A 72,089-nucleotide genomic window follows, 5' to 3' on the forward strand; every position below is an offset into this window, starting at 1 on the left:
AAAAGAGGAAAGAGAAGGAGAAGAGAAAAGAGGAAGAGAAGAGAAAAGAGGAAGAGAAGAGAAAAGAAGAGGAAAAGAGAAAAGAGGAGGAGAAGAGAAAAGAGGAAGAGAAGAGAAAAGAAGAGGAGAATAAGAAATAGGAGGAAGTGAAGAAGAAAGAGGAAGAGAAAAAGAAATAGGAAGAGGTGAAAAGAAAAGAAGAGGAGAAGAGGAAGCAAGAAGAGGAGAAGAAGAAGAAGGATAAAGAAGAACAGAAGCAGAAAGAAGAAGAGAGGAAGAAGGAAGAAGAGAAAAGAAAGAAAGAAGTAGAAGAGAAAAAGAAGGTAGAAGTGGAAAATCAAAAAGCCAAGGACAAGGAGGAAGCGGAAAAGAGCGCATAGGTGGAGACCCCAATGGCAACCGGTAATCAAGCTAAACTAGCTGACATTACTAGTCCCATTGACCTCCAATCTACAAATGAATCAGAGTTGTTGCAAAGTATTAAGCTTGCCAAAGAGAGACTAGAAGCGCTAAGGAGGAAAATGGAGGAAGATGTTATTCAAACTGTGGTGGAAACTCTTACCAATTTGATTCCTGGTACCAATCTCCCAAGTACCGATTCCTCTCTAGCTCAACAAAAACTCTTATGCATAGTTGTAGAAGACTGGGTGCAATGCTTAGAAGATGTGGCTGAAGCCAGTGCACAAAAGAAGCATCAAAAGGCTCTGAACACTGCCTTGGTGAAGAAATTAAATGAGCTTCGGTCCGATCTACAGAAAGCACAAAAAGACATGAGGGATGCTCTGGATGAGGGGACTCTACTGCTTAGTAAGATATGCCAACCCCATCTATTTTGTGATGATGTGCTTGCTCAGGAAGACAAACTGCAATCTGACTTGTAGGCATACATAAGCACCTTCAAGCCACCATATGATTCCTTCACCGCTTATGGGCAAACCTCTCACTAGTTTCAACTCCAGTCTGCAATAATAGAGATAGAGATCAGCAATCAGACATGAGATTTGCAGGAACTTAAATTGGTTCTACTACCAAGATTGCAAATACTTAAGAAATGCTATCTCAATCTAGATGCCTTAACGGTCACTCAAGAGATGAGTACCTTGGATGCCATGGAGGAACAGGTATCCCAGATGCAAATGGAGAGTGAGGTTGCTACCTCATTGCTTGAGTCATGGTCCTTATCCATGAAGACATTTCTGCAAGACTTTAAATCAGTTTTTGACAAGTTTCACTCTTTATTGCCATAAACACTTATTATTTTTTTTGCTAATGGAAATAGGGGTTATCCAGTTGTACTTTGTCATTGTTGGAAAAGGGGGAGTAGTATTCTATATCTAAAATTTTGATGCATGTTGTGTATACTTTCATGTTTATCTCTATAAGGGAGTAGTATACATTGTATTTTCTACAAAGGGATAATGTATATGCTTAGGGGGAGTAATTTCGAGTTTGCATTTTTTTTTGTAAAACACTTAGATGTCAAAATTTTCCTAAGTGTTGCCATCAATGCCAAAGGGGGAGATTGTTGGCATTTTTTATGATTATGTTGTGATTGTCACTGATGGACACACACTTGGTTTGAGATAACTTTTTGTATGTATGAGTTATGCTCAACCGGTATTATGTATTATAGTCTTTAGGCTATCGGTGTTTTGCAGAAAATGTTTACCGATCTCAAGTGGTATGAAGACCTCAAGCGGTCTGAGGATCTCAAGCGGTTCGAAGAAGCAAAGCGGTTGTTATCATTTTTTCCAGTCTTCATTTTGACAAACCAGTAATCGATTTAATATTTGAACTGGTATTACTCTGTGATGAGTTACCAACCGGTAATCGGTAAAAGTTGTATGAACCGGTAATACTCTGTGATGAGTTACAAACCGGTATTTTTGTGATGAGTCACCATCCACTGACACTTTGATGGTGATTTTGTGTTGTGTTATTAAATGGTTGTAGTTCTTTCTGTTATCATGCATCCTTATCTTTGGTGTCCATTCATATATTGGACACTCTGTTCTATTCTAAGTCTTCTCATCAATCTTATAGTTCACAATTTGAAGGTTGTTGGTCTCGAATATTGCATGATACTTGGATAGAAGGAGATAGCACAAGTAGGATGAGAACCTAAATGTCTTACAAGAACCTTTTTTTATCATTAGTAATTGTTTTTGCATGGATTGGACAATGTGCTCAATAAAATTATATCTTACTAGCTGACCTACACAATGGATCCTAAAAATCATTTCAAGAAGGCTTACATCCACTTCCCTATCATTTTCCAATCCTAGGAAAAAAGACAGCAAGGAAATAGTATCCCCAACCCATGAAACAAAAATATTAGAATCATAAGGAGGCTTATAATTCTGATCCAACTGAGTACCATGCTTTATTAGAACTTTGATAAATGAATCTCTGTGACTTGAATCAAGACTCTCATAATTCCTTGCCAACTTTCCTAGGTCAATTTGGACATTTGAGTTTTGTGCTTCAAACCCTAGGTTCAACAAATGAGCAAATTCTCCCACGTTTATGGATAGAATTTCCTCTTTTGTATTTTTTATTGACAATTATTTTTTTATCTTCATCATAATTTTCAGCACAAAGCATGAAAAAATCAGGGCAAGGGAATACTTCAGGTAACACCATGCTTCCCAATCCAGCATCCCACGATGTTTTTTTATTTGTTCTTAGTTTTAACATTGAGTTGAAAATAGTAAATTTTCCCCTAGATAGATCTATCGCCTTATTAGACAATGCATATCTAATATATATGATACACTTTTCACCATGGATAGAAAGGTCATAAATATCATGGTATTCATCAGTGAAACCTGGTGTTTTAACCAGTTCGGTTAGGTACATTTTTTTTTTCACTTGGCTTCCTGTTGAACTACTGCTTCCTATTTTCCCCATCATTGTTATTGTTAATAATTCAAAATAATGCTAGATACAAACCTTAAAATGCCAACCCTCAAATTGGACCATGAGATTAAAAAAATTTAAAAAAGCAGGATGTGTTCTAGATTTTACCCGAAATTTCTATTTCACTAGATTGGCGCAGATAGTCTCCGTTGCAACTTGCATTCCTCAACCTAGTAGTTGTTTCAGAATCTCCCTCGATTTACTGGTTTGTCCATGAAATGAAAGATGATTATGATTTATGAGTCACTTATTTTGAAAACTCTAAAAGGTACAAAAGTAATACTTAGGGAAAAATATCTAGAATCATGTTGTAATTTTATTAATTATTATTAATATCTATTCACTGCCGAAGGACAAAACATTCATTACTTCACTTTTAGTCTAAATTCTAAGGACATTAAATGTAAAATGTTCAATTTTGGGCAAAGTTCTCACAAATGTGTTCACTTCCCACATTCAGACCGAAATCCACCCTAAGTCGTTGATCTTTTCTCATCCAATGGACGATGGTACCTGTTGTTAGATGTCGTGGGTCCCATGACTTCTACCATTTTTTGGGCATGTCAGCACACCCAAGTCACTTTTCGGGACTATTTTTTAAGTCTGTTTAATCATTTTAAACTTTCACCCAAAAAAGAGCTTTATAGACTAAATTATATTTAATTAAATTTAAAACGTTCAATTTTGGGTGAATTTCTCACAAATGTGTTCACTTCCCACATTTGGGCCAAAATCCACCCTATGTCATTGATCTTTTCTCATCCAATGGACGATGGTACCTATTGTTAGTCATGGGCCCCATGACTTCTATCATTTTTGGGCACGTCACCACACTCGAGTCACTTTTCGAGAGTCGGGACTATTTTTTAAGTCTGTTTAATCATTTTAAACTTCCGCCCAAAAAAGAGCTTTATAGACTTAATTATATTTAATTAAATTTAAAATGTTCAATTCCAAGCGAAGATCTCACAAATGTGTTCACTTCCCACATTCGAGCCGAAATCCACCCTAAGTAGTTGATCTTTTCTCATCCAACGAACAATGGTACCTGTTGTCAGATATCGTGGGTCCCATGACTTCTACCATTTTTTGGGCACGTCACCATACTCATGTCACTTTTCAGGACTATTTTTAAGTCTATTTAATCATTTAAATTTTAAACTTTCACCCGAAAAAGAGCCTTATAGACTTAATTATATTTAATTAAATTTAAAACGTTCAATTCTGGGTGAAGTTCTCACAAATGTGTTCACTTCCCACACTTGGGCTGAAATTCACCCTAAGAAGTTGATCTTTGCTCATCCAACGGACAATGGTACCTATTGTCAGATGTCGTGGGTCCCATAATAAGAGACATTTAAAGATTTGCAAGAGTTTGAGATAACTATTAAATATAATGTTAATATTATTTGTAAAAATATGAAATTCAAAAATAGTATAGAACATGGAACTTAGTTTCTAGAATAAAAAAATAACTAAATAAAAATATAAATTTTGATACACAATCTGAAAGGTAAAAGTTTAATATAAAAAAGAAAACATTCAATATTAAATCTAAAATATTAATTTAAAGTTTAACAAAATTCTTTAAAAATATGTTTACGATATATAATTTTTAAAAATAGTTAAAAAATATATATAAAAAGTTCAACATAAATTAAGTGTAATATAAATTTTAATTTAATTTAATTTAATAAATAAATAAAGACTAAAAATATATAAAAGTTCAACATAATTTTTATTTTTTTTTGTATTAAGTATCATAGAATCACAAAGCTCATTTTTGCTCATTCGAGCATCCACATTACAAACTTATTACAAATACCAAACTTATTACAAATACCAGCTCCTTTTGAGCAAACTTACTACAAATACTAGCTCCTTTTGAGCACCAAACTAGAAACAACAATTGGATGACCAAGGGTCACAACTTAGAAATCCACTTTAAACAATGAGACAAATACAACCAATGGAAGACCAAGAGTCACAACTTAGAATTCTACACAAAGGTGTCCCTCATGGGAGTTTAACTTGGGTCTCCACATTGAGAACTCAATGCTTTAACCAACTAAGCTCAACCCCTTGGAAAAATTTAGTTTAATATAATTTTATTGATAAATAATGTGGTGAATCTTATTGATAAACCTACACCTCCTAAGGACCTATGCAATATACATTACCTTTGATCTTAGATTCCTAGTGAGACTATTGAAATTTGAAACACCTGATGGCCCACTATAAGTCTATATATCACCTGCAAAGATCAAAGACATACTCTCACAAGGGGTTCTCATTGATGATTGATCCAACATGTATGGTGAATGTAACAAGTTAAGAATATCTTTATACTTTACAATTGCATGAAGTAACATATTGATTTGATAAATTTGATTTAGTGGTTAAGATATTAGATGGTTTGTCTTGTCCTACTATAGGTTCTATTACTCTTCCCGTTAAGGTTGGTACTAAGTTCTTAGATGTCATTTTTGCTATCATTCCTAAAACCTACTTTAGATCAATTTTGTGTGAAGTTGGGACATCCTTTCCCTTGGTTCTCTTCCATGAAAGCGATCCCATCTACCCTTCATAAATGTCTCAAATTTCTTCATTATGACAAAATCTTAACTATAAATCATAGCATGTACCTAGTACCAACCCACACATGGACTAGTTCAAAACTTCAAAAAGTAAGTTGGTCTTTTAGTTTTAATTCACTTGTTTTTCACAAGATAAACTTCTATTTTATATATATTTATAAAATTATAATCAACCATAATCAATCTACATATAATTAATGGAACAAACTAAATTTGTTTTTTTATATATTAAATATATAGGAAGAAGCATTACATAAAAAAGATCATAGTATTAAATTTATTTCCATTGTTTAACAAAATATTGTTAAATACCGCAGCTCATAGACAAAAAGCTTTTGAAAAACTTTCATTAGTAAAAATGAAATAGAATTATAGAAAGCATTTTTATATCCATAAGACTCTAAGAGGCAAACTGAAACAAAATGGAATTTGAAAAATTATCATTAATATTTATGCTTTGGAAATTTATAATTTTTACATCTGAGACTTGAGTCCCTCAAAAACTTAAAAGCCAAAATGAGTGAACCTCTAAGCCTGTGAGGTTTCGAGGACATAGGCAAAAAAAAAACTACTAAGGGATCAAGGCTAGGGCACAGGTAGTTGATGATTTACAACTTTGCCCTAAGAATCTAGCCCTCCTTCCATGTAGAATTCTTCAGACAACATAAGCTGAGAGAATTATTCAAGCCACATGTAGTTTGAAAATTCATCTAGGAGAAACCATTTCTGAAGGAAGTCCCTACCAATCCGCACCCATTTCCTATGACACGTCAAGTGCTCCGCATTCAGGTTCAAGAGAAACAGTTGCCTGGCCACTAGCAATGTTTGGTCAGTGAGGAGAAGCTTGGATAATTCACTTGCCCAAGGGATCCCCACCCTTACTTCTACAAGGACGACAACAATAATGTCATCTCCAAGGAAGTCTTCCTTATAAACCTTCCTCAACAACATCAACATATCCACCTTGTCTCCTCTGAAGTTCATAAGAGATGCCAAGAACCAAGATGTAATGTCTGTGTTAACACGGTATCTATTTTTCGTTTTGCAGAAACTCTCTACCCAACACCATCTACACAACCTCATTGGTGAACGACCCAAGCTCCTTGTAGACTGATTGGAGGGTTGGGTCTCTCATGGAGCCCAGAAAGGCCCTCTGGTCCTCTATAGAAATGCTTCTCAAGAAGATGGGAGTGTCCATCTTGAGAAATTAGATTAACAAATTAAACAACCCAAGCCTATAAACCTAAACGAGAGGAAGAATTTAAATACAGTGAGCTCTGACAATTTACCTACCAAATGGAAAAGGCTAATTGAAGATGAAAGAAGCATACATCATATCCAAATAATTGAAGCTCTTGATTGTAATAATTACTTCTCTAACTATATTAATTTCTTTAAATTTTTTTAATCTTTCGTTTCTCTGCAAATCTTTCCCATAAATGCACAAGTGTGCAAAATTGGAAACAACTATAAACCAGTACCAAGTTGGCAAGTACCACATTGGAACTCATGGGGACAGAGTGGATTGCAGTAAGTGAATAGATATATATTAAATGACCAAAATTATCAATCGTGATTCATGACATTTGATACGTGTCTATTGAATCCAATTCCATTCCGGCCACTTTCAAGTGAGCTATGTTCTCTTTAGAAAATTGGGCAGAAATAAAACTTCAGCCATTGATCTACAATTATCAGATGGTTTAAAATCATTGATGGATTTTAGGTATGTGTCACCCTTCATGTGTCAAAGAGGCCACGCTTATTGATACATTGTGTAGAGTCTAAACTCAATGTGATGTACTAATGTGATGTGATGTGCCTTGTCTATTAATGGCAATGAATTCATGAAATCACCAATAAATTATATTATTTTCCATAAATAACAAAATATTCGCCAAAATAAATTAAATAATTTTCAAGAGGTGGATAAAAATCGCCAATACATTTAAATAATTTTTCCTTCAGAGTAAAATTTTTCGCCCATACAATTATATATTTGTTCCTTTTAACAAAAATTATTTTCCTCCTACAATATATATTTTCCCCATAGAACAAGGTATAATTCGCTAGAAATTTATGGAATTTTTGTACCCCAGAAAAATCACCAATACAAAATAATTTTTTACCCTATTTTGAAAAACAATTTCGTGATCAGTATGAAAATTTCCCCTCGAAAATAATGTCTGATTCACTAGGATTTTACACAGTTGCCCAGGGGGTGGTTTCTTAAAGTTATTTGTGATTTTCACTCATCCTAAACCTTCTAGAATGACTTAAAAACACTAACATGGCATGCCTCAATGCCAAATGAGGCTTTTCAAGACGTTTTACACCAAAGTGCAAGTTTATGCCATTTTAGGCTTACAAGGGCCCATAAGCCAAAATTGAGTAAATACATGATCTAATTGACATTCAACCTCAAAATGCATATAAAAAACACATGTGGACCTATGAGTAGTCCATTATTCACAAACCTAAACCAAACTAAAGACTAACACACCAAAATCTAGAAGATGCACTCAAAACTAGGTGCTCCTACACCATACTCCCCCAATGAGAAAGAAGTCAAGTGACTCCTTTAGGCAACAAAGAAAGAGGAAATCCAAGCTTAGAGAAGTCTTCCTTAGGTACCCAAGTAGCCTTAGATGTTGGAAGGTGTTTCCATTTGATCAAGTGCTCCATATAGATGGTATGCCTTGTTTTCTTGATAACTATAGAGTCTAACACCTTCTCAACGTGTGGTATGGGTGCAGGTGGTAAGGGAATGTTTAAAAGTGCTTGAGAGACCTCTGAGACTCTACTACCTTCCTTTGGAAGTGGGCCCTTATACTATACCAAATCTGCAACATTGAAGATGGGAGATAAAGCCATATCTCCGGGTAGGTCTAGTTTGTAAGCATTGTTGCCATACTTGGCCAAGATTTTGCAAGGACCAATCCTTCTCATCTACAGTTTAATAGGGACACCTTTCTGAATCCTTTCTTAATTCAAGTGAACCATGACCATGTCCCCAACTACAAATTGTATATCCTTTCTTTTCTCATCTACTTTTTCCTTAATTCTTTGAGAGGTGTCTAGTAGGGTTGTCCTAACCTGCTCATGAACCTCTTGCATGGATTGAGCCATGTCCATAGCATTTCCACTCATTTTTCCCTTCCTTCCAACATCTCTGAGCTCCAAAACACCTCTAGGATGAAGGCCATACACAATATCAAAAGGGCTTTTACCAGGTGACCTATTCACACTGTCATTGTAGGAAAACTAAACTTGATGGATGATATGATCCCAAGCTTGTCCATATTCCTTTGTCAGACATCTAAGAAGGTTTCCAATTGTTCTATTGACCACCTCTTTTTGGCCATCCATTTTGGGATGATAGGTTGAACTGAAAGACAAGTTAGTACCCAATCTCTGCCACAAAGTCTTCCAAAAATTACCAATAAACTTTGCATCTCTATCTGATACAATGCTGATAGGTAAACCATGAATTCTAATAACCTCCTTGAAAAACAAATGAGAAATGTGACTAGCATCATGAGTGACCTTACATGGAATAAAATGGGCCATCTTGCTAAACCTATCTACCACAACATAGATGCTATCAAAGCCTGATTTGGTTTTAGGCAAACCAACCACAAAATCCATACGTACACACTCCCATGGCTAGTTTGGGATAGGTAAATGTTGATAAAGTCCAACATTGGTAGAGGTGCCCTTAGATCTTTGGAAAACCACACATTGTTCCACATATTTCCTAATATCTCTTTGCATCTTAGGCCAATAGTAGAATCGTTGGACAAGTTCCAAAATCTTGTTCAAACCAAAATGTCCACTTAGGCATCCATTGTGCTTCTCTTGCATCAATTTTTCTCTCATAGACCCTTTAGGTACACATAGTTGTCCTCCTTTAAACAATAGTCCATCTTGTAAGGTATAATTTGCATATTTACTATGAAAATGGTTTCCAAACTCTTGAGAAAACTTGTAGGCAGCAGCAAAGTCTTCATCATCTTGATACAAATCCTTGAAGCTATCCACTCCAATACTTTTGAGCTGCACTTCTTGCACTGTTAGCAACTTTCTACTTAATGCATCAGCTACTTTATTACATTTTCCCTTCTTGTGTTTAATGGTAAAGATATATGACTGCAAATACTCTACCCATTTAATATGCCTATGATTCAACTTTTCTTGAGAATTGAGAAAGCTAAGAGCTTGATTATCAGTATAAACCACAAATTCCTTAGGCAGAAAATAATGCCTCTATTTCCTAAGAGATTGAACAAGTGCATACAACTCCAAATAATAAGAGGAATACCTTTTCTTTACATCATTGAGCTTCTCACTGAAAAATGCAGCCAGTCTACTATCTTGGCTTAAAACTGCTCCAACCGCTACATTGCTTGCATCACATTCAATGGTGAAGAGCTTGTCAAAGCTTGGAAGAATGAGTACCGGTTGAGTATCCACCTTTGTCTTCAAGAGATCAAATCCTCTTTGTGCTTCCTTTGTCCATTGAAACTTGGTTTTCATACCTCCTTTGATTGTATCAAGCATGGGTGCACATATCTCACTAAATCCTCTGATGAACTTTCTATAGAATTGTGCCAAGCCATGAAAAATTATTACTTCACTTGTTGTCTTAGGTGTAGGCCAACTAATTATGGCTTCCACTTTAGAGGTATCCATCTTTAAATCATCTCTTGAGATTACAAACCCAATATATATCAATTCTTGTTTCATAAACTCACATTTCTCCAAATTGATGGTTAGTTGCTCATCACACAGTTTCCTCAATACGATCTCTATATGATCAAGATGTTCATCTTTAAACTTGCTAAAAATAAAGATGTCATCTAAGTAAACAACAACAAATTTACCAATATAGTCCTTGAGTACTTCATTCATGAGTCTCATGAATGTGCTAGGAGCATTTGTGAGTCCGAACGACATAACAAGCCATTCATAAATTCCTTCTGTGGTCTTGAAGGATGTCTTCCATTCATCACCCTCCTTGATTTTGATTTGGTGGTAACCACTCTTGAGCTCTATCTTGGTGAAGTATTCATCACCTCCTAAACAATCCATCAAATATTCAATTCTTGGAATGGGAAAGCTATACCTGATGGTAATCCAGTTTATGGCTCTAGAATCAATGCAAAGTCTCCAAGTACCTCCCTTCTTTGGGGCCAAAATGGTGGGTACTATACATGGGATGATTCTCTTCCTTATTAGTCCATTGTCTAAGAGTTCTTGTATTTTCTTGGCTACCTCCTTGTTCTGATCCGGTGTCATTTCATAGATTGCCTTATTGGGAAATGAAGCTCTCGGTATGAAGTCAATTTGGTGACTTATGGCACATTGAGGAGGCAATTTTTTGGGTGTTCCATCACTGATAATGTCCTTAAATTGATTGAGGACCTACTATACTTCATTGGGAATGCATACCTTCTTCTCCTTGATGTCTTATTTTGGTTTTACAATAATTACCAACCCCACTCCTTCTCCTTCCTTGAGTGTGTTTATGAACTCCTTCTCACCAACTAGAAGCACATTATAACCCTTGGATATTCCCTCTTCTTTGTCTCATATGGATTGAATTTGATAAGTGATTCCATCCTTTTAAAAATTATAGGCATTCTTCTCTCCATGGTGTATTGCTTTTCTGTCAAACTATCATGGCCTACCTAGGAGTAGGTGGAAAGCATCCATTGGCAAGATGTCACACAAGATTATATCCTTGTAGCCTCCTATAGTTAACTCCACCCAAGTTTCTCATTCACAAGAACATGTTGCCCCTTTTTGAGCCATGTAACCCTATAAGGATCACTATGTGGTATTCTTTGTAGGTTGAGCTTACTCACTGCTTCCTCTGACACTATGTTTTATGTGGATCCTGAATCCACCACCACTATACATACCTTTTCCATGATCTTTCATTTTATCCTAAACAAGGATCTCCTTTGGATAGGTTCCTCCTTAACCAATTCTTTAATCAAGACTCTTCTGATCATAAGATTCTCTCCAACCTCTGAATCTAAACTTACTTTTGATGCCTTCATGTTTGTTGCCTCTTCTTGTGAATAATTTACTCTCCTCTCACCTCCTTGGGATGAAGAAGACTTCTTAGGACATCTATAGGCCGGGTGTCCAAGTTGATGGTAATCGTAGCACTTCGTTATGGTGAAATAGGACCCTCTTCCTGTTCCACTAGACCTTCCTCTACTAGAGTTTCTAGATCCCCTTCCTCTATAGCTTCTCTTGCTATTGGAATCCCCACTTTGCTCAACCAACTTGGATTCCCTTTGGGATATTTGGTATACACTTCTTACACCAAAGCTACCTCTTTGACCTCTACCATCTCTTCCCCTAACTCTACCTCTGTTGATTTTCTCTTGTTTCTTTTTGCTCTTTTCTTCCACCTTGAGTGCTAATTGATAGCACTTATGAATGGTACTAGGACACAACAAACTCAACTCTTCTTGAATATTCCATCTCAAGCCATTCAAGTATCTGGCTACCTTGATGCTTTCATATTCCACCACCTTGGACCTCAAACACTACTTTTGAAATTCTTTAGTGTAGCTGCTCACATCTAAGTCTCTTTGTCTCAAGTTTTGTCTCCTTTTGTGTAGTTGGATCTCATAATCTTCAGGCATATATGCTTCTTTTACCTTGGCTAGCATTCCTTTCCAAGTGGCTATTGGGTTCTTACCCTCCTTTTGCCTCTCTTCTTGGATGAATTTCCACCAAGTCAAGGTTGCTCCTCTCAATCTATATTTGGGTACCTTTACCTTTTGTGCCTCACTAATCCTATCACATTCAAAGTGATTCTCCAATCCTTCAATCCATTCCATGACTACTTTTGGTTCCATTTTTCCACAAAAAAGTGGCACTCCTTCCAAGGATTTTCCTCCTAAGGCTTTGACAACTCTAAGGAAAGGTTCTTCAGGTAGAATAGGATCTAGTTCAGGTGTGCTATAATCTTCTACTACTTATTTACCCTTTCCTTCATTGACCTTGATTGTCACTTTCTCATTATTTTCTTCAACTATGTCTAGTTTGCTCTCCAACTGTTGTAATATTTCCCCAAGGAATCTATTCTCCTCTTGATTTTCTACCTTCTTGGATAAGTTTGCATTGGTCACCATATTTAAACTATTTTCTCCTACTGACTCAATGTCTAACATGTACTAGCTTCTTCCCAAATCTTGGTTGGTCTGATACCACTATGAGGGGGAGGGGTTCTCAAAGAGAGTCAGTACTTTCTCAATAGGAAGTTGAGTGATATCTCAATTGGCTCCCTTCACTCTACACTGGTCTTTCAAAAAATGAAAACATTTAAACTCTCTAGGAGTGCTCCCAATCAAATAGTGCTCAATGATTGCTCAGGCATGGTTGAGATTCACAAGGGTAAATCCAACCTCAATCTAGAAATATTCTAACATATCATTGTAGGGGTTGTAAAAGGTTTTATTAATTTATTTCCAACCCAATAAACTAGTTCTTCAACTGGGTTTCATTCATTTCTCCAACACTCCCTCTTTCTCTTGTTTTCTAGGCCTAGTAGCCCTAGAGCCACAATTAGCTGTACGTAACTGGTTTTTGTGGAATTACTCAAAAATGTCTCAAAGAACCAGGAAAACTCTTTTACGATCTTAGTATCCTTTTGGATGAACTTTCAGATTCATCAAGTGAGGAAACTAGGTATGTCCGAAAAAGTACAAAACCCGAAAATGGCATTTTTGAAGGTTTTGGGACTTTGTGGGCTTCTTCAAAGGGTTTAATGTCTTCCCTAGACTTCCACACCTCCAATATTCCACATAGGCTCTTCCACACCTTACTTACTCATTCCAAACACTTGGAATATTCAAAACTAATAAACCTTGCAAGCACTTACAAATTTTCAATCATTTCTTAACCAAGCTAAAACTGAGCTCGCCTAGGAAATGATGTCAAATGGCCTTTTAATGCCTCCCAAGTCAAAAAAAAGTTTATATACACTATACAAAGGTTCCATGGCTCCAGTCCCAAGGGTTATTGAGCAAAACTCAAAGGACTTCAAGCTAGAACCATGTTTGGGCTCTAAAACCCTTGCTCAGGCCGAGAGCAATATAAAATCAAATACTCAATTCAAACCTACAACAAAAACTATCCCAAATGCCTTATAAGAACTAAAAGGACATGTACAAAGAAAATATCAAAGAACAATAATAAAATCAATCCATGAAGTACGGACTGCTGCTCAAAATTTGACAAAATGCAAGGTAAAATCTGGAAAAAGGTCTTCACAATATATTCCTGTGTAGGGGAAAAAAGCGAGACTAGGTTAATCATGCCCTAATCCTACCTTTTGACACACATTACGGAATACGAAAGAGCCTAGAGATATCGCACAATTGGCTACTTCTTTTGGTGAAAGAGAGAGCCACGGGATATCTATTAGGATTTCTATTCCCTTGTTGAAATTGTAAGATCAAGTAATGCAAGTTCAAACCCTAATCTCAAAATGCAAGTATGAACTAATAACAAGATTGCAGAATTGAGATTAAACAATGAACAGCTGTAAGTGTAAGGATAAAATAAGAATGCAGATATGTACCCGGAGTCAAAATCAGACTGAAAATGTTCAGGACAGGGGCGCGGGTGCCACTGTCCTGAAAACTGCACCAGAAACCACTGTTCTGCACCCTGAAACACTGTCGGAAAGTCATCGGAAAGCTGTCTGTCCGGAGGACCAGGGTGCCCAGCGCCTCTGTCCCAGGGACCAGGGCGCCCAGCGCCTCAGTCCCAGGGACCAGGGCACCCAGCGCCCCTGTCCTGGCAGGACCAGGGCGCCCAGCGCCCCTGTCCTGGCAGGACCAGGGCGCCCAGCGCCCCTGTCCTGGCAGGACCAGGGCGCCCAGCGCCCCTGTCCTGGTCTTCTGAGCTATAATTTCACACAGGGTTCTGCCTCAGCCTTCTCTCTCCGGATCTGTGTCCCGCGGCGTCGTCCGAATCCTGAAACCTGCAATAATATCTGAAAAGGGGGAGGGGCGGCTATATAGGGTTTTGCCTTAGTCAAACCCCCGCTTCGGTGATTTCCACCTCCACGAATAGCCAAGTTGTTTTGTAAAATGTATTGTGTGTGCAGACCTAGTGTGTGTACAAGGTCCAAAATGCAAGAAAGCAAACTAGAGCAACCTAGAAAGTAAACCCTAATTGCTTGTAAATGATAATGTAAATGCTCTAAATCAAGATGCAATGTGATCTAAAGCATGAATAAATGATGTATCAAAGCTTATGCAAAGACATGAAAACAATACGAAATCATACCCAACCCTCGAGGGAGGAGTACAAGCCAATCTTCAGTCAGTAATCTCTTATTGTTCTTCAATGTCTTCCAAGCCCTAAGTGGATGAATGAATTTGATAGATGCTTGATAAAATGATGTTGAGTGTTGTTGAAGTCCTCAAAGATCTGCTCTTTCGCTGCATATGAGTTCCTGAAAACCAAAAATCCGATCCCTTCAAATGAGAAAAGAGAGCTCTTATGTATGAAACCCTAGGTCGTAAATTCGTATTTTGGCTGACCTAGAGATTGAATATCCCGCCAATTTCTTGGGGTTAAGCTTTATTTTATGATTGGATCGTGCTCCCAAAATTTCGGGAAAAATGTCCGGGACCATGTTGCACGGGCGCCATGGTCCCGACAACTTTTCACCAAATTTTCAGGGCCGTCGGATATGATGATTTTAGAGAGAATCCCAAAGTTACAGGTGATTTCGAGATGTTTAGACCCCGAAACCAAGCCCCCCAAGTTCGAAATAGGACTTAATTAGGGTTTTTGATTAAGTGGTGTATTGGAAGAATAAAATGCGAAGGGCACGCTTTAGTGAAAGGGCCCAACTTTATGATGTAGAAAATGATGAAATAGGGCCTTAGACCTAATTAATTTGATTAATTAAGTGCTTAAGGAGAAATGCAATGCAGAATGCAAAATGCACTAAGGCAGGTGCTAAACTAGGTGCGAAATTGTACCACCCTAGCGAGTGCGTACAATTTACAATGCTACATTTAGCCCCCACTTTAGCGGTCATATGAGTACTACGTGCATATGCAAGATAAAGTACAGAAAAGTAAACATTATTTGAAAAAGGATATATCCATAAGTCGTCGGATGAAGCCCCCAGCGGTATCTGCAGTACACAGTTAGGAACCGCACCCTACAAAACAAACGTTAGATCACAAAATCACCTAATGCTTACTAGGGAAAGTGATGAAATCTGTGAGTAGCTATATGCCCCCCCCTGTTTCGACTTGCTTATTTAGGGAGGTGAAACAGGGTAGCATGTTTACTTGTGACAAATTATGTAAGAGAGCGTTGATGAGGAGTGTTCACTAAATAGGCTTCATCAGAGCACTTTTTGGAACATCCCGAGAGTAGGAGAAGGAAAGTACGATTCCAACGCAACAAACGGCTCGAAAATCGCATCTCCCAAACTCAAGTTATGATAAAATGAATGATAGAAGAAAAATTAGGGTTTCAAGAAGTAAGAATAAACAAACGAGAGTATATACTTCGAAAGTGACACTTGTATTCATCACTTTGTCGATTTCAGGATACTATTTAGTGCAGCGGAGCCCACCTAGCCATCACCCTGCCTTCACGACGACTGGAGCGTCCCACGAGGATCGAGATCCTGCGCCAGGCCGTGATCGACGACGAGCCATTGGACGAGGTGAGTTGACTGAACGTTTGACTTTTGATTTTTCATATGTTTGACTTTTCCATGATCGAATGCGGACCTTGAATGCCGACCGGGGCCCACCTAGGGTGCCATGGTCCCTGAGGGGTGCCCTGGTCCCCCTAGGGCGCCATGGTCCCTGACAGGGGCGCCATGGTCCCTGCAGGACGCCATGGTCCCCTCAGGGCGCCATGGTCCCTGACAGGGCGCCATGGTCCCCATCAGGGCGCCATGGTCCCCAATCAGGGCCTGGCGAGGGGTTACAAGGTGAGCATAAAATGTACGACAGTTTGCATTTGCGATTTCGATGATTAAGTACTGATTATGGTCATGTTTTCGTTTTGCAGGGTCTCCCGTACATGAGAGAGCATACAGCGGGACACATTCTTCGCACTTTGCGAGATCAGATTCCACGGCTGACTCAGTCAGAGAGAGACACCCTATTGATAGTAGGCTTGTGGTACGTGATTCTTATGTTGGCCATTCGATTTCATCCTGCGATGCTGATGGCCTTGATGGAGCGATGGGATCCTGACACATGCACCTTTCACCTTCCAGTAGGAGAGTTGACGGTCACACTCGAGGATGTGTACCATATATTTCGTCTTCCTATCAGAGGAGCGACAGTTACATACGTGACTGATCGGGTAGCAGAGGATCATCAGAGGGAGCAGATGTATTGCATAGGGAGAGTCATGCCGAGCGAGACGAGAGGCCGTATCATGGTCAGCTGGCTCTTACATCCTACAGGGGAGATACCACTTCTGAGATGCCTCATGATAGCCATCATAGCACTAGCTGTCTACCCTAATGGGCGAGGGACACACATGCACGGGGGCCTCACATGGTGTATCAGAGCGATGGAGAGACACAGGAGAGTGTATGCCTGGGGTCGGAGTATGCTTGCGCATCCCTATCACGACCTTGGGGAGTATGTATTCGGACAGGGTTGTAGTTTGATGACATGCACACTTCTATAGGTATGGATTTTAGAGCACTTCACATGCACCAGGCCCGTCGGCTTTCCACTGAGTACAGCGAGCGAGCGACCTAGGGTGTTCGCTTATCCACTTACCAGAGAGTGGAGATTTGGCGATTTGTTGTATTGGAGAGTGATTGTTGACAGACTGACATCCGAGGTGATAGTGTGGAGACCTTACCTACTGATGCACAGATGGGATGGTATGGAGAGACAGTTAGCATGTCTATAGAGGAACCACCTACTGCGAGGACGATATGCACACATCATAGTCCCTTTCTACTTTGACCGAGTACGGAGGCAGTTCGGACTAGAGCAGTGTGTTCCAGCCGATGTGCCCATCTATACTCGACATTCACGGGTCCTTCCCAGACCTGGAGCAGTAGCGAGACCGACGGTAGACGATATTGAGACGACAGATTTAGAGGGATCTGATCAGGATGTAGTCACTGACTATTCTACAGAGCCTGGAGCACAGCGTAGATATGTTTCATGGTTCATGAGATCATATCCAGGTCCTATCTTTCCACCAGATCATCCGACAGGCTATCCAGGCCCATGGAGACATGGAGACCGAGACGAGGACGAGGGATCCAGGTCAGAGGAGCCAGAGGAGGGAGAGGATCATGAGGAGGCGGAAGATCCTGATCCACCTACAGGCGATCAGCCCAGTGACGAGGAGGAGGAGGATGAGGATGCAGATAGAGAGGAGGACGAGGAGGATGCAGGTGATGACGCGGATGAGGATGAGGATGATGAGGAGGAGGATGATAGAGATGCTGAGGAGGAGTCAGATGCAGCTCCCCACCATTCAGGAGACGATACCATAGCTCTGGATCCACCTCTTATTCACCAACAGGGGGAACAGGAGGCGATACGGAGACCTATCACCAGTACCGTCCAGCCTACACCCATCGTGGATAGAGTATATGAGCGAGGGGAGCCTAGTGGTTCTCAGTCACAGATACTACCATATCATGATCCCTACTGGCGCGAGGGAGATCCAGGTATAGTAGGTTTATATTGATTGATTAATGCTTTGATGATAAAGAATGGTACTAACAAAGATCTGTTCTACTGCCATAGCTAATGTGCAGGAATGGCGTTCCTTGATTCAATAGGCAATGACAGACATTTCCATGATAGCACAAATCCCCAGTTCCTCACAGATTGCCTATAGGCCTCAGGGGAACGTAGGTCGGCATGAGAATTTGTTTTTCCCATTCCGAGTACAGGTAGATATATGGAGGGAGAGAGAGAGAGTCCTATCAGAGGACCTCCAGCAGGCACGGCAGAGAGAGAGAGTCCTATCAGAGGACCTCCAGCAGGTGCGGCGGGACCTAGTAGCGGCTCAGATCGAGGCTACCACCTATCATGCGATCCTTATGGATAGGGATCGTAGGAGTTCCTCTCGGAGTCACTCACGATCTGTATCGCGCTATACACCCATGGGTCCACCTCCACGGCCAGATCAGGAGGGAGCATCCAGTCGACACTCTCCAGCCACTAGCCCTAGAGATAGGAGATGATTGTATGATGTAGGAGAGGTCACATTTTGGATATACAGTGACCTATGTTTGTATACGATTCACACATATATATATGTATATATACATGCTTCTCTTTTGTCTCAAATGTGTTATCTCTAATGCTTAAAACAATGTATGTTTTGTTTTGATTAAATCTAATACATTTGGTAAATGTACATGTATGTTCAGAATTTAATTTCTATGTGATTGATTTCTCAATGCTCCATGATTAAATTGATACATGTGTGACTTAATTAAAATATTTAATCAAGTACAACATTGATGATAAGGAAGAAATATGTATTAAGTCTAAGAATCATATAACTAATGTGATTTAATTTTGAACTTAAACACAACATGATACGATTCTACTTACCACACATAAAGACACTGTATAATATGCTAGCATAATGGAAATGTAAATCTTTCACAATTTACATAAATGAATTCAAGACAAACTATAAAGTAAGAAGGCACGCTTGTCAGGAACGAAGCAATATAGATTAAACAATATAACATTTAATTCTATTTTGCTTTAATTAAGAAACACTAACATATTATCCAATGTTGAAGATAGATAAGAAATGAAGAATTTAAGCATAATATCTACGCAAGTGCATAGCATTGATAGGTTCTTTAAGAGGCGTACCATCTACATCCGCTATTTTGTAAGCACCTGATCCATAATCCTCAATAACGATATATGGTCCAAGCCAATTAGGACTAAATTTTCCCTTTTCGGCCGGCAAGGCATTCACATTGCGCTGATTCTCATAAAGGACTAAATCACCTACTGAGAAGGAATGTTGAATAACCTTATCATTATAGCTTTGTTGTAGAGTTTTGTGATACGCTTGGATATGCTCAAGAGCGTTTATACGCTGTTCATCAAGCATCTCAAGCTGTTGAAGTCGTTGTTCTCTATAAGAGTCATCATCTATTATACCTTTAAGAGAAACCCTAAGTGATGGAATTTCTAACTCTAAGGGCATAATAGCGTCAGCACCATAAACAAGATTATAAGGAGTAGTTCCCGTAGCAATTCTTACACTCGTTCGGTAGGCCCAAAGAGCGTAGATTAGCTGGTTACTCCAATCCTTACCATGCTTATTTACGGTTTTACGAAGAATTTGCTCAATTATCTTATTGGATGATTCGGCTTGACCATTTGACTAAGGATAATACGGTGTAGAAAATCGATGTTTGATATGATACTTCTTGAGGAATTTCTTCACATCCTTGTTTTTAAACGAAGTTCCATTATCTGAGATAATAGTGGAAGGTATCCCAAATCAAGAAATAATGTTTTCTAGAAGAAATTGACAAATCACTTCAGCAGTAGTAGAGCGAAGAGGAATAGCTTCTACCCACTTCGTAAAGTAATCCGTTGCAGTTATAATGAAGGTGTGTCCTTGAGATGAAGGAGGAGAGATTTTTCCAATAAGATCCAAACCCCATGCGGAGAAGGGCCAAGAAGCTACTTGAGAGCGGAGTTCTTGGGCAGGAGCATGAATCAGGTTATTGTGTTGTTGACATTGATGACATTTTTTAACAAATGAAAAGGAATCCTTCTGCATATTTTTCCAATAGTATCCCATACGAAGCAGCCTATGAACCAGGGATTTGCCCCCAAAGTGCCCCCCATAGGCACCCGAATGTGCCTCTTCAAGGGCAATAGGGATTTACGACTTGTTAAGACAACGAAGGAGAAGACCATCATAACCCCTTCGATAAAGGACATTAGAAAGGATGATATATCTAGCAGACAACTTGCGGATTCTATCCCTAGTGTTCCTATTAGCAGAATCAGGGAAGGTACCATCGGTCAAATATCTTACAATATGCGAGAACGATTCATCTGAGTCTACAAAGTCACAATATGTTACCAAGCTAGAATCATCTTCAATAGCTGGAGAAATAAGATTGTGAATAACAAAGTTAAGATCGACCATAGGGTCCTCTAAAGATACTAACGAAGCCACACATGCCATCGCATCCGCATGTCGATTATCTTTTCGAGGAACAGGTTCCATGGTATAAGAATCAAAATTTTGTAATAAAGAGATAGCTAGGTCTTTATATTGTGATAATTTGTCCTGTTTTGCTTGATATATTCCTGTTACTTGTCTTATAATCAATTGCGAATCTCCATAGATATGTATGTGTTTTATATTAAGAGCTAAGGCTGCTTTTATTCCTGCTATAAGAGCCTCATACTCAGCAATGTTATTGGTACACAGGAAATTTAGACGATATGATAAAGGAATAGACTTCTTTGTAGGAGAAATCAGAACAACACCTGCCCCCGATCCCGTACGACACTTAGAGCCATCAAAGTATAACTCCCAAGTTTCATCTTTCTCTATAGAAAGAATGAAGTCGTCAGGAAAGGATTCAGGGTTAGGGAATGAAAAAGGTGAAGGGGCCTCAACTAAGTGATCGGTCAACGCTTGTCCTTTAATTGCTCTTTGTGAAACAAATTTAAGGTCAAATTCAGTTAACATCATAACCCACTTAGCGAGACGTCCTGATAAATCAGTTTTAGAGAAAAGATGCTTCAACGGATCAAACTTAACCATGACGTGGACTTCTGAATTTAAAAGATAATATCTCAATTTCTGAGTCGCAAACACCACAGCCAAGCATTGTCTTTCTATCGCAGAATATCGGGTCTCATAATCAAGTAAAGTACGACTTATGTAATACACCGGACACTCCTTACCATCTTTATCATGTTGTGCTAACAATGCTGTGAGAGCATGAGAAGAAGCAGCTGTATACAGGATAAAGGGTTTAGAAGGTTTAGCAGGTTGAAGAATAGGAGGACTAGCCAAATACACTTTTAAATCTTCAAATGCTTGCTAACAATCCTCATTCCACTGAAAAGTGATATCCTTTTTAAGAAGTTGAGTAAAAGGAAAGGTACGATCCGCAAGTTGAGACACAAACCTATGAATAGCTTGAATCTTTCCTTGTAAGCTTTTAAGTTGAGATACATTTCGAGGAGGTGGCATGTTAACAATAGCATCTATTTTCTTAGTATCCACCTCAATCCCACGATGCGAAACTATAAATCCTAATAGTTTTCCACTATCCACACCAAAAACACATTTTCGGGGATTCAAGCGCATGTGATATTTACGAATTCTTTCAAAAATTTGTCGAAGGATTTTAACATGATCCATGCGAAGAAAAGATTTGGCCAGAATATCATCAACATAATCCTCTAAAATCTTATTCATATAATCATGAAAGATAAGGGTCATCGCTCGTTGATAAGTTGCACCAGCGTTTTTAAGTCCAAAAGGCATCATTATCCAACAAAACGTACCCCAAGGAGTGGTAAAAGCGGTTTTGAATTGATCTTGAGGGTTAATGAAAATTTGATTGTAGCCTGAAAAACCATCCATGAAAGATAAGAGGGCATGTCCTACCGTAGAATCAACTATCATGTCAATGTTTGGAAGAGGGAAATCATCTTTTAAAGAAGCCTTATTTAGATCCCGAAAGTCGGTACACATTCTTATTTTGTTATCTGGTTTAGCCACAGCGACAATGTTTGAAATCCATGGGGAATAGTCAATAGGGCGGATAAATCCAGCCTCCAATAATTTTTCAATCTCAGCTTTAACAAGCAGAGCCACCTTAGGATTCATTTTTTGAATCTTTTGTTTCACGGGCTTAGCATCAGGAACTAAGACAATATTATGAGTAACGATCTTAGGATCTATACCAGGCATGTCAGAATATGCCCAAGCAAAGATCTCAGGGAATTCATGCAATAGCTCTTCATATTGTTTCTGTTCCTCTTCATCCAAACATTTCCCAATTTTAATGACTTTCTCTTTATTGCAAGGATCCATCTTAACATCAGTGGTGTCACTTATGAGAAGATTACTTTGTTGAGGAGTATCCTTTAACTGAGGGAATTCTTTCACAATCTTATCGTTATCAATCTCCTTTCCAAAATAGGCTTCAGTGTTCAAACAATAAGGGAGTCCCCTATTGTGATGATAACAAGGAAGAGTGTCATAGGCTCCCAAGAACTCAGCTAAAGCATCGTCGGTAGGGAAGATATCTAGAGCACAATCACCCGAGGAAGCCTCATCAATATACTCAGGGTGTTGTATTGATAGAGATGTAGAAATAGCAGATGTAGAAATAGCATTAACACTAATGCATGGTCTTTTAGTAGGTTTAGTACATCTGCAGGGATTAAAGCCAAGTCCAAAGGCATAATGTTGAAAATTAGTCTCTAGAGGAACTCTTATCCCTTGTTCATTAGCACCACAACCTTTTCCATGATACCCATGCTTAGCGAAAATGCGAAAACCATGACCATAACGATCAGCCATTTCAGGAAGAGAAGGTGGTTTTTCATAAGACAAAGAATCAAACTCTTCATAATTATAGATGTGAGGAGAAGAAGTTTGAGAAGCGGCCACAAAATTATTACTCATAGCTTCAGGTAAGGTTGATTGACTTTTAGCTTCTTCTTTCTTTTCAACTTTGTGATTTTCAGCTTCTTCCTTCTTTTCAACTTTAAGTTCTCTAGAAGGAATCTTATATTCACCCACAAAGGTAGGATTAAAATCAAGAGATCCCCAATCATCTTCTGCGAGAACCTTCTTAGGATCAAAATCCTTTTTATGTGTAGTTTCAAGTCGAGAAGGATTTTCTTCAGGAGATCCAAATTCATCCAAAGGATTTTGATCATCGGAAAGTGAAGACTCATCGATAGGTTTCTTGTTTAAAGAGTCATCACTAGACGAGGATGGCTTAGAAGAATCTCCTTTGGAATTAGATGTTTGTAGACAAGCTTGAAAATTAGTATCACCCATCAACGTATATGTCTTATTGTTATAAATGAATTTAACTTGTCTATGCAATGTAGAGGGGACAGCTTGCATGCTGTGAATCCAAGGCCTCCCTAATAACAAGTTGTATGTTAAATTTCCCGGCATAACATGGATAGGAGTAGGCAAAGTAACAGGTCCCACTGTGAGAGGTAAGGTAATGATACCCAATGAAGTCTTAGCCACATTATCAAAGCCACGAATGGAATGAGAGTCAGGCTCCATAAGAGAAGTATCCACATTCATCTTATGCAATAGATTGATGCTACACACATTAAGGCCAGAGCCATTATCTACTAGTGTTCGTCTTATAGCAGTGTCTTTCATGACAACCACAATCATCAAGGGATCATATTGTTGTTGGACTTCACCAGTAGGCAACTCATCTTGCGTAAACACAATTTGAGGTTTAGGATTCATCACGGAGTTAACAAAAGATGCTATATTACTAGATGTATTCGGTGGAGGAACATTCAAATCTTTCAAGGCATCTTGTAACATTCCATGATAAGCAGAAGAAGTTTGAATCAAATCCCAAAGGGATATCTTAGCAGGGGTAGCTTTGAGTTGTTCTATGAGATCATATTCCTTACCCATAACTTGCGAAATACGGGGAGCTTGAGGGAGAATTGGTTGAGGATTAGGAAGAGAGACTGGAATAACAGGAGGAGGATTAGGTTGCCTATTATTTCTGGTATGATAGGTATGGGCAACCGCATGATAACTCTCTCTAGTTATTTGTTTAGCATAATTGTAAGGACTTATAGGTTTTCTTCCTTGTACGGTGATGATTGGTTTATTCGGAGTACAAAAGGAATCATGATCATACCTCCCTTGGACAGTAAGGAGAGGAGTCTTAGGAATTTGAAAGGTGGGAGAAGGATAAGCACCTTGGACTTCAAAGAGAGGTTTGTTATATTCATTCAAATTTATCATGTTAACCAATTTAGAGGTCTTGTTTTTGTTTAAAGGTTTCGACAAAGCCACAAAGTCATCAAGAGCATCATCCAACAAAGCATGATCATATCGATTAAAAGGTTTGTCTTTTGATTCAAAAGGAGACATCTCCTCATAGAGGGGATTATTGAAAACAACCATGTTACTAGATTCAGGGGAAGAGTGGATAGGAATGTATCCTTGAGAGGAATCATTCGACTTATCTTTCTCATCACACCTAAATGGCATAGTAACAAGGTTTATGAGTTTTTGGTAAAATGAAGGTTTAGCATCCTTAGGGTTTAAAAACTCATCTAAAGCTTCATCTAATTCATCTTGGCTATACTCATAATAATCATCAAATGCATGAACATTTTGCAAATAAAAATCTGACATTTTGAAAAGATTGCATAAAATTTAAACACACAATGCAAAGAAACACAAGTTTTCTCTCTTTTTTTTTTCTTTTTTCTTTTAATGAAATGAAATGAAAACACACTAAATCTAGATCTAGATCTAACACATGCAATGCAAGAGGAAGCAATGATAGGTTCATGTCGGGTTCACCAAAATGTGTAGGGGAAAAAAGCGAGACTAGGTTAATCATTCCCTAATCCTACCTTTTGACACACATTACAGAATACGAAAGAGCCTAGAGATATCGCACAATTGACTACTTCTTTTGGTGAAAGAGAGAGCCATGGGATATCTATTAGGATTTCTATTCCCTTGTTGAAATTGTAAGATCAAGTAATGCAAGTTCAAACCCTAATCTCAAAATGCAAGTATGAACTAATAACAAGATTGCAGAATTGAGATTAAACAATGAACAGCTGTAAGTGTAAGGATAAAATAAGAATGCAGATATGTACCCGGAGTCGAAATCGGACTGAAAATGTTCAGGACGGGGGCGCGGGCGCCACTGTCCTGAAAACTGCACCAGAAACCACTGTTCTGCACCCTGAAACACTGTCGGAAAGTCGTCGGAAAGCTGTCTGTCCGGAGGACCAGGGCGCCTAGCGCCTCTATCCCAGGGACCAGGGCACCTAGTGCCCCTGTCCTGGCAGGACCAGGGCGCCCAGCGCCCCTGTCCTGGTCTTCTGAGCTGCAATTTCACACAGGGTTCTGCCTCAGCCTTCTCTCTCCGGATCTGTGTCCCGCGGCGTCGTCCAAATCCTGAAACCTGCAATAATATCTGAAAAGGGGGAGGGGCGGCTATATAGGGTTTTGCCTTAGTCAAACCCCCGCTTCGGTGATTTCCACCTCCACGAATAGCCAAGTTGTTTTGTAAAATGTATTGTGTGTGCAGACCTAGTGTGTGTGCAAGGTCAAAAATGCAAGAAAGCAAACTAGAGCAACCTAGAAAGTAAACCCTAATTGCTTGTAAATGATAATGTAAATGCTCTAAATCAAGATGCAATTTGATCTAAAGCATGAATAAATGATGTATCAAAGCTTATGCAAAGACATGAAAACAATACGAAATCATACCCAACCCTTGAGGGAGGAGTACAAGCCAATCTTCAGTCGGTAATCTCTTATTGTTCTTCAATGTCTTCCAAGCCCTAAGTGGATGAATGAATTTGATAGATTCTTGATAAAATGATGTTGAGTGTTGTTGAAGTCCTCAAAGATCTTCTCTTTCGCTGCATATGAAGTTTCTGAAAACCAAAAATCCGATCCCTTCAAATGAGAAAAGAGAGCTCTTATGTATGAAACCCTAGGTCGTAAATTCATATTTTGGATGACCTAGAGATTGAATATCCCGCCAATTTCTTGGGGTTAAGCTTTATTTTATGATTGGATCGTGCTCCCAAAATTTTGGGAAAAATGTCCAGGACCATGTTGCACGGGCGCCATGGTCCCGACAACTTTTCACCAAATTTTCAGGGCCGTCGGATATGATGATTTTAGAGAGAATCCCGAAGTTACAGGTGATTTTGAGATGTTTAGACCCCGAAACCAAGCCCCCCAAGTTCGAAATAGGACTTAATTAGGGTTTTTGATTAAGTGGTGTATTGGAAGAATAAAATGCGAAGGGCACGCTTTAGTGAAAGGGCCCAACTTTATGATGTAGAAAATTATGAAATAGGGCCTTAGACCTAATTAATTTGATTAATTAAGTGCTTAAGGAGAAATGCAATGCAGAATGCAAAATGCACTAAGGCGGGTGCTAAACTAGGTGCGAAATTGTACCACCCTAGCGAGTGCGTACAATTTACGACGCTACAATTCCAATTTGCTCAAGACATTCACCAACCTTCTTACTTTCATTCTCAGAGAATTTATATTCCATATATATTCTAACCAACTCTCTATTGGTTTCCTAACCACCGATGTGCTCAAACTTTCAAAAAGTTGCTCAAAAAGTTGTAAAATGTTGTCGAGCAACATTGACAACTTTTGCCAAAAAGTGCATTTTTGCATTTTATGCATTGTCACTGTTCCTAAACCTTCTAGAATTAATTAAAAAACATTAACATGACATATCTTAATTCCAAATGAGGCTTTTCAAGATGTTTGACACCAAAATGTAAGTTTATGCCATTTTAGGCTTACAAGGACTCATAAGCCAAAATTAAGTAAATACATGATCTAATTGCCATTCATCCTCCAAATGAATATAAAACACACATGTGGACCTATGAGTAGTCCATTATTCACAAACCTAGAACAAACTAAAGACTAACACACCAAAATCTAGAAGATGCACTCAAAACTAAGTGCTCTTGCACCAATAGGTTGTTGTCAACACTCCCCTTTTTGAATCCCTGCTCCTTTAGGTACTTGTCTAGCCTAGAATACCAAGTTGTAAGAGCCTGATTCAAATCATATAGGGCCTTCTTCAACCGACACACAAAGGTTTCATCATCATGTAACAAGAAACCTTTTGGTTGCTCCATATACACTTCTTCTTCCAAATTTCTATTGAGGAAGGCGGATTTTACGTCCATCTAATACACTTTATATCTTTTATAGGTAGAAAAGGATAGAAACATCCTTATGGCTTCTATTCTAGCTACTGGTACAAATGTTTCTTCAAAATCAATGCCCTCTACTTGAGAGTAACCCTTGCACACAAATCTAGCTTTATTCCTAACAATCTTACCTTCTTCATTCATCTTGTTCTGGTAGATCCATTTTGTGCCAATGATGTCCTTGTCTACCGGTGTTGGGACTAACTCCCAAGTCTTGTTCTCCTCAATTTGCTGCAATTCTTCTTCCATGGAAGCCATCCACTTCTCATCCTTTCTGACCTCATAGAAGATTTTGGGTTCCATTTTTGTCACGAGGCAGAAGTTTACCCGCTCACTATTCTGGGCTAATCTCCTTCTTATTTGCACACCATCATATTTGTTGCCTATTATCCACTCCTCTGGATGATTCTTATGTACATACCAGTTGGGAAACTTACTGGTTTCATCTTCTAATTCATTATCATTCTGGACTTCATTATCTTTCACTAAAAACATCATACCAATATTCTTGAGGTTGTCTTCCGTTGTGTAGATCTTCATCAACTCTGACATTCACACTCTCAATGACTCTTCTTAGCCTTTTATTGTAACATTTGTAGGATTTACTATGAGTTGAGTAACCTAGGAATATGCCTTCATCACTCATGGAATCAAACTTCCCAAACCATCCATGTCTCTCTTGATAAAATATTTACTTCCAAACACCTTCAAATGTTTGACTGATGGTTTTCGGTCATACCACAACTCATAGGGTGTCATGTCACTGTTTGTTCTCAACTGCACCCAGTTTAAGGTGTATACTATAGTATGAACTACTTCCTTCTAATAGATATCCAGAAAGTTTGCCTCATTTAGCATGGTCCTAGCCATCTCCTTGACTATCCTATTTTTCCTTTCTACCACTCCATTTTGTTGAGTGTCCTTGGTGCTGAATACTGCCTTCTGATTCCATATTTCTCACAATAGTTCTCAAACTCATTGGATGTAAACTCTCCACCCTAGTCTAATCTAAGGCATTTTAGATTGTACCTGCTTTCCTTCACTACCATCTTCTGTAAGATCTTGAATCTCTCATATGCTTGTTATTTATCTTGGAGCAAGGTGCCCCATGTCATTATTGAGTAATCATCTATGAAGAGCATGAAATATCTTTCACTGGCTAGTGCTCTTATCCTAGTTGGACCGCATAAATCTGTGTGTACCAATTCTAAGGGCCTTGAGGTGTTATTCTCTTTACTTTGAGAAGATGCCTTAGTTTTCTTTCCTTTAACACATTCATCACAAAATGTGCTTACTAGTTTAATGATCTCCGATATATGTCTCACATAGCCCTTTTTGCTTACTTTGACAAGGTTGTCAAAATTTATGTGACCTAACCTTCTATGCCACAACCAGCTCTCATCCACTTGCCCCAACATGCATTGGGATTCAAAAAATTCTTTCAAATTGTATCCATTTCCATCTATTCTCTTACCTTTTGCCACCACTTGACCCATACTCTCCTTCCTTATCTAGCAACCGGTAGAGTCAAAAGTGAACTTTTAACCTTTGTCACACATTTCAATTACACTCAATAAATTGTGCTTTAGCCCTTCCACATAATACACATCATGAGATTTCAATTTACCATCAATATTCCAAGTAACTTTCCCCTTTATCTTGATTGATTAGTTGTCTCCAAATCTCACTGAACCACCATTCTATACCTCTAAATTGATCAACATTTTCTTGTCTCCGTTCATGTGATTCGAACAGCCACTATCAACTACCCATAGATTCCTTCTTTCAGCATGTAGGGTATTTTGCACAATCAGGCTTGATTTTGATTTGTCATTTTATTTTTCAACCCAACCCATACCGATTGAGTTTCTTTCTTCTTTCATGTGATAACATCATCTTCCAATTCAGTTGCTGGTTCCTGATCAGGAGCTATCCTCACTTGCTTTATTTTCTTGTTCTAGCAATGCTTTGCAATGTGTCCATACGCGTGACAATTATAACACTTTATATTCAAATTTATATTCAAATTCATATTGATTTTCTTGTTCTGGCAATGCTTTGCAATGTGCCCATACAATCAGATATCCTATAAGCAAACTTGTTACATCGGTAATAGTAACCATGAAATTTTGAAACATATCGGTTTGGTTGCCTTGAATCTGCAAACCTTTATCTCACCGAGGGTCTTCTTCTCAAGTTTCTAACTCTAGTAAATCCTTCATGATAAACCTTTTCTTTTCTCTTGGGATTCATATTCCGGTACATTGAGTATGGTCTATGGTATATTGATCGAGTATACTGATTTGTAGGGTGGTTTCTTGCAATTTCTGCATAAGTCTTCTTACCAGTATCCTTGCTTACAGTGAATGTTTTCTTCACTTCTCCTTCACTGAAGGAAGTGAATTGAATCTCTTTACCAAAAGTGTCCTTGCTATTTTAACTTTGACCTTTTTCAAATCCTAAGCCACCGATATCTTTTGATTGCTTCTGTTTGCTCAACATTTTGTCTAGAGCTTCAGTGCTACCTTCATACTTGCTTCTCATTTTCAGCTCCTCCTTGCTCTTCTCAAGTTCCTTTCTAAGATTAACTATTTCTCCTTCCAGATATTGGTGCTCCTTTTCCCTTTTTATCAAGTCACATGATGTGACTTCACATATTCTTTTAGCCACATCCAACTGGAGTTTCAAATCAGCAATCACTTGATTAGACTTATCCAAGGATTGCTTTTAAAGGTCTTGTCCTCCTGCAGCAACATGGTTGGCCTTCTTGAGTTATTTTCTTGTTTTTCTCAATTATTCAAGAGAACTTATGAGTTCACCTTCAATATCCACCTCACCGTCAATGTCTTCATCTTCCTCTTCTTCATTTACCGATTCATCTACTACCATAAAGAGATTAAACACTCTTTCTCCCTCACAACAGTCATATTCTGATGCACTTTCTTCATCAGTTGTATCTTCCTCAAAGTTGTAGAGGTTGTTCTCCTTCTTGTAGTCCCTTTTTCCTTGCTGGTAGACAATATTTTCTTGTTTCCTTCCGAAGGGTTTGCTGGTTCTTTGTATCTCTTTTCCATCATTTTTCATCATAGGGACATTTTGAGGGAAAATGTCTTATCTTACGATAGTTCAAACATTTAAGAGGTGGTTTTCCCTTGTACTTACCAAATCCTCTCTTGAGCTTCCTCATGAATTTTTCCACTTTAGCATCAGAGTCTTCACTTGATTTTCCATGTGCAACATCTTTACACATTTCTTGATAGATTTGAAAGCAACCTCTCTCTTAGAAGTTCCTTCACCGGTAGTCCTCATTTCATATGCAATTAAGGAGCCAAATAACTCATCCATTGAAAAAAATTTCAAATCCTTGGCTTCTTCAATAGAAGAGACCTTTCTATCATATTTGGGAGTGAGTAATCTGAGAAACTTCTTGACAATAGCTTCATCTACTACTTCTTCTCCTAGCCCTCTAATATCATTCACAATTTCATCTACCCTGTGAAGATAGTCTGCAATATTTTCTTCTTCTCTCATCATCAAGCCTTTAAGATGACCTTTTAGAGCTTGTAGTTTGGCTTCCTTGACTTTGGCATCTCCTTCAAACAATCTCTACAATTTATCCCAAGTCTCCTTGGAAGATGAACAATGCATGACCTTAACAAAATTATTGTCTGACAACCCACTTAGAATAGCATGCTTGGCTTTAGCATTGTTTTAATATTCCTTCTTTGCATTTGGATCAATAGGAGGATCATTAGGGATAGTGTATCCATTCTTAATAGACATCCACACATCAAAACTAAGAGAGGACAAATAGGTTTCCATTGTTCTACTCCAAAAAGCATAGTTGACACCATCAAACGCAGGAGCTTGAGGAGGCAGATTCATTTCTTTCCATTGTGTACACTTAACATGATCTACCCAAGCTAGATAATTCTTTGAAAAAATAGGGCACGTAGGCTCTGATACAAATTGTTGGACACAATGAATCACTGAGAGGGGGGTGAATTAGTGATATAAACTCTTTTTGCCAAATCTGAGAAATACCGATACAATATAAAACTAACTAAGTGCAGACTGGTTAATCAAGCAATGCCAACTAAGTGTGTAGTAACAATATTAGTTGAATCAATATGACACACACACACACACACACACAAAAATAATCACATAACACCAAATGTATGAGGAAAACCCAATATGGGAAAAACCTCGGTGAGAATAGTTGTTGGAGATCTTATGCTCCAATCCGATCTCACAATGCAAAGATCTGATTACAAATTTTAGGGCACCAACCCAAGGAGCACCAACCCCTACACTAAGCACCTACTCAGTGAAAACAATATGAAAATTCAAATACACAAAGGAGATCCCTGCTGCAAATGAAGTTTTACAGCCATTCAATGCTCTACACTGTCGGTTTCTATCTTACTAGTCTATGTTAACTCAACACACACTGCAACTTAGCCTTTCTGCTAGTTCTAACTCTGCTAAATCTTCTCTCCCTCTATTATGCTAAATTGAACTCACACTTGGTCACCCTTTACTAGTTTGGTGCCCAAAACCACAGATTGGAAAACTTAAGGGATTGTCAAATCCTCAACTAATCCAACTAGCTTTGGCCAATGAACAGGGATGGTTGAAGACCAAATCCCTCTACTCTTAAGGCTCGACTGAACCTAGCTATGTATACCTCTCCCTCTCAAGCATAAAAAGAGTTATTTAAAGTGGATTTAAGCTTTATGGTCAGCAAATGCAAAACTAACAAATGATTATCTTGCAATTATGTTTTATTATGTGCTTTAACTAAATGCTTTTAAAAATAGATGATTGTAAATGTATATTGAAAATAAGATTTGCTTTCAGGACATAAATGAAATCTGCATAGATCAGTTCATATAGGATTTGAGAAGAATGTTTCTTTATCAACGACCTTAAGTGCACAGCAAATCGAGACCCTAAAAAGATAAATAACAGACCAGTGCCTCTATCCAGGGATATTTATGACAATTTGTGGACATAAATTCTTATCAACTCCTGAGACAATATTAATCATCAACTATGAAGGTTTCAATATGTGTTACACAAATAATGAAAACCCAATCTCACATTTAATGTAACAATATGTGATGGCACATCATAGCAAATCAAATGACAGATTTATCAAGAGGACAAAGATTACTCATCAACACAAAAGTATGCACAATATTTAGAAAAAGAAGCAATGAACCTTGTATATTGATCTTTAGGAAATGATTGAATGCATAAGATGTACTTGAAAATACTCAATTACAATCTGTGTGCCCAAAAAGATACTTCTCCTTTCTATAGACTTCCCTAAGACATATAACTTGCAGTCCTTCCAGGCAGTATATATTTTTTTTGAATCCCAGCTACCTTTACATACAAAATGACTCATTATAAATACACATGCTAAGAGATACGAATGAAAGGACACACCCTTTCATTATCCTAAACAACTAACTAATTAGCAACTAAATAGCCTAACTAAAACACCAATTGCACTACAAACACAAAACTAAACAATGACTTAAGATTTTCGATCCAGGCGCTGCTTGCACTTTTGAATGTGCTGCAAGTATCCTGTGTCTTTTTAGATTGTTGCATTGAATATTACATCCTTGGATGCATTCTCAATCATGTAAAAGTTCTCCAATTGATTAACCATGTCATTCATGTCAAGAATATCCACCCTGGGAATGGCTTGGGCTGCACTAAGCAAAGACTTACACTTAGAGAGCCATACGGTTTTATCCTTAATTATACCTGCATCATCTACCAAACTGGGAACCCCATGTTGAACAATTTTCTGGCACTCATCAAATTCAAATCTCAATTCCTCCACAAATTCATCATGTGTGACAAGTAAGCTCTGAACCTTCTTCTTTACCTTTTCCCTATTCGATGCATCTTGTAACAACAGGCTAAGTCTATCTTGAATTCTAGTGTTTGAAACTATATTATCCATGTTCCTCTGATATACTTCCTAGAATTCATCCAATGCCTTCTCCATATTTTCATAGCTTTTACTCATCAAAACACAAGCAGTATCAACTATGATGTTCTTCATCTCCCTCTTCAACTTACTGTGCTCATAAGCGAGTTTTTCAAATTTCTTCTTCCATTGGCCTCCTGAATTAGTAATTTGAGGGATCAGATGCCCACTCCTCTTAAGAGTTTCCTCATATAGAGCCTTATATTTATTTTTCTATGCTATCTCATGTTTCATCTAAGTCTTATTGAATTTTGAGATATTAATAGCTATGTCAGCAATGACCATAGGGTCTACCTCTCCAACTTTCAAGGTCATCATGTGACCAAAGGCTTTATGCACATCTATGCTTTTTGACCTTTTATTTGGGGGGCACAATGCCCATAACAACATTGCTTCTTCATCAGGATCATACCTTGATCCAATGAATATATCATTAACCCCTTGAACATTCAACTTGAAGTCCTTATTGTCTGCATGTAATAAGCTGTCAAAAATGAATGATGCACTCTGTATATGGTGAAAACGGATAACAATAATAACGATATTGAAAGGCTAAATGAATTCAACCATAAAACCCTAGCCTAACAACAACAAAGATCCAACATAACATATGAAGATTACCTAAGACAATGCAAATCAAATGAAATCACAAAGATTATACCATCACATGTCCAATAGGGTTTGGATCTCCATTCTTCCTATCTCCATTGATCTTGCTTGATATATTTGCTCTCAGATTTTATATGCACAAGAGCTTAACAAAGAATGGAATGTGGTTGCAAGTAGGAACGCATATGCCAAGTAGTCAATTAATCAAGTAGTTAGAATGATTGATTAGGGTTTGATAATGAAGGAAGCATCTCCTTATATAGAAGACACTATATGAAATAGAGGGATAAGATTGAGAGGTGTAAAAGGAGGTCGGCTATGATTAGAGGGTAGGTAAAAGAAATAATAAAATAATGAAAGGGGTAGGTAGTGTATGAATTAAGAGATGAATGACATATGTCATGGGTAGAAAAGGTTAATGAATTAATTAAATAAATAAAGATTTATTTAATTAATAGAAGGAGTAAGATCAATTAAATAAATAAGATATTTATTTAATTTAGGAAAAGGATAATTTAAATAAATAAATGTATTTATTTAAATGAGAAATAAGGCTAGAAGAGGATAAATGAATTAATTAAATAAATAAAGATTTATTTAATTAATAGAAGAATTAACCTTAGATCATTAACCCCTTGAACATTCAACTTGAAGTCCTTATTGTCTACATGTAATAAGCTATCAAAAATGAATGATGCACTCAAATCCCATCCTGGGAACAAAATAATACCTACTTCCACTAGCAACTATCTTCGTCTCTGAGGGGTCATTGTATCTATTTCTGCATCAATATCAGCTTTAAGCTTCTGCAACATTTCTTCCTTATTTTCTGGTGTGATATTTGGCATTGCTTCCCTCAGCTTCTTCCCTTTGAAGTGGTATAAGAAGTATTTAAACTCTTTAGACTTGATAAATTGATCATTTGAAACAAATGAAGTGTGCTATGTCATTCTCTCATCTGTTTCTAAATTTAACACAACAAGGAGCTTATCCTGTGCTTCTGGTTCCTTCTCCTTCTCAGGTACACAGAGCTTGGAAACTACTTCATTTTCCCCTGAATCACTTTGAGCTGGGTCTCCCTTGATGTTTTCCATCCTCTGTCTCCTCTCCTCCAGTTTCTTCTCCAAGGTCTCCATAACCTCTGCAAGCTCCTCCACTTCCTTATTTTTGCACATGTCTTCAAACTCATCTTCTTGATGAAAGTAATCTTCCAACTCTTGTCTCTTCCTGCTTGTGTGGATGTAACCCTCAGGATCATAATGTGTTCTAGACATGTGCTGGAACAATTTGTACTCATCCACCAGCTTCCTATCAATAACCTCATATGCTTTGGTAGATACAATTTTAAAATCCTAGAAATGAAGTGTACCAGGGAGGAAGGCTTGCTTGTGTGCACCTCCAAAATGCTTGGCATTAGAGACACCTAATTACCTTACAATTTCCAAAAAAGAAATCTTGTCTGGTGCAGGTTTCGACAGCACATAGGGGTAACCTTTGAATCCATAACACCAAACAAAAGTTAAGTTTTGGCATGAGTACCAATCACCCCAATTGTGATTAACCTTTGGATATTTTTGCTCGTGAGGTTGAAGAAACTTCTTGACATCCTTAGAAAATGATCCCTGCAGAGGCTCACCAAAGAGCAAGAAGATTGGCTTAACAAAGAATTCCTCAAATTTGAGGTAATGAGAATTTACATATCTGTAATCCCAGAGAGAAACCCACAACTGCACTGGTTGATCCTGTCCATTCTTCCCAACTATATTTACATTCAAAACTTATGACCATAATCCTCTAGATCTCCTATAAAATAAAATAATATGCATTAACAATGAATAATGCTTGAAATGCTTGTTTGGATTATCTTCCAGGTTCATGAAGCCTTCATGAAGTTTGTCCACAAGGTATGAAGCAAAATCAAAAGCCCTAGGCTCAAGTCTTTGGATATCTGTTGCTAAAACTAGTGGTCCTATGTTTGTCACATCAAGAGCTTCAACCCCCCAACCTGGCCACAAGCCATATATGTATATTGTACATACTTCTTGAAAATAGTCATAGCATAGGGAGGACCATCTTCCTCTATTAGCCTCCCCTTCTCTTCTTTGTGGATAGCGAGGTTCCAACCCTGGTATGTAGTATCCATTTTTCTGTATTCCTCTTCCAAATCCACAAATGATAAGGGCACATTTGCCCCCAGATCCACTGCAAAAACTTCTTGAATTGTGGCTATTGCAAAGTGAACTAAAGGAGTCCCATCGAGCTATGTAGGGGAAAAAGTGAGACTAGGTTAACATGCCCTGATCCTACCTTTTGACACACATTGCGGAATACGAAAGAGCCTAGAGATATCACACAATTGGCTACTTCTTTTTGTGAAAGAGAGAGCCACGGGATATCTATTAGGATTTCTATTCCTTCATTGAAATTGAAAGATAAAATGATGCAAGTTCAAGTCCTAATCCCAAAATGCAAGTATGAACTAATAACAAGATTGCAGAATTGAGATTAAACAATGAACAGCTGTAAATACAAGGATGAAATAAGAATGCAGATGTGTACCCAGAGTCAAAATCAGACTGAAAATGTTTGGGATAGGGGCGCGGGTGCCACTGTCCTGATTCTGTCCTGAAAACTGCACCGGAAACTACTGTTTTGCACTCTGCAACACTGTCGGAAACTATCGGAAATGCTGTCTGTCCGGAGGACCAGGGCACCCAGTGCTTCTGTCCCAGGGACCAGGGCGCCCAGCACCCCTGTCCTGGTCTTTTGCTCTGCAATTTGGTGTGGAGTGCTGTCTCGACCTGCTCTTCCCGGATCTGTATCCTGCGGTGTCATCCGAGTCCCGAAACCTGCACTGATATCTGAAAAGGGTGTGTGGGTGGCTATATAGGGTTTTGCCTTAGTCAAACCCCCACTTCGGTGATTTCCACCTCCACGAATAGCCAAGTTGTAATGTATTGTGTGTGCAGACCTAGTGTGTGTGCAAGGTCCTAAAATGCAAGAAAGCAAACTAGAGCAACCTAGAAAGTAAACCCTAATTGCTTGTAAATGACAATGTAAATGCTCTGAATCAAGATGCAAAGTGATCTAAAGCATGAATAAATGATATATTGAAGCTTATGCAAAGACATGAAAACAACATGAAATCATACCCAACCCTCAAGGGAGGGGTACAAGCCAATCTTCAGTCGGTAATCTCCTATTGTTATTCAATGCCTTCCAAGCCCTAAGTGGATGAATGAATTTGATAAGTGATTGATAGAGGGATGTTGAATGTTGTTGAAGTCTTCAAAGATCTGCTCTTTCACTGCATATGAGGTTCCTGGAACAAAAAAATCGGATCCTTTCAAATGAAGAAAGAGAGCTCTTATGTAGGAAACCCTTGGTCGTAATTTCATCTTTTGGCTGACCTAGAGATTGAATATCTTGCCAATTTCTTGGGGTTAAGCTTTATTTTATGATTGGATTGTGCTCCTAAAATTTTGAGAAAAATGTCCGGGACCATGTGCACTCCGGGCGCCATGGTCCCGACAACTTTTCACCAAATTTTCAGGGCCGTCGGATATGATGATTTTAGAGAGAATCCCAAAGTTACAGGTGATTTCGAGATGTTTTGACCCCCAAAACCAAGCCCCCAAGTTCAAAATAGGACTTAATTAGGGTTTTTGATTGCATGATGTATTGGAGGAATAAAATGAAAAGGGCACGCTTTAACAAAAGGGCCCAACTTTATGATGTAGAAGATGATGAAATAGGACCTTAGACCTAATTAATTTGATTAATTAAGTGCTAAAGGAGAAATGCAATGCAAAATGTAAAATGCACTAAGGCGGGTGCTAAACTAGGTGTGAAATTGTACCACCCTAGCGAGTGCGTACAATTTACGATGCTACATTTAGCCCCCACTTTAGCGATCATATGAGTACTACGTGCATATGCAAGCTAAAGTATAGAAAATTAAACATCATTTGAAAAAGGATATATCCATAAGTTGTCGGACGAAGCCCCCAGCGGTATTTGCAGTACACAGTTAGGAACCGCACCCTACAAAACACATGTTAGATCACAAAATCACCTAATTCTTACTAAGGAAATTGATGAAATTTGTGAGTAGCTATATGCCCCCCCTGTTTCGACTTGCTTATTAGGGAGGTGAAATAGGGTAGCATGTTTACTTGCGACAAATTGTGTAAGAGAGTATTGATGAGGGATGTTCACTAAATAGGCTTCATTAGAGCACTTTTTGGAACATCCCGAGAGTAGGGGAATGAAAATACGATTCCGACGCAACAAACGGCTTGAAAATCGCATCTCCCAAACCCAAGTTATGATAAAATGAATGATAGAGGAAAATTAGGGTTTCAAAAGTAAAGATAAAGAAATGAAAGTATATACTTTGAAAGTGACATTTGCATTTGTCACTTTGTTGATTTCGGAATACTATTCATTGCAGCAGAGCCCACATAGCCATCATCATGCCTTCACGATGACTGGAGCATCCCACGAGGATTGAGATCCTACGCCAGGCCGTGATCGACGACGAGCCACTGGACGAGGTGAGTTGACTGAACGTTTGACTTTTGATTTTCTGCATTTTGACTTTCTGTGATCGTTTGCGGGCCCTGAAGTTTGACCCGGGGACCACCCAGGGTGCCATGGTCCCTGTGGGGTGCCCTGGTCCCCTCAGGGCGCCATGGTCCCTGACAGGGTGCCATGGTCCCCTCAGGGCGCCATGGTCCTTGATAAGGTGCCATGGTCCCAATCAGGGCGCCATGGTCCCTGACAGGGCGCCATGGTCCCAATCAGGGTGCCATGGTCCCAATCAGGGTTTGGCGAGGGGTTTCAGGGTTGGCATACGATGTTCGACAATTTGCATGAGAGATTTTGATGATTGAGTACTATTACGGTTATGTTTTTGTGTTGCAGGGTCTCCCATACATGAGAGAGCATACGGCGGGACATATTCTTTGCAGTTTGTGAGATCAGATTCCGCGGCTGACTCAGTCAGAGAGAGACACATTGTCGATCGTGGGATTATGGTATGTGATCCTCATGCCAGCCATTCGGTTCCATCCTGCGATGCTGATGGCATTGATGGAGCGATGGGATCCTGACACATGCACATTTCATCTTCCAGTAGGGGAGCTGATGGTTACACTCGAGGATGTGTACCATATACTTCATCTTCCTATTAGAGGAGCGACTGTTACATACGCGACCGATCGGTCAGCAGAGGATCATCAGAGAGAGCAGGTATATTGCATAGGGAGAGTCATGCCAAGCGAGACGAGAGGTCGCATCATGGTCAGCTGGCTCTTACATCCTACAGGGGAGGTACCCCTTCTGAGATGCCTTATGATCGCCATCATAGCACTAGCCGTCTGCCCTAATGGGCGAGGTACGCACATGCATGGGGGTCTCACATGGTGCATCAGAGCTATGGAGAGACATAGGAGAGTGTATGCTTGGGGTCAGAGTATGCTTGCACATCTCTATCACGACCTTGAGGAGTATGTATTTGGATAGGGTTGGAGTTTGATGACATGCACACTTCTGCAGGTGTGGATTTTATAGCACTTCACATGCACCAGGCCTATTGGCTTTCTACTGAGTACGGCTAGCGAGCGACCTAGGGTGTTTGCTTATCCACTTACTTGCGAGTGGAGATTTGGAGATCTGTTATATTGGAGAGTGATTTTTGATAGATTGACAGCCGAGGTGACAGTGTGGAGACCCTACCTGCGGATGCACAGATGGGATGGGATGGAGAGATAGTTAGCATGCTTACAGAGGAACCACCTACTATGGGGACGATATTCACACATCATAGTCCCTTTCTACTTTGACCGAGTACGAAGGCAGTTCGGGCTAGAGCAGTGTGTTCCAGCCGATGTGCCCATCTATACTCGACACTCACAAGTCCTTCCCAGACCTAGAGTAGTAGCGAGACCGACGATAAATGACATCGAGACTATAGATATAGAGGGATCTGATCAGGATGTAGTCACTGATTACTTTGCAGAGCCTAGAGCATAGTGCAGGTATGTCTCATGGTTTATGAGATCATATCCAGGTCCTATCTTTCCACCAGATCACCCGACAAGCCATCCAGGCCCATGGAGACATGGAGACCGAGATGAGGACCAGGGATCCAGGTCAGAGGAGCTAGAGGAGGGAGAGGGTCATGAGGAGGCAGGAGATCCTGATCCACCTACAGGAGATCAGCCTAGTGCCAAGGAGGAGGAGGAGGAGGAGGAGGATAGAGATGATGAGGAGGAGTTGGATGCAACTCCCCACCATTCAAGAGATGATACCATAGCTCTGGATCCTCCTCTTATTCCCCAACAGGGGGAGCATGAGGTGATACGAAGACCTGTTCCTAGTACCATCCAACCTACACCCATTGTGCACAAATTATTCGAGCGAGGGGAGCCTAGTAGTTCCTAGTCACAGATGCTACCATATCATGATCCCTACTGGCGTGAGGGAGATCCAGGTATAGTAGGTTTATATTGATTGATTAATGTTTTGATGATATAGAATGGTACTAATACAAAAATCTGTTCTACTACCACAGCTAATGTGCAGGGGTGGCATTCCCTGATTTAGTAGGCAGTGACAGACATTTCCACAATAGCACAGATCCCCAGTTCCTCACAGATTACTTATAGGCCTCAGGGGAATGCGGGTCGGCATGAGGACTTGTTTTCCCCATTCCGAGTACAGGTAGACATATGGAGGGAGAGAGAGAGAGTCCTATCAGAGGACCTTCAGCGGACGCGGTGAGATCTAGCAGCAGCTCAGGCCGAGGCTACCTCCTATTGCGTGATCCTTATGGATAGGGATCGTAGGAGTTCCTCTTGGAGTCACTCACGGTCTGTATCACGCTACACACCCATGGGTCCACCTTCATGGCCAGATCAAGAGGGAGCGTCCAGTCGACACTCTCCAGCCACTAGTCCTAGGGATAGGAGATAATTTTATGATGTAGGAGAGGTCACATTTTGGATGTATAGTGACCTATATTTGTATACGATCCACATATATATATTTATATATACATGCTTCTCTTTTGTCTCAAATGTGTTACCTTTAATGCTTAAAACAATTTATATTTTGCTTTGATTAAATCTAATACGTTTGGTAAATGTACATGTATGTTCAGGATTTAATTTCCATGTGATTGATTTCTCAATGCTCCATGATTAAATTGATACATGTGTGACTTAATTAAATATTTAATCAAGTACTACATTGATGATAGGGAAGAAATATGCATTAAGTCTAAGAATCATATAACTAATGTGATTTAATTTTGAACTTAAACACAACATGATATGATTCTACTTAACACATAAAGACACTATATAATATGCTAGCATAATGGAAATGTAAATCTTTTACAATTTACATAAATGAATTCAAGACAAACTATAAAGTAAAGAGACACGCTTGTCAAGAACGAAGCAATATAGATTAAACACTATAACATTTAATTCTATTTTGCTCTAATTAGGAGATACTAACATATTATCCAATGTTGAAGAACTGAAAAGAAGATAAATAAGGAATGAAGAATTAAGCATAATATCTACGCAAGTGCATAGCATTGATAGGTTCTTTAAGAGGCGTACCATCTACATCTGCTATTTTGTAAGCACCTGATCCATAATCCTCAATAACGATATATGGTCCAAGCCAATTAGGACTAAATTTTCCCTTTTCTGCAGGTAAGGCATTCACATTGCACTGATTCTCATAAAGGACTAAGTCACCTACTGAGAAGGAACGTTGAATAACCTTATCATTATAGCTTCGTTGTAGAGTTTTGTGATACGCTTGAATATGCTCAAGAGCATTTATACGCTATTCATCAAGCATCTCAAGCTATTGAAGTCATTGTTCTCTATAAGAATCATCATCTACTATACCTTTGAGAGAAACCCTAAGTGATGGAATCTCTAACTCTAAGGGCATAATAGCGTCAGCACCATAAACAAGATTATAAGGAGTAGTTCCCGTAGCAATTCGTACACTCGTTCAGTAGGCCCAAAGAGCATAGATTAGCTGGTTACTACAATCCTTACCATGCTTATTCACGGTTTTGCGAAGAATTTGTTCAATTATTTTATTGGATGATTCGGCTTGACCATTTGATTGAGGATGGTATGGTGTAGAAAATCGATGTTTGATATGATACTTCTCAAGGAATTTCTTCACGTCCTTGTTCTTAAATGATGTCCCATTATCTGAGATTACAGTGGAAGGTATCCCGAATCGAGAAATGATGTTTTCTAGAAGAAATTGACAAATCACTTTAGCAGTAGTAGAGTGAAGGGGAATAGCTTCTACCCACTTCGTAAAGTAATCTGTTGCGGTTATAATGAAGGTGTGTCCTTGAGATGAAGGAGGAGAGAGTTTACCAATAAGATCCAAACCCCATGCAGAGAAAGGCCAAGAAGCTACTTGAGAACAAAGTTCTTGGGCAGGAGCATGAATCAGATTATTATGTTGTTGACATTGATGACATTTCTTAACAAATGAAAAGGAATCCTTCTGCATAGTTTGCCAATAGTATCCCATACGAAGCAATCTATGAACCAAGGATTTGCCTCCAAAATGCCCCCCACAGGCACCTGAATGTGCCTCTTCAAGAGCAATGGGGATTTCTGATTTGTTAAGACAGCGAAGGAGAAGACCATCATAACCCCTTCGATAAAGAACATTAGAAAGAATGATATATCTAGCAGACAGCTTGCGGATTCTAGCCCTAGTGTTCCTATTAGCGGAATCCGGAAAGGTACCATCAGTCAAATATCTTACGATATGCGAGTACCATTCATCTGAGTCTATAAAGTCACAACATGTTACCAGATTAGAATCGTCTACAATAGCTGGAGAAATAAGGTTGTGAATAACAAATTTAAGTTCAACCACAGGGTCCTCTAAAGATACAAGAGAAGCCACACATGCCATTGCGTCCACATGTCGATTATCTTTTCGAGGAACAGGTTCCATGGTATAAGAATTGAATTTTTGTAATAAAGAGATGGCAAGGTCTTTATATTGTGATAATTTGTCTTGTTTTGCTTGATATATTCCTGTTACTTGTCTTATAATCAATTGCGAATATCCATAGATATGTATGTGTTTTATATTCAGAGCTAAGGCTGCTTTTATTCCCGCTATAAGAGCCTCATACTCAGCAATGTTATTGGTACACAGGAAATTTAGACGATAGGATAAGGGAATGGATTTCTTTGTAGGAGAAATCAAAACAACACCTACCCCCGATCCCGTACGACACTTAGAGCCATCAAAGTATAACTCCCACATTTCATCTTTCTCTATAGAAAGAATGAAGTCATTGGGAAAAGACTCAGGGTTAGGAAAGGAGAAAGGTGAAGGGGCCTCAACTAAGTGATCAGTCAACGCTTGCCCTTTAATTGCTCTTTGTGAAACAAATTTAAGGTCAAATTCAGTTAACATCATAACCCACTTAGCTAAGCGTCCTGATAAATCAGTTTTAGAAAAAAGATGCTTCAAAGGATCAAACTTTACCATGACGTGGACTTATGAATTTAAAAGATAATGTCTCAATTTCTGAGTCGCAAACACCAAGGCCAAGCATTGTCTTTCTATCGCAGAATATCGGGTCTCATAATTGAGTAAGGTATGACTTATGTAATAAACCGGACATTCCTTACCATCTTTATCATGTTGTGCCAACAATGCTGCAAGAGCATGAGAAGAAGCAGCTGTATACAAAAGGAAGGATTTAGAAGGTTCGGCCGGCTGAAGAATAGGAGGACTAGCCAAATACACTTTTAAATCTTCAAATGCTTGCTGACAATCTTCATTCCATTGAAAAGTGATATCCTTTTTAAGAAGTTGAGTAAAAGGAAAGGTATGATCCGCAAGTTGAGACACAAACCTACGAATGGCTTGAATCTTTCCTTGTAAGCTTTTAAGTTGAGACACATTTCTAGGAGGTGGCATGTTGACAATAGCATCTATTTTCTTAGTGTCCACCTCAATCCCATGATGCAAAACTATGAATCCTAATAGTTTTCCACTATCCACACCAAAAACACATTTTTGGGGATTCAAGTGCATGTGATATTTACGAATTCTTTCAAATATTTGACGAAGGATTTTAATATGATCCATGCGAAGAAAGGATTTGGCTAAAATATCATCAACATAATCCTCTAAAATCTTATGCATATAATCATGAAAGATAAGGGTCATCGCTCGTTGATAAGTTGCACCGGCATTTTTAAGTCCAAAAGGAATCATTATCCAACAAAACGTACCCCAAGGAGTGGTGAAAGCGGTTTTGAATTGATCTTGAGGGTTAATGAAAATTTGATTGTATCCTGAAAAACCATCCATGAAGGATAACGAGGAAGAGTGTCATAGGCTCCCAAGAACTCAGCTAAAGCATCGTCGGTAGGGAAGATATCCAAAGCACAGCCACCCAAAGGATCCCCATCAATATACTCAGGGTGTTGCATTGATAGAGATGTAGAAATAGCATTAACACTAATGCATGGTCTTTTAGAAGATTTAGTGCGTTTGCAGGGATTATAGCCAAGTCCAAAGGCATAATTGTGAAAATTAGTCTCTAGAGGAACTTTTATCCCTTGTTCATGAGCACCACAACCATTTCCATGATACCCATGCTTAGAAAAAATGCGAAAACCACGACCATAATGATCAGCCATTTTAGGAAGAGAAGGTGGTTTTTCATAAGACAAAGAATCAAACTCTTCATAATTAGAGGTGTGAGGAGAAGAAGTTTGAGAAGCGGCCACAAAATTATTACTCATAGGTTCAGGTAAGATTGATTGATTTTTAGCTTCTTCCTTCTTTTCAACTTTAAGCTCTCTAGAAGGAACCTTATATTCACCTACAAAAGTGGGATTAAAATCAAGAGATCCCCAATCGTCTTCTGCGAGAACCTTCTCAGGATCAAAATCCTTCTTATGTGTAGATTCAAGTCGAGAAGAATCTTCTTCAGGAGCTCCAGACTCATCCAAAGAATTTTGATCATCAGAGAGAGAAGACTCATCAATAGGTATCTTGTTTAAAGAGTCATCACTAGATGAGGATGGCTTAGAAGAACCCCCTTTAGAAGTAGATGTTTGTAGACAAGCTTGAAAATTAGTATCACCTATCAAAGTATATGTCTTATTGTTATAGATAAATTTAACTTGTCTATGCAATGTAGAGGGGACAACTTGCATGCTGTGAATCCAAGGCCTCCCTAATAACAAGTTATATGTTAAATTTCCTGACATAACATGGATAGGAGTAGGCAAAGTAACAGGTCCTACTGTGAGGGGTAAGGTGATGATACCTAATGAAGTCTTAGCCACATTGTCAAAGCCACGAATGGGACGAGAGTCAGGCTCAACAAGAGACGTATCCACATTCATTTTATGCAATAGATTGATTCTACACACATTAAGGCTAGAGCCATTAGCTACTAGTGTTCGTCTTATAGCAGTATCTTTCATGATAACCACAATCATCAAGGGATCATATTGTTGTTGAATTTAACTAGTTGGCAACTCATCTTGGGTAAACACAATTTGAGCTTTAGGATTCATCACAGAGTTAACCAAAGATGCTATATTACTAGATGTATTTGGTGGAGGAACATTCAAATCTTTCAAGGCATCTTGTAACATTCCATGATGAGTGGAAGAAGTTTGAATCAAATCCCAAAGGGATATCTTAGCAGGGGTAGCTTTAAGTTGTTCTATGAGATCATATTCCTTACCCATAACTTGCGAAATACGGGGAGCTTGTGGAAGAATTGGTTGAGGATTAGGAAGAGAAACTGGAATAACAGGAGGGGGATTAGGTTGCCTATTATTTCTGGTGTGATAAGTATGGGCAACCGCATGATAACTCTCTCTAGTTATTTGCTTGGCATAACTATAAGGACTTATAGGTTTTCTTCCTTGCATAGTGATAATTGGTTTATTCGGGGTACGAAAGGAATCATGATCATACCCTCCTTGGATAGTAAGGAGAGGTGATTTAGGAACTTGAAAGGTAGGAGAAGGATAAGCACCTTGGACTTCAATGAGAGGCTTGTTATGCTCATTCAAGTTTATCATGTTAACCAATTTAGAAGTCTTGTTCTTGTTTAAAGATTTCGATAAAGCCACAAAGTCATCAAGAGCATCATCCAACAAAGCATGATCATATCGGTTAAAAGGTTTATCTTTCGATTCAAAAGGAGACATCTCCTCATAGAGGGGATTATTGAACACAACCATATTACTAGATTCAGGGGAAGAGTTGATAGGAATGTATCCTTGAGAGGAATCATTCGACTTATCTTTCTCATCACACCTAAATGGCATAGTAAAAAGGTTTGGCATCTTTAGGGTTTAAAAACTCATCTAAAGCTTCATCTAATTCATCTTGGCTATACTCATAATAATCATCGAAAGCATGAACATTTTGCAAATAAAAATTTGACATTTTGAAAAGATTGCATAAAATTTAAACACACAATGCAAAGAAACACACTCTCTTTTTTTTTTCTTTTTAATGAAACATGAAATGAAAAAACACTAAATCTAGATCTAGATCTAACAAATGTAATGCAAGAGGAAGCAATGATAGATTCACGTCGGGTTCACCAAAATGTGTAGGGGAAAAAGCGAGACTAGGTTAACATGCCCTAATCCTACCTTTTGACACACATTGCGGAATACGAAAGAGCCTAGAGATATCACCCAATTGGCTACTTCTTTTTGTGAAAGAGAGAGCCATGGGATATCTATTAGGATTTCTATTCCTTCATTGAAATTGAAAGATAAAATTATGCAAGTTCAAGTCCTAATCCCAAAATGCAAGTATGAACTAATAACAAGATTGCAGAATTGAGATTAAACAATGAATAGCTGTAAATACAAGGATGAAATAAGAATGCAGATGTGTACCTGGAGTCAAAATTGGACTGAAAATGTTCAAGACGGGGGCGCGGGCACCACTGTCCTGATTCTATCCCGAAAACTGCACCGGAAACTACTGTTTTGCACTCTGGAACACTGTCGGAAACTGTCGAAAATGCTGTCTGTCCGGAGGACCAGGGCGTCCAGCGCCTCTATCCCAGGGACCAGGGCACCCAGCGCCCCTGTCCTGGCAGGACCAGGGCGCCCAGCGCCCCTATCCCAGTCTTTTGCTCTGCAATTTGGTGCAGAGTGTTGTCTCGACCTGCTCTTCCCGGATCTGTATCCTGCGGCGTCGTCCGAGTCCCGAAACCTGCACTGATATCTAAAAAGGGTGTGTGGGTGGCTATATAGGGTTTTGCCTTAGTCAAACCCCTGCTTTGGTGATTTCCACCTCCACAAATAGCCAAGTTGTAATGTATTGTGTGTGCAGACCTAGTGTGTGTGCAAGGTCCTAAAATGCAAGAAAGCAAACTAGAGCAACCTAGAAAGTAAACCCTAATTGCTTGTAAATGACAATGTAAATGCTCTGAATCAAGATGCAAAGTGATCTAAAGCATGAATAAATGATATATTGAAGCTTATGCAAAGACATGAAAACAACATGAAATCATACCCAACCCTCAAGGGAGGGGTACAAGCCAATCTTCAGGTCGGTAATCTCCTATTGTTCTTCAATGCCTTCCAAGCCCTAAGTGGATGAATGAATTTGATAAGTGCTTGATAGAGGGATGTTGAATGTTTTTGAAGTCTTCAAAGATCTGCTCTTTCGCTGCATATGAGGTTCCTAGAACAAAAAAATCGGATCCTTTCAATTGAAGAAAGAGAGCTCTTATGTAGGAAACCCTAGGTCATAATTTCATCTTTTGGCCGACCTAGAGATTGAATATCCCGCCAATTTCTTGGGGTTAAGCTTTATTTTATGATTGGATTGTGCTCCTAAAATTTCAGGAAAAATGTCCGAGACCATGTGCACTCCGGGCGCCACGGTCCCGACAACTTTTCACCAAATTTTCAGGGCCGTCGGATATGATGATTTTAGAGAGAATCCCAAAGTTACAGGTGATTTCGAGATGTTTTGACCCCTGAAACCAAGCCCCCAAGTTCAAAATAGGACTTAATTAGGATTTTGATTGCATGATGTATTGGAGGAATAAAATGAAAAGGGCACGCTTTAACAAAAGGGCCCAACTTTATGATGTAGAAGATGATGAAATAGGACCTTAGACCTAATTAATTTGATTAATTAAGTGCTAAAGGAGAAATGCAATGCAAAATGTAAAATGCACTAAGGCAGGTGCTAAACTAGGTGTGAAATTGTACCACCATAGCGAGTGCATACAATTTACGATGCTACACGAGCAAAAAAATGCATCGCTTGTTTCTATCATAATGTCTTACTAGGAGCTTTAATAAATCAATATTTAGAAAGACATTAGGTACCATGAGTTTACCTAAATTGGCACTCCATGGGTTTGAAATTGGCATAGGCTCATCCCTGTGGAGGTAATGAAAAAGAAATAGCTTGTGCCCATGCACTCTTGTAAGTACATCTCCAATTTCTCTGTATCTATACTCCAACTGGTCACGAATAGGAAAATTTACCTTAGCTTTGTGTGACTTAGCTCTTGGAGAGCCCATCTAATCTATCATATCTTGATGTAATTTTCTTCGAGCATCACGAACTTCACCCTTCGATTTTTTCATCGTGGTACTGGATACTTCAATGACCTTTCGCTTCCCTTTTAAGCTTGACCCTTCCATCTTTACAAATTTCTTTATTCTATGCTCAGTAGCTCAGAATATTTCTCAATAAACACCTGATATCTTTTTGCAATAACTTTGTGTGAAATGTTGTTTTGCAACACTGGCTATATATCCCAAGGAGTCCAATCTTGTACTTAATTATTACAATCTTGATAGATCTGCTTCATGTGGCAACGAACCTACTCAATGGATACATTTAATGGAAGCCATTTTGTCAGTTTCTCACACTAGGACCTCCAATGGCTAATTGGTGAGACTTTTCCTGATGATTCAATTGTTTGGCATCATTTGTTATGACTTTACCACTTTCCACCTTCTTATTGGCACAAGCTATTTCAAATGACTTATCAGGTCTCAGGATAGCAAATTTTTTCCTATCCTGATGGTTTACTTTATCCCAATGGGCACTCCTTCAATCTCGGCTTTGCTTTTTTTTTAATGCTTCATCAGTATAACTCTCCCTGATACCTTTGCCTTCGGTTTTCTTTTACTTAACCCATCAGGTTTCGACATATTTCTTTTTATGTCCCTCCGATGCCTCGATGATCTCAATATACCAATCCGCATATTAACTAAGCCCACCACATTATTGGCATAAATCACCCCCAAGAGCTCCTTACAACTCACCATTCGCCTTAACAGTCCTATCAGGTTTCAGTATAGCATAAAAGTTCTTCTTTCGATGTCTCGATGAGTCCTCACTAAATGCTTACTTTATCAGTATAATTTACACCGATATCCCCGCAGGCACTTCTATCTTCATCCAGGATCGGAATAGCCTTTTTCTATTCCTTTCAAAGTCTCAATGAGTCTTTGATGCACCTTTATGCTTTATACCTCCAAGTCTATTTTAACGGTATAGGTAATACCGATAGTTGTGCCCTCTGATTCTCCATGTCATCAGGGATCCGCCTAACCACTTTTGCACTACTTCGATATGGTCTTTTTCTCTGATGGGCTCACCTTTGGTTCCCTTCAGTCATTAGGTATCGAGATAGAGTTTTATTGCTATTTTCGATCTCCCGATGCTATAAGTCCATGATCTATATTGCCTTATCATTACAAGTTACACCGATAGCCTCATAGGTTATCAGTATAGAAATCTTTATGATTTTGCAATAAGCCAAGACATGCTGACAACAAACACCCTCCTTCTGAACTCATTAGAACAAGCTATCCCAATGGTGTGACTTTTCCAATAGTGCACACCATGCTAAAAATTACTTAAGTGTCTCCATGAGTCCGCCCTTTGATTTATTGGTATATGCTATGCCGATAGTCCTTCTTTTGCTTGCCAGTGTTCTTTCATCAGAACTACTTATGCCAATAATTGAAATTTTATAATTTTGAACAAATGAGGCATCCACCTTGAAGATTAATGATCCCAACTATCCCATAGGGTCTGATAAATACTAAAAAACAATCTTAGATTATACCATAATGACTTTTCTACTGATTAAATGCTTCCATACTGGGTTCCTTGAGTAGTCTATACTTAGTGCATGTCCTTAGTGTGCCCAAGTGATACCTTGACACTCCTAACACAACTGATCCTTAGAGAACTTTACTCATGCTAATAAGATTCCTGGACATGCAAACCAGTAGTAAATGCTCATATGATAAGAAAAAGGCCTCCATATAGCACAAAATGTTTTGTTAAAAATGTGTGCTAACACTAGGTACTGCTTCTGCCAGTTTGTCACCTCTTTGTTCTATGCGCACTCTGTCAGTTTTCTTTTTGTACTGGTTTTCTCTATTCCTCCTTATTGGTACAACCTTCACCTTAAATCACTTTATATGTTTATCTCTTCGGTTCTTAGACAATATTTTCCCACTCTCCTTCACACTTCAGCAGCAATAATATCTGTCTCAAGCCATCATATTTAAACAAAATCTTTCCCACCAAAAACAAATTCAAATAGAGGATGGCTAGGTTTTCTTCCTAGCTACCAAATTTATCTTCAATTTGATCCAATCTACCTTAGATCACTCACTTGCTTTGGAGGGATAAATCATCACACATTTTCCATCTGTCCAAAGCATGTTTGCCAAAAATAGCAAACCTAACCCTATTTTTTGGCCTTAAAACTACTCGACACATTTATGATCCAGCTGTTACTTTCTCAAGATCATCCTAAAATATGATTTCATGCCTTGATCATGATGCCAACACATCTTTGATCTTCCTCTATCATTCATCTTTCATCAAGCTACAAATCCTGTCATCAATCCTTGAAGTGTAGGTTCTCCATTAATGTCAACCTACTCTCAACTACCACATCGATAATCACTTCACTGACCTCTTCTTGCTCACCACCTATCATCATTGTCAATATCCACCTCAGCTCAGACTGTTGAGTTAGTTTGAAAACCTCTTTAGACTTGTTATGTCAAATTGATGTCTTTTATTGACCAATATACACTTCCGGTTTAACACACCTTTCCAACATAGCCTAGTCCGATTTGTCTTCAAGCCTGCTAACTTCTTCTCTGTCGGTAGATCCACTTGGCTTCCCATCAACCATGTTGGTCCATTCATCAAGTTTATTTTTTAGTTGTCCTGTTGGCTTGCATGTGATTCTATTTACTGGTAGATGTTGCACTTCAACATACTATATTTGTCTGCATACACAATCCTTCTATTAATTGGTGACTTGCACATGCTCCACCTCTGGTGTTGATGTGATCTCTTTAGCATTCTACCTCTTCATCACAAACTCCATCACAAACAAACAACCAGCCTTCATAATGGTTCCAACTTGTCATGCCAACATATAACTTCATATTACCTCTTACCGGTGATGTCACTGATAGTATCAATACATGCTTTTCTTTCACCATACTGGTTGACATGCCTCAAAATTTATCATAAATTGGACATGCTTGCTAGGGTGGTACAATTTCACACTTAGGTTAGCACCCGCCTTAGTGTGTCTTGCATCTTGCATCTTGCATTTCTAATTTCCCTTTAAGCATTTAATTAATTAATTTAATTAAATGTAAATTTCTATTTCATCACTCCATACACAATAAAATTGGGCCCTTTGCCCTAAGTGTGCTCCTTTTTATTTTATTTGTCCAATAAATGATTTAATCATAAACCTTAATTATAACCTATTTCGACCTTTAAGGCCTGATTTCGTATATCAAAACACCTCAAAATCAGCTATAACTTTGGGATTCACTTTAATATCGTCCAATCTAACGACCTTGAAAATTTGGTCAAACCACGTGCATTCCCGTCACGGTCCTTGGTTGTTTCCCAAAATTTTGGGAGTACAACTATGATATTATAATTCTCAACCCCAAAATATTGATAGGAAGTTCAATTCCTAGGTCATCCTAAAGGCAAAATTAAGTTGAAATTAAGATCTAGGGTTTCATACATAAGAGCTCTCTTTCTTCATTTGAAGGCATCTCGAAAAATATAGGAAAAAGGTTGTTGGAGTGAGCACAAGGAGCCTTCTATGTAGTGAAAGAGAAGCCCATGTGGAGTCTTCAACAACATTCAACAACATGCAAGAACATTTCATCAAGCATTTATCATCAATTAGGAGGTTCTTTACATCAACTTGCATATTTACATCCATGCTTTAGATCACTTTACATCATTGATTTAGAGCATTTACTTTATCAATTACAAGCATTTAGGGTTGCTCTAGATTGTTTACTTTCATTTTAGGATCTTGCATACACACAAGGTTCTAGCACGCACATTTTTAGTACATTGTTGGCTATTTGTGGAGGTGGAAATCACCAACACAGGGGTTTGACTAAGGAAAAACCCTATATAGCCACCCAAACCTTCCCTTTTCAGTTGTAGGTGCAGAAACAGGTACCCAAAGGCACTTTCAGCTCAACAAAATGTACATGAACCACCTAGAATTATTAGATCTACCCTAACCTACCTGGGATAGTGCTGCCCTATTCCATCCCAGGATAGTGGCGTGGTGGTCCCCCTATTTTTTAGTGATTTTTAGCAGGTTGCAGCTTCGGGTCATCAGATTTGCAGTCTTTCAGTTGCAGTCTCTTATCTGCAAAAATAGGATAGTGGTGTGGCACCCTAGTCCAAGTTAGTTTTTTTCAATTTGCAGCATTAGTTACACACCCATAATCCTCCCCCTTTCATGCTTTTAGTATCTTAGTTTCAGATTGCAAGTTTGTTCAAATCCGTTTTCATTTATGCTTCATTCTTTATCTCCTAGCCTAGTTGATCATTCAAACCCTATTTTTTCTCATCGTTTGCAACAAGAGGAATAGAAACCCTAAGAGATAATCATTGGCTCTCTCTTTCCCACAATAAGTAGCCAAAGTGATCTATCTCCCTAGGCTCTTTCGTATTCCCAATGTGTTGGCAAAAGTAGGATTAGGTACTAGTTACCCAATCTCGCTTTTCCTGCCACCACAGAAATATGTTATGATTAACAATTATGGTTTTATCATTATGAGGAAATTTCAAACACTTGTGAATAATAGAAGTGATCACTTTCATGGAAGAGATCCAAGGATGTCCCAACTTCACATGAAATTGATCGGATGTAGGAATGATAGAAAATTGAACATCTAAGCATTTAGTGCCAACATCAATCAGAAGTGTTATAGAACCAATTGTAGGATAGGAGAAGCCATCAAAAACTTTAACTATCACATCATTATCATCATATATCACTTTATGCAATTGCTAATTATAAAGAAATTCTTCCGTTGTCACATTAACCATGTAGGTAGGGTTGATAAGGACTCCTCTAGTGAGTATACCTTTGATTTTTGTACTTATTTATAATGGGCCATCAAGGACTTTAATGGTCTCACTATGATCAAATTTTATGCACAAATCCTTAAGAGGTTCTTGTTGATCTACAAGGTGCACCATATTATTAGATTCAATTGTCACGTCATTGGGAGAGAAAGAAGATGATCAGATTCAATCACATTAGTGGAATGGCATGGTAAAGGATTAGCCAAAATTTGAAGGTTTTGATTAGGAGGAGCTATGGATTTGTTTCCTTTATTATTCACACCTGCCATAGATATAGTATTGTTATCAAAAAATTATTTAATCTTACTTCTCAATGAAAAACATTTTTCAGTATCACGATCAGGCTGACGATGATATTGACAAAAAGATTTAATATCAAAATAAGGGGAATTTGTTTTATATGGATCATTTGGTTTGATTTGGGGAAGTTTTAACACATTCCTTTGTATTAACTAAGACATAATACTATGCAAAGATTCATTCAAAGGAGTAAACTCTTTTTTTCTTTTAAAGAATTTAGACAAAGGAGGCACACTTGTAGTGATTGCTACTTGAATTTAGTTTTTTTTTTCATTGAATTTGATGAATCCTTTGTTTGGTTTGAAATTCAAAAACATTTGTTGAGCACCATCACCCTTATCACTCAGAGCCATGGAAGAAGATCATTGTTCCAATTGACTCTCAGTCTATTGATAATTGTAAATTACTACACACAACTACAAAAAGGAAGTAAACTTGGTTAAAAGAAGTTTATCCCTAATGTATTTTTGTAAATTAGCAATTAAAATATTTTGAATGTCTTGATCAGGCATAGGAAAAGAAATATGATAATACAAATGCTTATATCTACCAATAAAATCAGTCACTTTTTCTTTAACACCTTGTTTACAATGCATTAAATTAGTCAAAGTAACTTTAGGACCAATGTTACTGTGAAATTGTTGAATAAAAGCATTAGCTAGTTGTTGAAATAAGTAATAGAATAAGGAGGCAAAGAACAATACCATTGCAAACCTGTATCCATTAATGTTCTAGTAAACAATTTTGCTAACAACCTTTGATCATGAGCAAAGTCACTATAGAAAGTTTTGAATGTTTTAACATGAGTTAAAGGATCACCTTTTCCATTATAAAGTTCCAATTTAGGGACTTCTACATGTTTAAGAGGGATGACACTAACAATGTCATGAGATAATGGGATCGCTACATTGAATGTGGGCACATTATACTTGGATAGATTCATAGAAACTAGTTGTTGTTGTAAGGAAGACATTGTTTGGGCAAGACTATTGATGTTAGCTTTGGTAGAAGGATTGAAATGGGACATGTTAGATTGATAGGGTGGAGTAATATTTTTTAATGAAGGAAGAGATTGATAATAAGGAGGTGGAACACTATGATAAGTGGGTAATGGAGAAGATTGGGTAGCACATGGAAGACTCATGGGAGGAATGAAGGAATTATGATTGAAGGAGTTTCCCCCTTGACTAACATTTATAGGTGGTGAATATGATTCAGTAACAAGGGGGACACTCATGGTAGGAGGAATGAAAGAAGAGGTATTTCCCCCATGACTAACATTTGTAGGTACGAAATTTTGTGTATAAATAGCCACGATGTTTGATGTGAAGGTAGGAACACTAGTCATGGAAGTTGTCAAAGGAATAGAATGATTAAATTGACTAGGAGGTTGTGTATAACCTAATTTTTCAGCACAACTCTTCATAGGCATGATATTAGAATAAAAAATATGAGCAATACCACACAAGATGTCAACGCCATGTTTATCACTTTCAATCATTGTTTTTAATCCTTCAATCAATGAGAGAGCTTCACTTTCCAGTATTCTTGACTCATCCATTGTTGAAGATTACCAAATTTATTATCTATCTTTCCCAATTGATCATTAGATACCCTAGTTAGAGATTCCTTCTCATTGTGAGAATTATCAAGAGGATAAATGGGAATAGTTGTAGGATGAAAAGAAGCACCAATATCCTCATTAAAAAATCTAGCCAAATTAGGGTCCATTTCCTTGATAATTAAACCTTGGGCATTATTCTACAACTTCTTCTAATAGGGATACTATAGGTAGGAATAATAGTAGTAAAACTCATGCACTAGGGAAAAGAAATTAGAAATAATAATGCAATCTTCTAGGAATTTGAAATTTAGAATTAGGACGATTTGGAGATGTCGAGATATGTGAAAATAAGCCTTTAAGATCAAAATAGGACACGCTTAGAATGTTTGATAAAATATTAATTGAAAGAACCACAAAAAGGGAACACCTAAGGGCTAACTTTTATTTTTTTTGGAAGTAAGAGAAGAGGCTTTATATTTAATTGAATCAATTAAATTCTTAAAAGAAAATTTGAAATTGCACAAGATTAATTTAATTTAGAAAATTAGGGTTTGTTGTATAAACCGCTTAATTTTAAAAATTTGAATTTGAATGTTAGGAGGGAAAATAAATTTTAAAAGTAAATCCAAGACTCAAATCTAAAATTTAATTCACGATCTACACACTCCACAATGTCAATTTTAAAAATTAAAAATTAGGGTTTTGTGATTTAACCACTTAATTTTTAAAAAATTTGAAATTTGAAAATGTAAATAAAAACTTGAATTGCAAAAATGAAGACTTCTCAGATCCAAAACAATCAATCCAACTTAGACAAATAACAAACTCAATTTTGAATCTAAAAATTACGGTTTTTGTGCATTCAACCTCTAAAAATTTTTAAAATTGCAAGAAAATTAAACTTGTAAATGAAAATTTGAATTTTAAATTGCATATATTCAAATCTAAAAATGAAAATCAGAACTAAGGGTGTAAGGAGTCAGGTTCACCAAAATGTAAAGTGGAAAATTGGAGAACCTTAGCTAATTCGCCACTTGAGAGGTGGAGGATTTTTGTAAGGTTCAATTTTCACTTAGGGAGACTTTACATTCAAAAGAGGGGGATGAATCTACTAGATCCAATCCTAAATGATGCAAAGATTGAATACTAAGTACATTGATTGTGATTGAAATGCAATTGGCCCTCTTTTGTAAGTTGTCAAGTTGAATTAAGACTAAATGTTGGAGATGAAGACAAGGTATGTGAAAACATTGAGCTACAGATTCAAGATTCAATTGTGCTCCTAGATCTAATAAGTTTGAGATGATTCAGAGCTTCTTTGTGAAATCCAACAAAATTTGCAGGGATCATGTGCAGGGACAAGGGCGCCCTCCTATTGGCCTTTCAAACTTTCCACGTGTTGAAAAGGGTTTTTTCGTCTCTGTAAATAAATCCTAGTTCTAGAAGTACAACTGCTTACCTATTTCCTGCACACAAAAAGAAAGGGAAATGTGTTGGGAATAGGGGTTTGTCTTCAGATCAAACCCCAGTTTTGGAATTAACCAAGTGGTTGAAGTAATGTAAATGAAATGACTGAAATTAGAAATCCTTCTCTTTGAGGGGATGTTGAATTGATTGAAAATGAAATGTTTATACTTTCTTGTGAAGTTTTGCTTGCCTCCACATGGAATTAGAGTTTCATGAAATAGAATGTTGATCTCCTCTTCAATGCTTGATCTATTGAGTTCTAGATGACCTCTTTTTCTTTCATGATCTTGTCAAATGAGAGGGGAAATCCCTCTTTTATACTTTCCAATAGGTTTAATTGACTGATTTTCTGACTTGAGCCAACATAGGAAGGAAGGGTGCCACGCCCTAGTCCTACCTTATTTTGGGGTAGGATCAAGGTGCAAACAGAGTGCTATATTGAGTTGCAATTTATTTTTGATGTGCATGAGCATATGCAAGTCTCTGATCAGGCCCAAGGGTGCAAACACTAAGGAAAAGACCCGAATGCAGTAAAAAATTGCAAGGGGTGCAATTTTAGGACGTTAGACAACCATTCTCAAAATTGTCCCTAACCACATAGCATTGAATTGGCTAAGAACTTTGCCTTCAGTAGCTTTCTCTAGAGAAACAAAATGAGAATCCACCAACTTAAGCATACTCCTCAACTTACCAGAGGGTGAGTCGGGTGTGTCTTGCTTAAATGATGGGAAAATTTTCTCAAGAACACTTGTAGCCATGAATATAAGCTCTTTATCCTTAGAGTGAGACTTCAACAAGTCTTCATTATCTCTAGCTTGGGTGAGTGCCACAAGTTTGAGTGTCTGGACAAAAGATAATAAAATGAGATTTATAGGCCCTTGGATGAGATCTGTGTCATTGATTGTCTACATGCCCTTATCTGATTCCATAGTGTCTCTTGCCATCAGATTCTATTCAACCTTGTCTTCATCCTTCTCCTTCTCTCCCTTCTCTGCATCCACTCTCTTCTCATCGCCAATCTCCTCAGTAGTCTTTTCTTATTCAACAATTATCACTGGAGGATTTTGATTTGCTTCATTAGAGTCTGAAACTTGTTGATTATCATCAATTTCATGTATAGTTGTCACCTATTTAGTTGTTTGTTCATTCTTTTTTGCAATTTCTGGTTTATTTCCTATGGGTGGCATCCCAAGGACTTGTGGAACAAACTTTTGAACATTTTCCTGATTTTTCTAAGGAACTACCTCATACTTATACTTAAGAAGTATTTCCCTCAAAGTTTCTTGTGTCTGCTTGTGAGCTTCCGTATTCTTGCCAATCATTATCTTGTTTACTCTTGTTTTTCTTCTAAATTTCTTTATTTTCTTTAAGAATTCTATCAACTTCTATCTTGACAATTACCAGACAGAGTTGCACTAGCTCATACTCCCTTATTCTCTCCTCTTCTAGTCTAGTAGTCTCTTTTCTCATATCCAAAATATCATATAAACTTTTAGGAACTTTAGAAGAAATTTCTATAAGGTCCTTGCTATACTTATTCAACTATACAATTGTAGCTTCTTCAAGTGATCTCTTTCCTTTCTCATCTAAGTGGTCATATAATTTAGAAAGAAATTTAAGATTATCTTGTTATGTTATTGCTTCCTTTGCTTACTTGACAGTTATATCGGATTGTTCAGCTTCAACTCTTGGCTTCTTGCTTGGCTAACCTTCTCCGGATGGTTGCATCTTGACAACCCTAGCAGTACTAGCACTTTTCTTTATTTCTCTCACTACATCAGATTTAGTCTCCTCTTCTACAATGGTTTCCACATACACTCTTTCTGGTTTCCCTTTCTTCCTTTTCTCAACTCCACCCGATGATTTGGATTGAGGCTTTGGTCGAGGGATGGGGTTTTGAGCACTGAAGGAAGGTGTTGACCTTGTTTTCCTTGGCTTAGGAGGAGTAACCAGTTTTGGTCTTCTTGGGTTTGACTATATCTTCCTCCTTCAATATGTTATGCTCTCTAGCTCTATGAATTTCCTTCTTTGTAATGCTCATCTCCTCTACTAGCTGCTCCACTTCCTTCCTTATTCTCCTCTAAATTCTGGGTTTCATGAATTTGGTGTGTAGACTCAAACTTTTATCCTTATATATCCCAAATATTTTCTTTGTTTCATCCACAGATTTTCTTAAAAGGTGCTAAGCATACACATCAAGAGTATTATCGTCAACTTCATACCCCATGGGCATGATCCACACCACCCTTGGTTCAACAACCTCCATTAAGCATTGGTCAATGTCTACCATGTAGCATGTGGAGTCCTCATACTTCTCCATAATTTCCTTTGAAATCCTTTCCTTTCTCTGCATCATGCCTTGGAAGGATTTGAAATAACCCCATAGGATAGGATTTTGTGCTTGTGCATCTCCTAGACCTTGTAAGGATTTTTTAATCTACACCACCACCAGTTTGGCATATGCTCATTGAACTTTTCCTACACTAGAGACCTCTTTCATGAAATAGAAGGATAAAAAAATAATCAGAGTACCAAACTTAAATACATTCTTTGTATCCTGCTTTATCTTATTTAGATTTATTATGAGCTCATTCAAAAGCACACCATATAGATCATACAACTTGTTTTCTTTGAGGATTTGATAACAAGCATAAATGGTCATACCGGAAACTGAGTTGACTCTATTGGATTGGTAGACCTTATAGCCCATCACGATGGATGAAAACCTGACATCATATTTAACGATGTCATTGATTGTCATCGATCTACTATCATGATGGGAATTGGTTACATTCGTCACAGTTTGATTCTTCACATTCCTTAGGGAAGGAATTTCACCAGTTGCATTAAAGCATGATATAGCTTGGATTTATTTCTTTGCGATCTTGTGAGTTGTCAAGCCATATGAATTTGTCATGAACCCTACTCAAAATGTATCTAGCTCATTCGAGTTCATTGAAAACTAGAAAGTTCATGAATTAAATGAAACCCTTGTCCTGCAAAATTTGAATTTGGGTTTTAGGTTTCCCATGGCATCCATCATGTGCTTGGTATATAGTGTTAACATTTCAGCATTCCCAAGCTCCTCAATGTTGCAATGGATATAATCCCTAATGTCTTTAACATGTAACACACCATACAAAATAGATGAAAATGCTCCATTCGGATCATCTTCCATTGATTTATATGTGTGTTTCTTAAACTTAGGCCTTGCCCTATTAGATACTTCAACAACCAATGGAGTTGCCACACCAGATGATGCTATTATCAAATTCTAGGTTATAAATAGATAATTTGAACTCAGAATACCTTTTTGACTTCAACTGGATGCAGGGAATCTTCATTCAATCTCTTCAAGTTGTGGGTTTGCTACACAATCTTCTTTGCCAAACTCTCCTACTCTTTCACTTTGAATGCAATGTGAGAAATGAGTGTTAAATCTCCCTTTTGTTCTTTGCATCTTAACTTTTAGGTGTAATAAATGGTTAACCCTAACATTCTCAGATGCTCTGTAACTCAAGAATAGTATACTGGAGTCTCAAATCGGCATGTAGTCTTTCAAAGATCTTTTAGGATCATATGTGCAACCATTCACAATCATTTGCAACCTACTACAGTGAGTTATAGATCTTGGATAGGGGGTTTTAGAATCTACATGAAAAGATTCCCCCTAAGGCTAAGTTCTTAGTTGTTGGATGAGGTTCCAACACCAGAATCAAGTGTGGACTCATTCACTACATTTGAATCATCCTTTTTGACCCACGTCTTATTGTGTTGCTCTCTGATTTCTTCAACCTTTACTTTTCCCTTATCATCTAACTTGTTCTTGTCTATCAGAGTATTCTTTCTCATATTCTTGCTTCTACAAAATTTTACAATGTGATTGGATTTGTTGCATGCTTAACAAATATTGTTGTTTCTCTGATTAGGCCTAGAATAACCTTGATTTCCCCTTGACCTACATTGATTAGAAATGTGTCCAAATCTTCCAGAAGCATAGCATCTCATATTTCTCCTATTTGTCATACTTTTTCATTCATTTGACTTATGACCATACTTTTTGCAATTGAAACATTGTCCAGAGAATGATGAACTAATCTGATTTGCCCTATTTCTACATTGACTTGCCACATGTCCAAATTTATTGCAAACAAAGAATTTACCATTGAATTTATAGGCATTAGTTTGTCTTACCAGAGATCTCTTGTTCTTCTAATGATGAGGTTTGGCATTTCTTTGACCAGATCTAGAGCTTTCTCCTTTTTCATATCTAAGTTCTTGCTTGTCATATCCACTTTTATGACTTTGTAGCATCTCATCTAGCTTGGCTAAAATAAATTTGAATTTTTCCTTGTACTCATTAGAAGTTGTAAGTTCATCTCTTATAATCATGATCTACCTTTCACGCTCTTTCTCATTATTCTTGGATTGCATCAATTCAATCCTTAACTAGTCATTGTCATAATTTAGTCTACAACATTCACCATATTTATCCTTTAATGACTAGGTCAAAATTTCCTCATTCTTCTTCCCATCTTCAATCTCCTTTGTCAACTTCATCACAATGGATTGCATTTCATTATTTAAGACTATGTTATCTCTAGCAAATTTTTCACATTCATTTGTCTTGTCTTTTAAGACTTGCTTATCAATGCTTTGATCTTCTTTCTCCTTGAATTTGTCCATCAGCTCCTTTCTCTTCTATCTGGATGTGTTCACTTGTTCTTGTTGGAATTTTGGCACTTAGTTGTCATTGTTTTCAACCAGTGGAGATGGAGTATGATAGATGGTTGCTTAGTTAAAGATGAAGAGGTAGAGTGTTTAGATGTGCAACTGGTATTGGATGCTTACCAGTCAATAGGTGAAGAACTTGACCAGTCAAGAACACTCTACTGGCAAAGGGTTTTACTGGTATGTGTTTTTGTCGAACCAACTAAAAATTGGAAGGCCATATCTTGATTGGTATGATACCATGTGAAGCTGAGGTGGCAAGTAGGGTGTAGTTGGTGAAGCTTCATCCAAAGGGTTGATGAAACTAATATTTGCCATTAATGAAGGAACCACAAATCAAGGGATTGTATTAGACTGATTGTGGCTCGAGGAAGAAGGAATGAAAGAGGAAGATCAGGGGAGTAGTTGGCACCTGGATTGAAGACAAAAGATCAGATTGAAAGAACACCTCGAGAAGAAAACAACAGAGGCATTAATAGCAATTTGACAAATACAAATCTAAATGAAGGATCACATTTCCCGTGTTTGTAAAATGTGTCTGAAAAAGCACAAAAAATGACGAAGATGAACAAATGGACCTCAAGGTGATCAGATCCTGCAAGATTTGATTGGATTTGATTTACCTCGAGGATGGTGAAGGAACCCTAACCGCCTGGATTTTGAATCAACTTTTTGGCGGGAACTCATCTTATAAGAAAAAGGAACTATGGATAGAATATGAGATGATGTTGTGGTGAAGATAGTGAAGAGGAGAGAAGTTAGAAGAAGGAAACTTGAGGAGAGGTTTCAATCAAGTTACAGTGTGAGGTAGCAGATAGGCCGGTAAGAGGCTTCTACCAGTAGTTTCTTAGTAGAGAAGTTGTGCTTAATCAGTAAGGTGTGGTAGTGCAGGCAACATCCTAGTGTGACATAGTGTATTAAGAGACTGTGAGTGAAAATGAGAGAGAGATAATAGAGAGTTAATTGATTCAAGAGTTGTAAAATACATTTGCAGCAGGGAGCCTTAAATTGCATTCAATTAATATTTCAATATATATATAACCAAGTTGGTGCTTGGTGCAAAGGTTGGTGCTCCTTGGGTTGGTTCCCTAAAAAGTGTAGGGGTTGGTGCTCCTTGGGATGGTGCCCAAAATGTTTGTAAATCTATGTTTTACCTGTGAGGCTGGATTGGAGTAGTAGTCTTCAGCAGCTTTTCTCATCGAGGTTTTTCTCATTTTGAGTTTTCCTCGTAAATCTATAGTTGTGAGTTGGTTGTGTGTGCATGGTCACTTTGGCTTTCTCTCTTATATTGCTTGTTTGAATATTTATGAGATTAAGTATATAATTGATATTCTTTAGATAGTTAAAAAGGAAATAGACCTAGGGACCAATGATTCACCCCCCCTCTCAGTGGTACTCTGTGTTCAACAATTGGTATCAGAGCCAAGTTCCCGGTTATCTCTAAACCTTGGGTAGATTCTGGACTTTGAGTACAATGGCAAGAAGTGATTCTGCTTCCTCAAAAGCCCCCATGTTTGATGGATCTAACTATGCCTTCTGGAGAAGAAGAATGGAGACATATATTTTATCTCTTGGCTTTGATGTATGGATGTTATTTAAGATTGGGTTTATCATTCCTCTTACTCCTCCCACTAATCTAGATGCAAAGGAGTATGAAAATAATGCAAGGGCCAAACATGCCATTTTGAGTGGACTATCTGATAATGAATTTGTAAAAGTTATGCACTATGCTTCAGAAAAGCAAACATGGGACAAGTTGCAGCAATTGTTTGAGGGAGATGCAAAGGTTAGGTAGGCCAAACTACAAACTCAAAGGAGCCAACTTGAAAGCATCAAAATGAAAGATGATGAAAAAATTGCAAAATACCTTCACAAATTTGATGAAACTATGAATTCTATCAGAGGACTTGGTGAAGAGATTGTAGATGAAATTATTGTCAAAAATATACTTAGATCTCTCACTCCTAAATATGATACTAAAGTGTCAGCCATAGAAGAAGCCAAGGATCTGAAGACTTTTACTATGGATGAACTGTTTGGTTCCCTGGTAGCCTATGAGATGACAACAACTGGTGAGACTTCCTCAAGAAAAGAAGTTGATTTCAATACCACCAAAATGGGAAGGAAGTTGTTACTCATAAAGAATATAGTGAAGACTCTGATGCTGAAGTAGCAAAATTTGTCAGGAAGCTCAAAAGAGGATCAGGCTGGTACAAAGGTAAGCTACCACTGAAATGTTTCAACTATGGGAAGGTAGGACACTTCACTGCAAGTTTTTCTCACAAAGATACCAGTGGGGATGAGTCAAGAGAGTTCAGAAGATCTATCAGCAAAGATAGAGAAAGGAATGACCATTGGCAGGGAAGAAGAGACTACCGGAACAAAAATAGTTTATATACCATTGAAGATGACACAACAGATGATGAGGATGCATTAGAAGATGATGACCACGAGGACCACATAAAAGTAAATATTTTTATGGCATTTGACAAAATTTCTATTGAAGATGAGGAAGAAGAGGATATTGAGGCCAAAGTGCACTTGGAGAGTGAAATTATCAGTGCACTTGAAGAACTAAGTAAAACAAGAAGATAACTCAAGAGAGGAAAGCTTGTTGCAGTAGATGAACAAGAACTCTTGAAGCAGTCTTTGGAAGAATCCGGTCAAATCATATCTGACTTGAAGTTGTAGCTGGAAGAAACTAAGAGAATAGGTGAACCTATAGCCCTTGACTAAATAAAGAAAGAAAAGGAATATCAAGAGTTTGAGGTAGAAATAATAAAGCTCAAAATGGAGCTTGAAGAAAACAAGGAAGAAATAAAAATAAGAAGCAAGTTTGAAAGAAACACTGAAGCCTTGGATAAAATTTTAAGCAAATAAAAGCAACCCAAAGACAAAGGTAGCTTAGGCTTTGAAGTTGGTCAAGGGTCAACCCACAAAGATAAATATGACAAAGAGATAATTTTTACTTCCTCAAATAAGGGAGAAGAAAAGAAGACATTCATTGTAGGTAAGGAAATTGGCAAAAAGACATATGCTGATGCTATTGAAAATCGGCACCCAAACCGGTATGCAGAGATGAACCAGAGATCAAATTTCATGCACAAATTTGCAGATCCAAGGAGGAATTCCAGGATTGACCGAGAAAAATTCACCAAATTTAACAACATGAATGAAAGACCCCCAATGAGGCAGTTCCATTCAGGACCAAGACAACATGACTGATATGTATCAAATTTTCATGGTTAGTGTTATTGGTGCAATAAATTTGGGCACAGAATAGCTGACTGTAGGCTAAACATCAAACCCTCTATGAATTTTGAAAGTAGAAATTCATTTAATGCACTCTGAGATATGAATGTTGTTTGCTACCAATGCAATGGATATGGATGTAAGAGTTTTGATTGTAGGGAGAACCAACCAACATCCTACAATAGCATCAAGGGTGCTTCCTTTATTGAAAACATAAAATGCTATAACTGTCAAGAATTTAGACACAACCAAATTATGTAGAAACAAAAAGAGCAAGCAAGTGAAGGAAAATCTTGATCAAAGATCGGTATCTGAACCTGAGAAAAATATAGGAGCTGACAATAAGAAGGAAATCAAACCGGTTTGGGTTGAAAAAGAAAAGAAAAAGGCAGAATCAAGTCTCTTAGTGCATACTACCTTGCATGCTGAGAGGAAAAATCTATGGGTGGTAGATAGTGGTTGCTCAAACCATATGACTAGAGACAAAAGAAAATTCATCAATCTTGAAGATTGGAATGGTGGATCAATAAGGTTTGGAGACAATTCCTCCATCAAAATAAAGGGAAAAGGAACACTAAGTATTGATGGAAAATTGAAGGCACATGATGTATATTATGTGGAAGGCCTCAAACATAATCTACTAAGTGTGAGTCAGATGTGCGACAAAGGTTACAAATTCACCTTTGACTCAATTGACTATCAGATAAAGAAAGACAGTATCGATAAGGTGGTGGCAAAAGGAAAGAGAACTGATGGAAATGTTTATAATCTAAAGGAATGCTATGAGTCCCAATGTATGTTAGGACAAGTAGATGAAAGTTTGTTGTGGCATGATTAGGCCACATAAATTTTGATAACTTGGTTATAGTAATCAAAAAGGGATGTGTGAGAAATATTCCAACCATTATCAAGCCAGTAAACATATTTTGTGATGAATGTGTAAAAGGCAAGCAAGCAAGAGTAAGTTTCTAGACAAAGGAGCACAACACCTCAAAGCCACTTGAAATTGTGCATACAGATCTATGTGGTCCAACTAGAACAAGAGCCCTTGCTGGTGAAAGATACTTCATGCTTTTCATTGATGACTACTCAAGGATGACTTGGGTCACCTTTCTGCATGATAAATCACAAGCATTCGAAATATTCAAGATCTTTCAAAAGATGGTGGAAAAGGAAAGTGGGTACAAAGTAATATGTCTAAGATCAGACAAGGGTGGATAATTCACATCAGATGAATTTGAAAAGTATTGTGAAAAACATGGAATTAGAAGACACTACTCTGCTCCTAGAACACCACAACAAAATGGTGTGGTAGAAAGGAAGAACATGACAGTCAAGGATATGGCCAGAACTATGTTGAATGAGGCCAGTCTACCAAATACTTATTGGAAAGAAGTTGTTCATACTGTTGCATACACCTTGAACCGGGTTCAGTTAAGAACAAACAACAAGATGACACCTTATGAATTATGGTATGACCGTAAGCCATCAATCAAATATTTCAAAGTTTTTGGAAGCAAATGTTTCATTAAGAGGGATATGGGTAGGTTGGGAAGCTTTGTCTCTAGAAGTGATGAAGGGATCTTCCTCGGTTACTCATCAAACAACAAGTCCTACAAGTGCTACAGTAAAAGACTAAAAATAATTGTTGAAAGTGTGCATGTAAGAGTTGATGAGAACATACACAAAGGATGTCAAAAACACACTAACTAGTATGATGACTTCGATGACAAAAATATTAAAGTTCAGTCTGATACTGAGCTAGAGGCAGCACCTCAGAAGGTTCCCAATCGGTATGTACAGTTGAATCATCTGGAAGAGCAAATTCTGGGAAATAAGAGTGATGGTGTGTAGACTAGAAGAAGACTAGTCCGAAATGATGAACAGGTCAACCTATGCCTCATGACTGAAGTTGAACCCAAAAATTTCATTGAGGCTAGCAAGAGACAAGAATGGATGGATGCCATGGAAGAGGAAATACACCAAATTGAGAATAATAAGACTTGGGATTTGGTCCCTAGACCGGAAGACAAGAACATTATTGGCACAAAGTGGGTCTACCGGAATAAAATGAATGAAGAAGGTAAGGTTGTGAGGCACAAAGCTAGACTAGTGTACAAAGGATACTCTCAAGTAGAAGGGATTGACTTTGAAGAAACATTTGCACTAGTGGCTAGATTAGAAGCAATTAGGATGTTTCTAGCTTACTCTTCTACAAGGGCTACAAAGTGTACCAAATGGATGTAAAATATGCTTTTCTAAATGGAAATTTAGAAGAAGAAGTATACATGGACCAACCAGAAGTATTTTTGTTGCATGATGATGAGACTTTTGTATGTTAGTTAAAGAAAGCTCTGTGTGGTCCTAAGCAAGCCCCCAAAGCATGGTACTCAAGATTAGATTTGTATCTAAAGAAGTAGGGATTCAAAAAGGGAAGTGCTGAAAACAATTTGTACATAAAGAAAGATGGGAATCACACGATTATTGTGGTTGTGTATGTAGATGACATCATTTTTGGTGGCAATAAAGATAATCTCTGCAAAGAGTTTGCTGATCGAATGTAGTCAAAATTTGAGATGTCAATGCTTGGTGAATTGACTTACTTCCTTGGCCTGTAGATTCTACAGAAACATAAAGGAATCTTTTATCTCACAGGTCAAGTATGCAAAAGAGATGCTAAAGAAATTCCAACTGGAAGATTGCGAACCAATAAGTACTCCCATGGTGAATGGAAGAAAATTAAGTAAAAATGATGAATCACCGGTGGTGGATCAAACTTTGTACAAATCCATGATAGGCAGTCTACTATATCTAACTACTTCAAGACCAGATATAGTTCAGGCAGTATGCATGGTGGCTAGATTTCAGGCTGCACCAAAGTAGTCTCACATGAATGTTGTTAGCAGAATTTTTAGGTATCTACAAGGAACACTCAGTTATGTTTTGTTGTATCCTAAATAGGGAAATTTCATTTTGGAAGCATACATTGATGTTGATTGGGCAGGCTGCATTGATGATAGAAAGAGCACAAGCGGTGGTGCATTCTTTTTGGGTGACCGGTTGGTCTCATGGCATAGCAAGAAGCAGGACTCAGTCTCCCTATCTATGGCTGAAGCTGAATACATTCCCGCTGCTACATGCTACTCTCAAGTGCTTTGGATGAAGCAGAATTTCAAAGATGTCCAAGTGGACATCACTGATCCCATTCTCATCTGGTGTGACAATTCGAGTGCAATCAACATAGAAAAGAATCCGATCATGCATTCTAGAACAAAACACATTGCAATCAAATGCCATTTCCTTAGAGAGAAGGTTGAAGGACAAGAAGTAAGAATGGACTATGTTCCTACTAGTGATCAAGTAGCAGACATTTTCACCAAACCACTACCGGTAAGTGTGTTTGAATACCTCCGACATAAGTTGGGAGTTGTATCATCTACATAGAAGAATTGTGTGGCTCAGGGGGAGCCTTGTGTGGATCTTAGGGGGAGTGCACACATACCCTTTGTCATTATGTCAAAGGGCAAGAAATGTACCGGTATGTAGTGGACTGTGTGAAGCTGACATCAATGCCAAAGGGGGAGATTGTTGGCATTTTGGCACTTAGTTGTCATTGATGTCAACCGATGGAGATGGAGCACAGTAGATGGTTTCTTAGATAAATATGAAGAGGTAGAGTTTTTCGATGTGCAACCGATATTGGATGCTTACCAATCAATAGGTGAAGAACTTGATCGGTGAAGAACACTCTACTGGAAAAGGGTTTTACCGGTATGTGTTTTTTTAAAACCAAATGAACATTGGAAGGTCGTATCTTGATTGGTGTGATTTCATGTGAAGCTGAGGTGGCAAGTAGGGTGTAGTTGGTGAAGCTTCATCCACAGGGTTGATAAAACTGATATTCACCATTAATGAAGGAACCACAAATCAAGGGATTGTATCAGATTGATTGCATCTCGAGGAAGAAGGAATGAAAGAGGAAGATCAGGGGAGTAGTTGGCATTTGGATCAAAGCTAGAAGATTGGATTGAAAGAACACCTCAAGAAGGAAACATCAGAGGAATTAATAGCAATTTGACAAATGCAAATCTAAATGAAGGATCATGTTTCCCATGTCTGAAAAAGCATGAAAATGATGGAAATGAACAGATGGACCTCAAGGTGATCAGATCTTGCAAGATTTGATTAGATTTGATTTTCCTTGAGGATGGTGAAGGAACCCTAACCACCTGGATTTTGAATCGACTTTTTGGTGAGAACTCATAGTATAAGAAAAAGGAACTATGGACAGAATATGAGATGATATTGTGGTGAAGATAGTGAAGAGGAGAGAAGTTAGAAGAAGAAAACTTGAGGAGAGGTTTCAATCAACTTATAGTGCAAGGTAGCAGATAGACCAGTAAGAGGCTTCTACCAGTAGTTTCTTAGTAGAGCAGTTGTGATTAATCAGTAAGGTGTGGTAGTGTAGGAAACATCTAGTGTGACTAGTGTATTGAGAGACTATGAGTGAAAAGGAGAGAAAAATAACAGAGAGTTAATTGATTCAAGAGTTGCAAAATACATTTGCAGCAAGGAGCCTTAAATTGCACCCAATTAGTATTTCAATATACATAACCAAGTTGGTGCTTGGTGTAGGGGTTGGTGCTCCTTGGGATGGTGCCCAAAATCTTTGTAAATCTGTGTTTTACCTATGAGGCTAGATTGGAGCAGTAGTCTTCAACAACTTTTCTCATAGAGGTTTTTCTCATTTTGAGTTTTCCTCGTAAATCTAGTGTTGTGAGTTGGTTGTGTGTGCATGGTCACTTTGGCTTTCTCTCTTATATTGCTTGTTTGACTGTTTATGAGATTAAGTATAGAATTGATATTCTTCAGATAGTTAAAAAGGAAATAGATCCAGGGACCACTGATTCACCCCCCTCTTAGTGGTACTCTGTGTTCAATGGTTCTTTCAATGACTCAATGAAATTTTTAGCATCACTTGGATTTCTTCTCAGGTTGCTTGCTTCTTTTCTTGTTGTATATAGATCTTCAAGTACCACAGTAAGTTGTTTCTGCAAACCAAAGTCCATTGATTCACTCTTCCAGATCTTCCTCAAGATATTAGGCTTCCTTCAAGGAACTAGGCTCTAATACCAATTGTTGGAATCAATGAACACTAAGAGAGGGGGTGAATCAGTGTTCTATAAATGTTAACTTCCTTAAACTAACTCTTAAACCACTAGATGCAAATTAATAAAAATAAAGTTCAAAAACTCAATGCAAAGAAGCACAAAACCATAACATTATAATTTTTACATGGAAACATGGAAAGGGAAAAACCATGGTGGGATTGAAACCCACAAATTGTAGACACCTAAAATTATCTTGTATAATTAAATAAATATTTTTTATTTATTTAAATATTTTATCTTTAGTTTTCTATTAATTAAATAGATCTTTATTTATTTAATTAATTCATTAATCCTCTTCTAAGCCTTTTTCTAATTTAAATAAATACTTTAATTTATTTAAATTATCCTTTTCTTAAATTAAATAAATATTTAATTTATTTAATTGATCTCATTTCCTCTATTAATTAAATAAATCTTTATTTATTTAATTAATTCATTTAGCCTTTTCTACCCGTGACACATGTCATTCATCTCTTAATTCTTCTCTTACCTACCCCTTTATCATTTAATTATTTCCTCTACCTACCCTCTAATCCTAGCCGACCATTTATCTTCATACACCTCTTAATCTTATCCTTCCATTTCCTAAAGTGTCTTCTATATAAGAGGATACTCTCTTTCATTATCAACCCTAATGAGCATTCTAATCAATCTAATCATCTAATTATCAAATCTCTTATGCAATCAAGTCTTCTATCAACCACATTTCCATTCTTTATTGAGCTCTTATGCACAAATAAAATTTGAGAGAAAATATATCAAGCAAGATCAATGGAGATTGAAACCCTACTTGACATGTGAATGGTAATATTGCTTTATTTTGTTGATTTGCATGATCTTGGGTATCTCTATTGGTATTGGTAAATGTTTCATTGTAGGACTTAGATTGTTTGTGGTTGGATCTTTATGGTTTTACAATAGTTTATCATCACTTTTCACCATTAACAAATATTATAATAATGTGATTAGGATTATAATAAGATTACAAGAGGGGAATGCACATGCATTTAGGCAAACTTCCTAGAGCTCACTGCTCAATTACAAAATAGGGCTATGACCCTCGGAGGACCCACTATCCTATAAATGATTTACAATAACAACAAGAATGTCTAAACTAATGAGTAGCATCTACAAATGCCAAAATGTAGTTTTGGTTAAGCACAAGGTGTCACACTACCATTGTTCTGGCAAATTGCTCTATTCTTCTGCTTTGTCATATACTAGAGCATAAATTCAAATATAGTGTTGGCATATGATAAAGCGGTGACAATGTATGTTGTCATTGATGTCAATAGGTGAACCGGTATGAACTGGTATGAAGACTAGAAGCAGCTATAGTCAACCAAGATGGAGTGGACCGGTGTTGGGGTTCACTAAGTGTGACTACCAGTTGGTAGTCTTTGTTCATCTCTAGGGTGTGGCGATTTGGCTTATGCGGTGCAACAGATGACATTCTGTGATGAGTTAGTTAAGAGATAAGGATGAGATTGTAGTGTCATGTCAATTATGTGCATGTGAAGGATTTCCTTGAGGATCTTGCACATGATCGAATGCATTGAATGTCTACCTTGGGAATGTGCGATGTTCTAAGTGGTGTATGAAGAGCGCGTGATGGGTTACTGATTTCCAGATGCGGTGAAGATTGGATGATGCAGAATGACTTGAGATCTGTTTTAGATCACTTCATTCTATGCAATGGATTTAATGATCAGGATTGGACCGCTTGTAATTGTAAACCTAAAATGTTTAGGGTTTAGGGTTTAGGCTACCGACCTAATTGTTGTCTATAAGGTCAATGATGTTTGTTATTGTTTGTGTTGGAAAATTTTATGTTTGTGTGTTGTGATACTTGCCAAACCAGGGTGTGGAATCTGCAAAGTGTGATTGCAGAGGAGAGGAGCTGAAAAGGATCTACCTTAGCAAGTAGTGTTGTTATCAGATCAGAGCTTTACCTGTTGA

The sequence above is a fragment of the Cryptomeria japonica genome, chromosome 3 (assembly GCF_030272615.1).
Source record: "Cryptomeria japonica chromosome 3, Sugi_1.0, whole genome shotgun sequence".
Lineage (NCBI taxonomy): Eukaryota > Viridiplantae > Streptophyta > Pinopsida > Cupressales > Cupressaceae > Cryptomeria > Cryptomeria japonica.